This window comes from Aphis gossypii, unplaced genomic scaffold (assembly GCF_020184175.1).
Source record: "Aphis gossypii isolate Hap1 unplaced genomic scaffold, ASM2018417v2 Contig00652, whole genome shotgun sequence".
NCBI classification, from domain to species: domain Eukaryota; kingdom Metazoa; phylum Arthropoda; class Insecta; order Hemiptera; family Aphididae; genus Aphis; species Aphis gossypii.
Genome location: NW_026083211.1, coordinates 1 through 60,047, shown reverse-complemented (window position 1 = coordinate 60,047; position 60,047 = coordinate 1). Strand labels below are relative to the sequence as shown.

Below are 60,047 nucleotides of genomic sequence, written 5' to 3'. Positions count from 1 at the left end.
CATTTTCAAACCTAATAAGTCGTATTTTGTATTATATTCCTTAAGTGAGAAATACGTAACCAGTTTATACTCTGCTCCTATCACCTTAGTGGGGCCTAAATTTTCATAATAAAAAACCTTGGATTGTTCATAGGGTACATATGTATAATATTCCGATGAATTTATTTCATTAGCATTTCATTTAATTTCTTGTATCGAATACATACGACTTAACGCATCTACGTTAGAATTTTGCACCCCAGGTTTATATCGTATCTCATAATCATATTCTTCAAGTTGTATTCGCCAACGTGCTAACTTCGATAATGGATTTTTTAAGTTGAAAAGCCACGTCAAAGGGCGATGATCACTAAGTATTATAAATTTCCTTCCATATAAATATGGTCTAAACTGTTTTACCCCAAAAATTATAGCTAGACATTCTAACTCGGTTGTGGAATAATTATTTTCACTTTTATTCAACGTCCGTGATGCATAAGAGATTGGTAAGTCTTGACCTATTTCTCCCTGAGATAATATTGCCCCTAGTGCTTTATTACTCGCGTCCGTAGTTAATATGAAAGTCTTAGTGAAGTCTGGATATTTAAGTATTGGTTCAGAACATAAAGCTGATTTCAATTTATCGAATGATTTTTGACATTCATCACTCCATAAAAATTTAATGTCTTTCTTTAAAAGATTTGTTAAAGGTTTCGCAATTGCACTATATGAATTTATAATTTCCTATAATACCCACTTAAACCTAAAAATGATTTTATATCTTTTACATTAGTTGGTTTTGGAAATTCTAATACAGATTTCACTTTCTTTTCATCAGGTTTAATTCCATTTTCTGATATTACGTGTCCAAATATACACATTCACGTTTTAAAAATTCACATTTATCTGGTTTTAACTTCAAATTGTTAATTTGTAATCGCTCAAATACTTCTACTAACTTCTCATTATGATCATACAAATTTTTCCCGTAAACAATTATGTCGTCTAAATAAACTAAACTTTTATTCCTATTAAACCAGCTAAAGCTGAGTTCATAACTCTTTGAAAAGTTCCAGGACTAGTTTTCATGCCTTGAATCATGCGTTTAAAATGCCAATGACCTTGATTGTTGAAAAGGCTGTTAATTCTCGTGATTCTTTTTCTAATTTGATTTGATAAAACCCACTAGAAAGATCGAGAACAGAAAATAATTGACATTGTCCTAACTGGTCCAATATTTCTGTAATATTAGGCAGAGGATGGAATTCATTTATGGTGACTTCATTTAATGCTCTAAAGTCTACCACTATTCTAAACTTTTGTTTACCTGAATTGTCAATTTTCTTTCGCACTAGTAAAAGAGGAGAGTTCCAAGGACTCCTTGAACTTTCAATAATATCGTTATCCTCAAGTTTCTTAATTTGCGTATTTATCTCATCTTGTTGTGCATGAGGAAGTCTATAAGGTCTTCGGTATATAGGCGGTTGGTCGTTTTTTAATCTTATTATATGAGTTCCCGCGTTGGTGAAGGTTAGCATGTCCCCTTCCATATGAAATATGTTATTATACTTCTCGCATATTTTATAAATAGATTTTTTTTCATTCTCATCCATATGATCAGTTCTTATTATTTGTCTCAAACGCGTTATACGTTCATTATAACTATTTTTGTTTCTACCGTATATATCTCATATTCACTATCATAATTTATCTTATTTATATCGGTTACGTCTATGTCTTTTATCTCCTCAGATATATTCAACATACTAACTATTGCTTTCCCTTTATTCACAGTAGACACCGTACTACTGCAATACGTCATTTGTAATTTGTTGTTTGTGTATGTATATACTTTTACTTTCCACGACTGGATCAGCTATTGCTATTTCTACGACGGTTTCCGTACGTGGTTGCAATTTAAAAACAACAGAACCGCAATGTTCTTCGTGCAAGGTTGCTTCATCATCTTGAATAATTAACCTATTTTTGGCTACGTCCACCATTACTTTGTTTTTTAGTAAAAATTCATGTCCTAATATACCGTCCTTGGGTATAGGAAATAACATTCCCACTACATAAAATTCTATGTCTATATTCTTGTTATTTATTATAACTGGTATTTTTATCTTGCCTATTGTTTGTATTAACTCCTTATGAATGCCTCTTAAATTAATTTTTTGTGTTTCATCTATATTTAATTGTCCTTGTAAACAATTTATTTTAAGTATATTCACCTGACTACCTGTATCTATTAATAAATTTAACTCGTTTGTTTTGCTCGCAGGTGATATACATGTTATGTGATTGTTTTCTAAAGCAGCGACGATGTGGTAACATTGTGCATTTCCTCCGCGATTATTTGGTTTATCGAACGAGTACCACGGTCCTCGCCCGACACGTTCACGTTTCCCGAATTGTGGTTCCTACTTTCATTATTACGTTTTTTATAACATGCACTTATATCATGGCCACTTCGTTTACAATATGCACATGTGGTTGCGCGTGCGTTATAATTTGTTGGTGGTTGAGTAAAACTATTCCGATTAGATGGACGATTATTATTACTTGCAGGTTTATTTCTACATTGAGCTGCATAGTGATTACCATTACAGTTATAGCATTTAATAGGTGGTCTATTAAAATTATTTTGCTGAGTGTAATTATTTGTCCGTCCTTGATAACTCGGTTTACTAAAGTTATTTGGTTGGAAATTCCTATTACGACTATTCGTATTATTATTTCTTGTATTATTCTCACGCTGGAAATTATTATTATTTTGTCGTGAAGCATTATAGTTGCCTTTATTAAAATCGTTCCTGTATCCGTTATTTTCTCTTTCTGAATTATATTCTACTTCTTCTGCTTTTGCCAATTGCTTAGCTACCTCTAATGTTTTAGGATTTCGTGCCTTTACAATTGTTCTTATAGGACTTATTAATCCTTTTATAAAAATATTCAGTGTTTGTTCTTTTAAAGTTTCGTGAATTACTTTTGCTTCTGATTCTTCTTTATTAAGTGTACACGCATTACATAATTTATAATACAATTTTTCTACTCTATGACAATAATCATTGACGTCTTCACCATGACGCATCTTAATGGAATTAATTGTATCTGCAAACTTGAAGCAGTTGTCGTATCTTCAAAAGCATCCGATAAATAACTCTTAATGTATACCCATTTAGCAACATTTTTATATTTTATTCATTCTAATGCTCTACCGGATAACCTAGTTGTTTATATTTAACTAAAGTCGGTGCGCATTTTTCTTCAACTAAATTTACTGCCATATCACATGCATTCATGAACGGATAGATATCGTCTTCTCCCGTACACATAGGTATAAGCTTAAATGCTTCCTCTAATTTTATGGTAACCATTTTCTTTACACGCGGTTTTCTCCCGAACGTTAACTCAATATGTTCAAAATCGTCCGTAACCTTGCTACGTGTAACCTTTTTATTGTCTAAACTTAAACTTCTCTCTAAGCTGTGTTTTATTTTCGCGCTCTGGCGTTCACTTTGGTTTCTAAATAAACTAGGGCGTTCTTTCGGGCTTTCACTAGGGCTAGGGCTTCTACTAGGGCTTCCCAAATCAATCAACTGTTGGGTTTTATTTAATACTTCTAAACTCAAATCTGGAGTTTTCTAAGACGTCTTATTCGATGGATTAGCTACTTCCAAAGGAGATGTACCTGTGTTCTCCATAAATTGCTTTCACACTCATTTGATACGTTTTACAAACAACTATAATAATATAACTCAATAATAATCTCAATAATATATGCCCTTAATAATTCTCAATAATTCAACAATATCCCTCAATAATAATTCTCAATAATAATCTCAATAATTCAACAATATGCCCTCAAAATAATATAATAATTCAATATAACTCAAATAACTCAATATGCCCTCAATAATATAATAACTCAATATTTCTCAATAATAATTCAAATAAATCAATTGCCCTTTAATAATCAAAAAAAAAAAAATTCCTAAATAGTTTTTTTACGACCTACTTAAATATATTCAGTTACTTAAATGATATTTCTTAGGTTTTATATTTTTGAACATATATCCGTGTAATAATTTAATTAACTATTCACTCACAATAATGCGACGTTCGTTGATGTTGTCATCCTGTCTGATACTTTCTGCAACGTTGAATTGAATGGTCTTCTCTTCTGAAGTTATCAACGAGGTAGACTGCGCAATCTTCCTTGTTGATGGTAGCCTTTGACGGTTTGCCTCCTTGAAAAGTGAATCCTACCGACTGCGCCAAATTGTTGCGTGCCAGTATCAGATTTGAATCCAAATAGTTAATTTGAATGAAAGTTAAACTTAATAACGTAATATGTTTTATTGCATACAAACAAAATACATGTAACAAATTAAATAAGTGGCTGAGTGACGTGAAAGTGCTCTGTTGTTGATAGCTTTGGTACATCTGCCGTTGCTGGTCTTCGGCTCCCTTATAATTGTGGTGCGTCTCTTGTTTGTTACGTCGTGTTTTTCGCCTTCTGGGTAAAACCAGGGTCCTTGTTGTTGTTGTTGCAAATTCGGACACGAATTTGAGAATGTGTAATAACATCTCAAATGCATCATTAGTGCACTGTAATTATTGGTGCGCTTACTATCCCGACACGTGTCATGGTCATAGTAGCATCCGCATTACCCTTGACATGAGGCATGGTCATACTAACTTAGCCTTGTAGTCTCGTAGATATCTTATAGATATCTCGTAGCCCATAACAACATATAAAGGATAATACAATTTTGAATAAAATCATTACAAGTATATAATTAAAAAAAAATAAAAATGTGAAGTGTACATACATTCTTATTACTGCTAGAATCTAAAAAAGAAAACAAAAAAATATAATATATTAGTATATAATATTATTATATAGGTATTGTGTGTACAATCAAAATACACAAAATAAATAAAAAATATTTTAAAAACTTGCCCATGCTAAAAAAGCGTCAAAACAAAACGTTTTAATATAATAATTATAATAATTATAATATATTAATATGTCAAAAAACTAAAAAGTGTTCATAAATTATTATCAATCTACTTGTGGTGATAGTGGCGTTTGTTGGCACACTATCAGCCAGCAATTTACGCACTTCGAGGAGACTCGAAGCGAGACGGTAAATATAAAAGAAAAAAGGAAACTTAACAGAAAAACACTTTTTAATGTGTAGAACAAAACATTATAAATGTATTTTAAATAATAAATGAACAATTACAGCCGTAGAGAGTTATAAGAAAATCGCGGAGGCGAAAAATACGCGTGGCGTGATTGAACGGCGTCGCGGAAACAGAAAAATGTCGCGTGACGGTGCAAAAGTTTGGCGGACGAGCGGACAGAGAACAAGTCACTTGACAGTTCGGATGTCGAAAAAGGAGTGCGAAAAAAGGAAACGCGAATCGAGCGTAACGGTCGTAACGAACCGAGAATCGCGGACGGTCGCTCGTACGGGCTGGCGGGGGGTAACGCGAGATCGCGCGTCGCTAAAATGGACATACATAGATATAATACACAATAATACAATAATAAAATAATACAATAATAATTGTGCGCTAACGCGGCGACGGTAAACACCGCGACAGTGCGTCCGCGGTGTAGTGGTGATAACACCGTATCACCACATACTGAACACAGATTGTTAACAGTTGATAAGGTTTTAAATGATAATAATATTGATGTATATATTGCGATGGTGGAGGGGGGCCAGTTAAATAAGCCGACCATGACACGTTTTCAAATTACGCGCCCCGTCATAGGTATGATAGGCGGGTCAAAGAGGGCTTGCAGTCGCTGTCACGGGGGGTTAGCTCCATCCTACATGGTTAAGGAGAGAGCTTTCAAGCAGTGTGACCAAATAAGCAATATTGTTGAATAAGACGCAGGACATACAATTTTTTTCTTTAAACACGTCTATAATATTATCACTGTTTGGAAATACAATTTGTATTTTTCTTTACTTAACTATTGTAGAATTAAAATTCAGTATCATTAAAAAGATGGGAACTTATTGACATTTTATAAACCAACATTTTTTTGTACTGAAAAAATACGTTATTAATAAAGAACAAAATTAAAATGCCAATATTATTGTGAAGCCTATGTTGTTATTGAAAAATAAATAGTGATTTATTCTCTAATATTATTGTTATACATAAATTGTCATACAATACTTAATGATTAATAGTTTCTACACAACCTACTGCAGAGCCTGATTTACTAATTCATGGGTGCAGTACAATTTACAATTTTGAGCCTTAAATTGTTTATTTCTATTTTCTTCGATGCCAAAATATAATTTATGCAAAACATATTTTTAATTTAAAATTATATGTAATTAGTTGCTTATAAATAAGTAGATGGATCAAATAATAACATTTTATTGTCAAAAATACACATTGCATAATATTGATAATGTTATCCTCGATTAGAGCAAAATAATTGGCAATGTGGACAATAATGACAATACGTCTCACTGAAAAATATAAAAACAATGAAAATCTATTTCTTTAAATTACATATTAGTTTTAACTGCTTTAGTAAATTTCAGAAACTAAAGAAATAAGTTATGATATTAAAAATTTGTCACCCCTTTGAAAATTTCTTATGAGCTCTCTTACCTATAAGTTATAACCATTTTAAAAATTAAATTATTTGTATACCATATTACCATTTGTAATAGCATTATATATTTTTAAATAAAGTACCTATAAAATCAGTGGTAAACGGTCAAAAAGTCCGGGGACAAAAAGTCCAGTATGAAAAAAGTTGGACAAAAAGTCCGGATTCATTTTTTGATTTTTTTGATTGTCCAAAAATACAAAATAATAAAAATATTAAAATTGTTTTTTATATTTTATTACTTCTTATTATTTCTACGATTACCGACACAGAAAAAATCTAGAAACCCAGAAAAAAATATTTAAATATTATATTTAATTTATATTTAAATAATATTTTTAAAAAAGGTTATACGTTTTAAAAAATCTAGTCTACATTTATAATAACAATAATAATTTATTCTACATTTCGTTTTCTTAAGCAATGTCCAATCCTATTTAAGAATTCTGGTATTGTTAACTCGTTATTAACAAACATCGTACATAAATATTGTAATTTTACATTTTTTTCTGATTTCCGTTATATTTTAGGTATAAGAAATAATAAAAAGTAATAAAATATAAAAACAAATACAATAATATAATAAAAGTAGGTACAACAATTACTTTTTAAAATAAATATTAATTATATATGAACTAACTATAGAATATAATATTACATTTATATAATACATAGACAATAGACATTATAGACAATTTTATATTTTCGGACTTTTTGTCCGGCAATCAAAAAATGAACCTGGACTTTTAGTCCAACTTTTTTCATTCCGGACTTTTTGTCCCCGGACTTTCGTCCGGGATTCGAAATCAGTATGTGCATGATGCCATGATGTATACATTCATATACCAATAAATTTCTACCTATACCAGCCATAAAAAAAAAAATAGTTTAAATTGAGTATTTTATAATTCTATCTGAGTATATCTTAACTTATTCTAAACAACTAACGTCTAGCACACCTGCAGCATGGGTATATTATCATCGTGTGTATATGCTGCGTATTTGTGATATATTATTCTGTTATGTTTATAACAATGTACCCTCGTTTTTGGAACATAGCTATGGTTAAGGACACTTGTAGGCTAAGGACATTGGACTTTGAACACACAAACAAACCTAAATGAGATGATGTAATATAGCTATACAAAATAAAAATTAGGTAGGTATACTGGTTTAATACATTTTATCGGTTATCCTGGCCAAATTTTAATCCCTGTTCAACTGTCATTGCGTATACGTGTACAGAACTACGAGTGTATAAAATTATTGCATTGGCGTTTTAATGTGTAATAATCTTATAAATATTTACACAATTTTCTAACATACAGTGTACCTAATACAATGTAATTATTAATAAGTGGTTTAGAGTAAATGATTAGTATATATTGAATAGTGTAGGTACCTACGATTAAATTATTTTACTTTGACACTTTTAAAGTATATTATTTTTATATACAAAATGCCTGGCAATAAATGTCAATATTTTAACTGTTTTAAAACAACAACAAAAATTTCCTAATTTATCAATGTTTCGGATTCCAAAAGATGAAAGACATCAAACATGGATAATTAATTTAGATAAGAAATAAATTGCAAATAATAAATATCTATACATATTTATTGTTAAAGTATTAATATTTTAATTATATCTAATAATATTTTATAGGAAATGTAAATTTATTGTCTTTAGACAAGACACAACTATATAATAGATATATATGTCAAGAGCATTTTTCTCCAGATTCATTTATGAATAATTCAAATAAAAATTTGAAACCAACAGCAATCCCTTATAAACATAATTCTGAACAAACGCAGCCATCTACATCATCTGGTAAGAGATTTTTATTATTCTAAATAAATTTGTTTTTAAGGCACCCGGTGCCAATGCGATTTTGTACACAAAAATACGCTCTACGGGAATAGGGATCCTATTCTGTAGAATCAACCAAATTTGATATATATTTTTTTTTATTTAATAGAGGGTAATATTCTACAGGCAGCATCGATCTCCATTTTTTAATATTTTAATCTCAAACTTTATAATATGTTTTCAAAAATAATACAATTATAAGCAATTTTTTATGGATTATATTTTACTATTATTTTTAATAAAATAAAAATCCTAGTTCGATGTGACCTGTAGGAAGTCTTCTTCTTTCAAATAAAATTAATGAAATAAATTTAGTCTTTCATTATTTAATTAATAATGTAGGTATTTAGTATTTATGAATGATAGATTTTTAGGACATTCAAAAACCATATTTTTAGAAGTTTGATTTATACATTTTTAATAATTTATAATACAATTAAAATGTCCAGTAATAATAACAATTTTTTTCATACCTGATAAATCCTTTTAGATTTTGAACGAAGTGATGAATGTATTGATTTTACAATGATGTGTGTGATTTTTTTTTATGTGAACAACATAATTTGTCGAAACAATGCTTCAATTTCAAACTACAGGGGTGGTTTCCTTCCGATGGCGAAGTGAATATTCTTGGTGCATTATAGATCTCCAAGTTAAAAATTTTCTAGTAGTTTTTAAAAAAATAAAAAATAAAAAAAAGTGATGGAAAAACGGAAATTTTTACGCTAAACCAGTTTTTGATCAAATCGATCTTTTTATATGGTTGTAACTCAAAAACGAATCACTATAAATATTTAAATTTTTTACCAAATGTTTATACCATCGTTATCTGTACTCGGTTAAATTTTCAAAATATTTTGACTTTTTTGAGCTATTTATAGAAAACTGAATTTTTCGAATTTTTTTTTGAAAATTTTTTTTGAAGTGTCAATAAAAGAATTTCTGCTACCTAAAAAACTTAATTTCAAGGCTCCTTAAGAGATGTTCTTATTGTAGTTAAGAAAAATCAATAGTCACAATTTTTTTATAAGCGTTTATATCTCAAATTTTTACGAAATATGTTAAATTGCGAAAATTTGCATGTAATTTTGTAATTGAAAAATCATAAAAATGTTTGTATATACAGGGTGATTCTTTTATCAAACAACACTCATTATTTCTAAAAGTATTCATGTTTTTGAAAATATTCTTTTACATAGTTTCAAATTGTTAAAAAAAAACATTTTTATAAAAAAATTATATTTTTAAATATTTTTTTTCCTTATAATTATTTAAGTTTTTTACTGTTTTGAATGACAACATAGATTTTTAATTTCATATTCCAAAGCAGAATAATTTTTTGAGTATTTTTATGTATAAAAATCGAATTTAGGGTGAATGGTTTATGAGTTATACTTATTCAAAGTTTAGACAAGCGGAGTAGTGGACAAACATTTAACAAAAGTAAAAAACTTAAAAAATTATAAGGATAAAAAATATTTTAAAATATAATTTTTTTATAAAAACGTTGTTTTTTAACAACTAGAAACTATGTAAAAAAATATTTTCAAAAAAATGAATACTTTTGGAAATAATGAGTGTTGTTTGATAAAAAAATCACCCAGTATATCTAAGGTTAAAAAATTCAACACTAAGTTTTTCATGAGTTTTTCTTCAAATAGCTATAGAGAAAACTCGAAACATTATAGGAAAAAATGAAAAATGTTATGAGTGTTTGAATTTTAATTTTTTATGAAATTGCGTAACGATAACGATTTATCCTCAAACGATTTCATATATTTGTTATTATTCAAAAAGTAAATAATAATATAATATAATAATAATAGTACCTAATTAGTCGTAAATACTTGAAAATTTCACCAGTTATTTAGATTGGCATTTTCTTTACATGATTTAATTTTCAAAATATTTTTCTTATCTAAATGCTATTTATAGGCATTTGAAATATTCGATTTTGTTTAGTTTTTTTTTTATAAATATCGATAAAAATTTTTTGGCTGAGTCAAAATACTTGAAAATTTAATACAAGATTTATCAAATTTTGGTGTATTCAGGTCATTAAAACAGAAACCACATTTTCACTGCCCTATTTAAAATATAATATAATTATTATTTTACATATTATATCCCAGGCCTGACAATTCATCTTCGTTCAAAATCGTTTTTCGTATACAATGATACATATCATTGGATTCAAATTTAATAATGAAAATTGTAACTTAATTGTATGTTGAAAAAATCAGATTTAAGAATATGTAATAATTTAAAAAATATTGATAAATAAAATGCACTGTGTGATAAAATGCAAATAAAATATAAATACTAACAAAACTTTTTTTTATTTATTTATTTATTTTTTTTTATATGTAATATAGATATAGATATAGATATAGATATAGATGAAATAGATTTTTTTTTTTTGCAGTTTAGAACCGACGACCGGGAGGGGACTGCTTTCGCATTACTTCCTTCCGGTAAGATGAAATAGATTTACAATTAAAAACACTAACTCCAACTAAAATATACAACAGAACTAGGAGTGATGTTACTGAACTTATTTTTCCTAGTCCGTCTTCTATATATGACACTCCAAAACGAACTAGAATTAATGACATAATAGATATGCCTAGCTCATGTTCAAAAAAAAAATATTTTCACAAATGATGATACCCCAAGGAAAATTAAATTAAATAAAACAATCAATGAACAGAAGAATAAATTACCCTCAAAACGGTTCAAATAAGTAAATTAAAAGGGTGTGTAACTTGTTTTAAAATACGCAACACATTACGAAGTTTTATGTATTCACACAAATTCACTTCCAAAAATTCTCGATCAATAGTTACAATGCAACTTAAAAAAAGCGAACTCCTTGGACATCAGAAGAAAAAAATTTAGCTCTAACTTTATATTATAAATCACCTGCAGCCATCAAATTTTTAAGACTTCAAAATATTAATTTACCCGGTCCATCTACAATTCGTCGTTGAATAGGCGAGTCAAAATTTTTACCTGGGTTTAGTACGTCATTTTTTAGTCACATACAAAAAAAATTTGAAAATAAATCAACTATTGATAAAATATGCAGTATAAGTTTTGATGAAATATATATAAAAGAATTTTTGGAGTATTCAAAAGACTACGATTTTATCGGAGGATTCGAAGATTTTGGATATTACGGTCGATCAAAAAAAACTGCTAATTCGGCAATGGTATTCATGGCTCGAGGAATAAATACCTCATGGAAATTTTCAGTAGCATATTTTTAGCGTACTCAGGGGTAAATCATAAATTGCTAAAGAATTTAATAGTTGATGTTATAAGTGAATTATTAAAAATAGGTTTATGTCCAAAAATGTTGGTCTGTGATCAAGGCAAAAATAACCAAAGTGCATTGAAATCATTAGGAATTAATGAAAATAAACCATTTTTTTTCGTTGACGAACATAAAATTTTTTCAAATTTTCAATTTTTGACGTTCCACACCTATTCAAGAGTATTTGAAACAACTTAATTGTTTTTTGTTATAAAAAGAGAGATGATATAATTTCCAGGCGCGGCTCCAAGGGGGGGGGGGCACTAGGGCCATGCCCCCCAGGCTTTCAAAAATACATATTTGATATTTGAGTATTTTTCTTTGTGAACATTAAACTACACAGACACAAAAAAAAAAAAAAAACATACATCATTGTAAAATCAATACATTCATCACTCCGTTCAGAATCTAAAAGACCATTACTGTCATTTGCCTATTGGTCAATAATTATTAGTCATAACTCATAACATTGTAATACGTTACTATAAATATTATTTTGTCGACGGACGGTTCACGTATATTATAATATATTATAACAACACTGCGATGAAAAACCCAAGTATTCTAAAATTAATATTTTATTGGCCATCAGTATATAATGTATGTTTTAATCGCGTCGAACATAATTACGAAAATATTATCGATTGTAACTAATCGTATTTGAAACAAAATTAACCGAATTGTCTTATGTCATTTGTAATCAGTACATTTATATTGAGACATAGGATCGTGAAATAGTAACTATAGTAGTAACATTGCAGTGTATCGTGTGTCTATCGGACGATTTTAATTGTTTTATATTAACAAATTTATTCATATTAGACATTACTTGTTAGTTGTTAGTACCAAGTTGTTACCTACGGGCTACCTTAACGGTATAATGAATACAAAAGAAAATTTAAGTAAATTTTTATTTGTCTCTAATCGTAGTCAAGTAAGAATCTATTATATATACCTGTAACCTGTTCAGACTTTAAAGTAACTATAGAGTACAAAGTATATTTATTATTGGCATGTTTTAGCATATTAATGACAATAATCCATTGTTAAACACAAATTGGATGAAGGTGATTCGGAACAAAATGATGATCAAGTTCAATTAAAAAAATCAAAAAATAATGAAAACCTTAGCATTAACACCCAAGTAAGTAACAAAAAAGATAAATACTATTTGTAGTTTAAAACTCGTAAAAATCCCCATAATATCCAACCAATAATGTAAATTAATACTTATTACCAGATTACCCAGTAATTCTTATTAATTTAGCTTATTTTTTTTTTTTTTTTTTTTGAGGTATTTATTGAAAGTTTCACCACGTTATTAATAGGTAATAGTAGTTAATAGGTAGGTTATTAAAACAATTAGATCAAATAATTTTTATTGTAATAATAATTAATGTATGTCTTATTTTATGATGTACCAATAATCAATATTTTAAAATACCTATATCATACATTTTTATTAATTATTTTAAGTTGATAATTTTTTCTTATTTTAAATTTTGTATACAAATAATTTTCAACAATAGGATATAGGATATGATATTAATTTTAAATATGATACTTAAATGTTTTAATTTAGGTATCACTTATAAAAACAACTTAGTGTCAAAAACTAGGTCCTTTAATAATTTTCTTTATTTTAATAAAAAGTAGGTATAAGAAAAAAAATATATTAAATAATAATAATTAAGATTCATTCTTTCAAAATCTATAAAAATGATTATGTTTAATTAATAAATTTTTTATGAAATAAAATAAAACTGAATGATTTTTATCATTCTTCAATCAAATAAAAAGTTTACAATATTTGTTATATTTTGTAGTTGGATGATTTCATTCTACTGAAACCAGATATTGGATTTTACATTGGAAAAACAAACATTGATGATCTCACAAAAACGGCAATTTTGGAAAATCACTGGTATCCATCCGCAGATTATGTTTTTCCACATTCTGAACATAATCGTAATAATAAACTCAGGAAGCGATATCCATCATTTAAACATTTAAAACCATATAACTGGTTAGTTTTGTCAGATCTATGTCAAGGTTTATTTTGCAAATATTGTTTCATGTTTGCACCTTCTACTTCATCTAATAATCAATTAAATACACTTGTGAAAAAACCATTGATAACATTTGCAAAATTAGATTGTCAAAATGGTACACTTAATATGCATGCCAGAAATAAATATCATCATAATGCTGTTGATTCTGGAAAAATCTTTCTACGAACTTACTTATGTCCAGGAAAAGACATTATTTATCAAGTTTGTTCACAAAGAGTTCAACAAATCAAAGACAATCGTGAAAGGTTACGCCCAATTATAGAGTCATTAATATTTTGTGGTAGGCAGACTATAGCTCTGAGAGGTCATAGAGATGATGGTTCAATAATAGATATCGACAGAGATGATAATAATGCATCTATTACATCAAATGAAGGAAATTTCAGAGAATTACTTCGATTACGAATACGTTCAGGCGATTAAAAATTAAAAAAGCATATTGAAACTACTTCATCTCGTTCAACCTACTGTTATGGGCTATGAGATATCTGTAAGATATCTACGAGATTACAAAGCTAAGTTAGTTTGACCATACCTCGTGTCAAGGGCAATGCGGTTGCTACTATGACCACGACACGTGTCGGGATAGTAAGCGCACCAATAATTACAGTGCACTAATGATGCATTTACTCGTTTCCGAATTTGCAACAACAACTACAAGGACACCCGTGTGACCACACAACGTAAACAAGAGACGCACCACAATATATAAGGGAGCCCGAAGACCAGCATCGGCAGATGTACCAAAGCTATCAACAACTGAGCACTTTCACGTCACTCAGCCACTTATTTTATTTGTTACATGTATTTCATTTATATGCAATAAAGACATATTTCGTTATTAAGTTTAACTTTCATTCAAATTAACCATTTGGATTCAAATCTGATACTGGCACGCAACACTACATTGGGAAAAATACTCAAAATGATATCTTAAACTGTATTGGTAAAGTTATTAAAACACATATTGTGAGCAATGTTAAAAAAGCTCGTGTATATTTAATAATGTTTGATGAAACTACTGATATTTCTGGCAACGAACAACTTACTTTAGTACTGAGGTATGTAATGAATAATGAAATTCATGAAGATTTTGTGACATTTGTATATGCTTACCAATCCAGAAGACAAGAAGGTAAATCAAATTCTGGAGAGTCAAAGCTGACCGGACATGCTCTTGGTAATATTGTTATTGACATTTTAACGAATGATTTTGGACTTGACTTAAAGTTATGTGTTGGAATTTGTACTGATGGCTGTAGTGTGATGATATCACAAGATTGTGGAGCAGTAACTGAAATTTTAAAACAGTGCACAAATGCTATTCGTTGCCCTTGTTACAACCATGCATTAAATAATTCATTAGCCCAGTCATCTAAAATAGTTTCAGTGAGAAATGCAATTGGAATATTAAAAGAAATAATTTCATTTTTCAATGCTTCTATTGAAAAATATCCTTGGTAAAACCCTAACTGGTTTGTGCCAGACTAGATGGATTGAAATGCATGATGGTATCTTGCAATTTAAATCAGCTCTCCCCAAGGTAATAATATATTCATACATTAATAGGTATTTTGGTTATTAATTATTTTAAATATACATTTGTTTAGGTAATTGAAGCACTAACTGTAGTGTCAATGTGATCGGAAAGAACTTCATCAAGCAATGCATCAATATTGTTGTCAGCAATAAATAATAGTGAGTTTATTATATCACTGTTCGCTATGGTTGATGTACTTAAACCTACAATGCCAATATCAAGATTTTTTCAATCAACGTCATTAGATTTAGCAAATGCTTCTTCATTATTAGATGGATTAAAAGACATTTTAGAGGAAAAACGTAAACATTGTGTTTCTGAATTTAACACAATTTTTTCAAATGCAAGTGATTTAGCTACAGTTATTGGATTTGAATTGAGATTGCTTAGAATAGCTGGAAAACAAATAAATCGAAGCAATTATCAAGCAAAAGATACTGAACAATATTATTTGCGAAGTATTTATTTACCACTATTAGACAATGTTAAAACTGATATGACTTCAAGATTATCAACCAGCACTCTAGAAGCTTTTGACTTACGTTTATTGATTCCTAAAACAATTTTAATGTTGACTGACAAGAATTGCTGGGAGAAAAAAAATATTATAAAAAGAATTGTAAATGTAGCAACTAAATTTTCTACATTAAATGTCCAAGCTATAACTCCCGATTTATTAGAAGGTACCTACTATACTAAATAACAAATAATCGAAATACCTACTCAATATTTGATATTTTTATTTTTATTGTTGTGTCTAGGTGAAATTATGTTGTGGATCCATAAATGGAAGGAGTGTACACCAGACCAACGACCGATTACATCATTAGACGCCTTAACAGAATGTGATAATCATATTGATGATAAAATATTTCCTACTATAAGATTTTATTTACAAATATTAGCTATAGTCCACGCCACGAGAGAACGCATACGGCGGCCGACCAAAACGCGTTTATTTTCGCGCATTCCCGCCACTTTACCAGCACGATCGCCACCCGTCGGAGCACATCGATTTTGTCGGCAGGTGTATACACTGCGATTACAATAACAAAAACATTTTTTCATCAAGTCGTTAGTCGTTTACCGATTTTTGTTTGACAACGTGTCCTATTTTGCGCCCGTATTTTGTTTTTTTCACTTGTCACAATGGATGAAGACAGTGGATCCAACGATACCTCACCGATGAAAAGAAATCCTCGTGGAAAAGTAAGATTTTTAAAACATTTATTTAATAGTATGTATATATATATTATACATACATAATATATATCTTGAAAACGTAATAATCAGGGCTAGGATTTGAATGCAACAGCATGTTTTTTTGTGACTTTTAATTGTTGATTTTGTCAGTAATGTCCACGAATCACCTCATGATGAGATAAGTCGTAGTGTTTTTATTTTGCATGTTTTTGCATATTTTGGATAAAATGCATATTAATGCATATATTGAATAAAATGAATATTATTGCATATTTCGATTATAAGAATGCGAAAAATGCATGTTTCATAGTATATTTTGTAATTAATATTTCGTATTTAATTCTAGCTCTGCTGATTAAAGTATAAAATTTGGTTTTTTGTCAAACACATATCATTCATTTTCGAAAATTTAAAAAATATGTGATGTAGCATGTAACACATGTAGTGAATGTGAATTATAAATTTTATTTCTAAATTATTTTATTTTATTCCTTTCTCAATTATATTATATTAAGACAAACAGCCAACCACTGATGTATTTCAATAGATAAATATTTTTTTTGTAACTATAATTTTGTATTTATCTTATAAAAATTAAAATGCATATTTTTGCATATTTTGGTAAATAAAATGCATATTTTAACATTTTTTATTGCATACATATCCTTGTCCTGGTAATAATTATAATAAAAATCTTAATCATTAGAATTAGTTATTCGAATATATTGTATGAAAATATTTACTTTGCATTTATTTTCAATGCGTTTTTTTTAATGTTCAATAAATTATTATTTTTAGTTTATTGGTTCTCGTCAGAAATTGATGATTGTAAACCTCTACAAGGCTAAAATGGCGCAGCAAAAAAATGCAGACGGCCCAAAATTAAAAGCGAAGGAGATAATCAAGATTATTTCAGAAGAGAGTGGCATAGGGCAAAGAACAGTGAGTATTACTTTATCGGAATACCGAAATAAAGGCAGTGTATCATCACCTAACAAAACCAAAGTCCAACCCACTGTTACGGAAAAAGTTGAAGATTTTGATTTGATTCGGAAAAAAGTCCACGAGTTTTGGCACAGGCGAGAAATTCCAACTCTAAAGAAAATTTTAACTGCAGTCAACAAAGATACCAAATTTTTCAGAAACATCATTACGTAGACTTTTAAAACATCTCAATTTTAAGTATGTTCGAAAATCTCGTAATAGCGCTCTTATCGAGAGAATTATAGAATATTGTATGTTGGCGTCGAAGGTACTTGTAGGCTATAAAAGAATACCGTCAGTTAGGTAGACCCATCTATTATCTGGATGATACATGGGTGAATGCTGGTGAAACCACTTCGAAAACATGGGTCGATAAAACTGTCAATTCACCACGGGACGCATTTCTTAGAGGACTAACGACGGGACAAAAGGAACCGTCCGGTAAAGGAAAACGTCTCATCGTGGTACACATAGGTTCATCTAACGGCTTTGTTGTTGGTGGACTATTATGTTTTGAATCCAAAAAAAATACAGGCGATTACCACGATGAGATGAACGGTGATGTCTTTTATGACTGGTTCGCTAACATTTTACCGCTACTTCGTGAGAATGCAGTTATAGTGATGGACAACGCGTCGTATCATTCCGTGAAGAAGCACACGTTTCTGGTAAGATCTTGGAAAAAACAAGACATCATTGATTGGTTGGCAGATAAAGGCAAGGTAACAGATCAAACAATGGTCAAGGAACAACTGTTGGAACGGGTGCAAATTTTAAAACCACAGTTTAACGAATATGTAATCGACGAATTGGCGAAATCTGCAGATAAAACAGTGTTACGGCTACCCCCGTATCACTGTGAATTAAATCCAATAGAACTGGCATGGGCATCAGTGAAAAATTACGTCAAAATGAACAACAGCACTTTTAAAATGAATGACGTTAAGAAATTATTAGAAGGAGTCGAACGGGTTACGCCAGATATGTGGAAGAACTATGTTGACCATATCATTAAGGTAGAAGAAAAATTCTGGCAGGTAGATTATATATCCAACGAATTGTTAGATGCTGAAGTTACATCACACGTCCTTACAATTACGGGTGACAAGAGTGATTCATTTTCCGACTCCGATTCAATGAATGATTAATTTGTAATTTTTGTATTTTTATATTATGCACTGACAATGAATGATTAATTTGTAATTAAATAGAATATTCCATAAAATAGGTCTTGATTTACTACAGGTAAAAAACTAAAAAATAATAATAATTTATGCGTAAATTATTACGCACAATTATTACGACACGTTGCGTGTTGCTATTGTATTACTTGAGCCGCCGTATGCAGAGACCAGTTGTCGCATGGTGGGGAGATTTGGCCTCGAGACGTTCGAACGCAATCATTTGAATGCGCGAGCCGTATGCGTTCTCTCGTGGCCCGGAGTTTACACTCCCAGTCAGTGTTGCTTCAGCCGAGAGAAGTTTTTCGACTTTACGCAGAGTCAAAACTTGGCTTCGATCAAGGATGGACGAGGATCGTTTAACAAGTTTATGTTTATTAAATGTACATCAAAATATTAATGTTTATGAAAAAATTGATGATATAATAGAAATATTTGCAAAACAAAAAAAAGAAGGTTGGAGTTTGTAATCTAAAAATTAAGATATAATAATAAAACCAAGCATAATATATATTGTTTAATTTTAATACCTAGGTTATTTATTAACTAACTTGCATTCCACGTTAGCGTATTATCTGAGCCAGCAGTTCTCAAACTTTTTTTTTGAGTAACACTTAGATATATAATTAATCAGTCTCGTACCACTAATGACTAAAAATAGAACGATCCAAATTTTACAATTAAATACTTTACTTTTTAGTTAAATACATTTATTACGCGTACCACAGTTTGAGAACCACTAAGCAAATAAGCTCCCTCAGTAATTAAATGGTAGCTAAAAAAAAATGGCTCCCCCCTACCAAGTCTCTGGAGCCGCGCCTGATCATTTCATTCAGTGATATAACGGAAACATATCAAATAGATAAAAAAAAATACAAAAAGTAGAGCTCTTTTAAAAATAACGGATGCTCATATCAATCCAAGTTCATTCCAAAAAATGCGAGTAAAATTAGCTGTTCAATTACAAAGTCACAAAATGGCATCCACTATACGAACGTGTATTAGAACAAACCAATTACTAAGTAAAACAGCAAACAACACAGCAGATTTTATAGAATTTGTTAATAAATTATTTGATTGTTTAAATAGTAGAACATTATTTAGTAAAAATCCACACAACTATGCATTATCTGACTCAAGTATTGTAAAACCATTTTTAATTAAAGCATCAACATATTTTCAAAATATACAAAAAATAAAAAACGGAAAGCAAACGACACCTCCATGTTTTAAAGGTCTTACACAGACAATTAATGGAATTTTATATTTGTTTGAAGAAGAAAAATCGGATAATGGAGTAACTTTTGTTTTAACTAATAGGCTAAATCAAGACGCATTGGAAAATTTATTTAGTGTAATTCGACAAAAAGGTGGTTACAATAAAAATCCGACTGCAAGAACAATAAAAACATCTATTAGAAGCACTTGCATTTTTTCATTGTGTACTTCTAAAGGAGCAAACTTTTTTTTTTTTTTTTTTATTTTTTTATCTAGAACTTATACAATCTATACTACAAAAAAAGTACAATAAGCATAATGTATGTTTTTAAAATTAATTGCAATAGCTTGAATGTCTTGAGAGAAGAAACCGTCCAGTGAAGATACTTCGACTTGAATTTACATTATTTAGGTGTATTCATATTATGTTTGGTTTATAAGGTCACGGAGCCATTGTCGTTTAAGTCTTCTGGTGGGATTTCCTGGGATGGAAATGGATAATAGCTTTTTTATATGAGGATTAGGGTGATTTTGAAGGCGATTCCTAAATTTTGCGTAGTATAGCTTGGCTGTATCAGTGACTTTAGGAATGTGAAGATCTGTATGAAGTGTGTGGTTTGAAATATAAGGAGGAGCATTGGTTATGAGTTTGAGGATTTTTGATTGAAACACTTGTATTTTTTTTGTATTTGATATTTTTGCCGTGCTCCAGAGTTGTAAACCGTAGAGCCAGATAGGCTTAAGAAGAAGATTATATATTATATGAATTTTGGTTTTTAGGGATAATTTTGAGTATTTACCGAGAATAGGTCTGAGAGAGTAGAGTCGTTGATTTAATTTTAATTTTGTTGTGTGTATGTGTTTAGCCCATGTTAGACGTTTGTCGAAGGTTAAACCTAGATATTTGGCTGTGTCGGAGTTTGGTATTGGTTTGCCGTTTATATGTATCGGAGGAGGTTGTCTGTGGCGAAGAGCAAAGGTGGTGTGTACAGATTTGTTTTCATTAATTTTGATGCGCCAGAGGGAGTACCAGTGTGATAGGTCATTTAGGTGTCTTTGGAGAGTAGTTGAAACCATGTCAGAATCGGTGTGGGTGGCATATATTGCTTTGTCGTCGGCATATTCAGCTATTTGAGTATTCGGATTGGTGGGTTGGTCTGCAGAGTATAAATTAAAAAGAGTTGGAGAAACTACAGCGCCTTGAGGAACACCAGCTTTTATTGGGGATATACTGGAGTATTCAGTTCCTGACCTGACAAAGAAGTGACGTTCGTTGAGGTATGATTTAAAAAAAAGGTAGTATAATGGGGGTAGAAACGATTTTAGTTTATAAAGAAGACCGGAATGCCAGACCTTGTCGAAGGCCTGTGCAACATCTAGAAATACTGCAGAAGTGTACAGTTTCTTTTCTAGGGAATAGGCAATAGTATCGGCTAGTCGGTGTATTTGATGGATGGTTGAGTGATGTTCTCTAAATCTAAATTGCGTGTCAGGAATTAGTTTCTTTTCTTTGATGATTGGGTAGATTCTGTTTAGTATGAGTTTTTCTAAAAGTTTTGCAAAGAAAGGTAACAAACTAATTAGCCTCTATGAGGAGGGGTTATCTATTGGTTTATTTGGTTTAAGGAAGAGAATAATTGTGGCAAGTTTCCATTGAATCGGGAAATATGAGAGTCGGAGTATTGCGTTAAAAATATGAGTGATGTGTACTATAACTTTGTTTGGAAGTCTGCGAGCTATTTCGGCTGTTATCAAATCATAACCAGGTGATTTACCTAGTGGAAATTTTTGTATGCATGATTTTATCCCATTTGGAGTGAATGGTTTGGGTGGAAGTGTCATTGGGAGTGGGCTATCTAGAAAATTGCGTACCTTGTTTTCTATGGAAGGAATGGTGGAATCGTTTGGGTTAAAGACTTGGGAGAGCTGGTGATGTCTGTGTACTTCTGCCAGTGGTGGCTCGCCGGGTGAGGCAAGTGAGGCACAGCCTCACTTGGACTTTACCATTCAATAATTTATTATTAACCTATTATAAGTATCTAACAATCAAATTATCTTTCAAAGTATTAAAATTAAATTTATACAAGATTTAAATTATAATTTTATCTTAAATCGTAAAAGATAAAAGATAATGGGAAAATAACTGATAAAGTGATAACATACAATTAGTGCTGCGAAGTACCGCGGCAATATGAGTGTACGACACTACACGTCCCACTCCACGTGGTCAACAGCTAAAGTGGAGCCACAGGCCGGGCACGGAGTAGTATACTCGCCGAATAGCGTTTACGATGAGTCCCGAGAGGCAAACATTTTTATGCTTCAGTTACTGTATTGAAATATTGATCTTATGTGGTGGGAGGTGGGCTGGAAATATATGGTAGAATGAGGCTGATATAAATTAGCCTCAATGACGTAAGTGGTATTAATCATTCTATACAATCTAAACGACAAAACTGCACATAGATAATAATATTATAATAGAAATAGGAATCGATAATATGTCCTTATGTTCCATATGTCATTACATACCCTACTATTTTCATAGATAAAGTAAAACGTATAAACGTTTATCACTTATCACTCAACATTAATTAATAATATTAGGATTTCCGATTTACTCCATTATATCGTTATAGTTTAAATCGTTTTAAGTATTTCGCTAAATTCGTTTTTATATAGTAGTTTTTAATAAGTAAACTTATTAAAGGCCATATCGAAACATTAAATATGTTCCCTTTCAACGATGTGGTTATATCATTAATTGAAACTCATTTTCCGTAGAAGTGAAATTCAAAAAAAAAACAAATTTTATTTGCTGGTCGTCCTACAGATACATTAGATACAATTTGTATACCCACTCAGAAAACTAAAACTAAAGTAAGTTCTCGGTCCTTTAATACATGTTGGTACGATACCCACAAGTGGCTGTGTGGTAGTTTTTATAAACAACGACTGTTATGTTGGCCTTGCATTTTACTTGGTAAAGGTAAAAATGTTTGGATAACTGATGGTTATTATGATTTAAAAAATCTGGCCAGAAGTGTTAAAATGCATGAAGCATCTAAAGATCATATACATAATTTTATGGGATTAGTTCGTTTAGAAAAAAATAAAAGTACTATTGCTGATGCGTTAAGTGAAGAGGCTCGTTTGAACAAAACTATTTATAATGGAAATGTTAGAAAGAATAGATTAATATTGTTGCAATTAATTGAGGTAACATTATTGTTGGGGAAACAAGAGTTGGCATTTAGGGGCCATGATGAGAGATATACTTCCTCAAATCAGGGTAACTTCCATGAAGTGTTTAATTTACTTATTAAAAGGAATGATGAATTACTATCACATTACAGTAAAATTAGTAATGTATTCACTGGACAATCAAAAACAATCCAAAATTAAATTATTTATTGTGTGTATGAGTATGTACTAGATGTAATTAAATCAGAAATTAATGATGCTTTCTTTTTTTCTATTATATCAGATGATACTACTGACATTATTGAAAAGCCACAGTGTGCAATAACTATTAGGTATGTTAAAAAAAACTGGTGAATTAAAAGAAAGATTTTTAGGCTTCCATGATGTAAGCAGTAGTAAGAATGCTAAAGCTCTTTGTAGTTTAATAATAACAGTACTAGAACCTTTTAATTTTAAAACAAAGTTAATATCGCAGTGTTATGATGGAGCAAGTGTCATGGCTGGGCATGTTAATGGACTTCAACAACAAATTAGAAATGAAGCACCTCATGCTCTTTTTACTCACTGTTGTGCTCATAGGCTGAATCTTGTTCTACAGCAAGGTAGTTATTGCATACTACAATCTAGAATATTTTTTTCCACCCTTTTAGGAATATCTGTTTTTTTTAAAAAGTCTCCTAAACGTACATTTGTTTTGAATACTATTATTGGTAAACGTATTCTTGTTGTTAATGAAACTCGTTGGTGTACTCGTTCAAAAATATTAAACTTTGTTGCTTTGAATTTAAATAAGTTAATTGAAGTAATGCAAAATATTATGGATAATCCTGAGTCAGGTATAGAATCTATAAATGGTGCAAAAGGTTTTATAAATAGTTTAAAAAAATTTGATTTTGTTTTTTTTATGGTTGTGTTTAAAGAAATATTTAATATCACTGATACTTTGAATACAATTTTACAAGTCAAGCACTTGGATGTAGTATATTGTATAGATCAAGTTAATACATCTATAAATAGAATTAAACTTCAAAGAACTTTTGAAAGTGCAACATTTTTGTTTAATGAATCTAAAAAAATTAGTACTCCAAAACAGCCTCGGGGAGTAGTTGAAGAGGATCTTTTAAATAAATATAGTGTGTTGCAATATGAAATACTGGATAATATAATCACTCAACTCACTGAACGTTTTCAAGATTTAGGCAAACTCAAATCTGTAATGTTAGTCGATTCTTCAAAATTTAAATTTTATCAAACTGCTTTTCCTAATGAAGGACTTGAGTGTTTATCTTCCACTTATAAAGATGTATTTGATTTAACATTATTAAAAAATGAATTGTCAGTTGTTTATTTTGATTCCCAATTTCACAACCAAAATATTCAACAATGTGTAAAATTACTTAAACAATTTCAAGATTCTGGATTATTAATGGAAGTATATAAACTATTTTGCTTAATTTTGACCATACCTTCTACAAGTGTATCAGTAGAAAGAAATTGTTCTTGCCTTAAACGCATAAAAACATACCTAAGAAATTCTATGACAGAAGAAAGATTGTCTTCTTTGGCAACAATAAGTATAGAAAAGGAATTAATTAACTCTTTGGCAGATAATGATGGACAGTTTTATGAAAAAATTATTGATAGATTTTCAGTGTTGAAAGATAGAAGAATAGATTTAATTTATAAAAAGTAAATTAGTAAACAGTTATATATTTTTGTGTTATTAATAAAAAAAACTAGGCTCTCTCTTATGGTATTTAATTTTTGTTAGTTTATTTGTAAAAAATTATAATTTGTGATAAATAAAATGTTATACTATTTTCATAGTTAATAGTTCAACACAATGTTAAAAAATGAAATTATAAACTATAAAGATTTGATTTTTTTTTATATTTTTTATTATAGTATTTTAATTATAATTAAATAAATAAAGTTTTATACTATTTATATAGTAAATAGTATACTACAAAAATTAAGAAATGAAATAATTTTTTTTTTCTATTACTTTATACTCTTTCACTGCATGAATTAACTTTGATAGTGAATCATTCTAAGCTAAACTTTTACAGCTGTTAGAACGGTAATAACTAATAATAATTCGATTATTCGAAATACCTTTACAGATTCTTATACCTTGAAAAAATGTATACTGTATGTAATGTATGTTACATTTATTTTACTAAATGACTATCTTTGCCTCACCACTTACGAGACCCACGAGCCGCCACTGACTTCTGCTTTCTCTTTATCGTTTATAGCGAGACTGCCGTCTATTTTTTTGATTGGAAATGACATTGTTTTGATTTTTAAGATTTTTCTAGTGGTTTTCCACAGAGAGCCATCTTTTTCGGTTAAGAGGCTAGTTTGTTTGGCGAAGTCTTCTGAACGTTGTTTCGCCATTTGTCGTTTGAGTAATGTGCATAGGTGATTATAATTAGTTTTATCGGTGAGATATTTTGTTCTCTGCCAGGTTGCTCTGGCACGGCGTTTTTGGACAATAAGAGATCTTAAATAGGTAGGCAAAGAGAGATTACTTTGATTGTAATTATCAATTATTTTTGGTTTACAAGAGGACCATGCTGCATTTTGTATTGTTGATGTTAGACATTGTACTGATTCCTCAAGTTGGTTTGGAGATTTTAAACTAACGTTCAGGTTAATGTCATTTGTAAGAATCGATTGGAATTTTTCCCAGTTAATTATTCCATTGATTAATGATGGATTCATTGATCTTTTTTGAGTAGAGGTGTCGAGAGTGAGAAGTACTGGCGAGTGGTCTGAGTGAGGATTCATTAGATTATCTATGATGGTGTTAAATCGGCTCGGTATTTTAGAGAAGAATATATCAAGGATATCTGGTCGCTTTCGGGGTGATGTAGGCCAATATGTGGGGTTTTGGGGTGAAATGATTAAGTAGTTTTTGGTAATAATAACTTGTCTAAGAGAGTTACCTCTTGGTGAGTTTGAGTGACATCCCCATTGGGTGTGTTTGGCATTGAGGTCGCCACCAACAATAAAGTAATTTCCAAGAGAGTTGAAAAATTGCTCAAATAGTAATGTGGAAATGATTTGGTTAGGGGGACAGTATGCTGCCGAGATGGAGATAGGAGAATGGTCTAGAGTAATTTGTATGGTGATTGATTGTATGTGGGGTTCGCTAATTTGAGAGACATTATGAAAGAGAATTGTAGAACTAATGATTATCGCGGCTCCTCCGTGTGCGGTACCTTCTGGGTGGTTTGATCTCAGTATTGTGTAGTCGGGTATGTGTATTTTTGTTCTGTTAGTGAGGTGTGTTTTAAATAATAGAGCGATATCTATACGTTTTTCATGAAGTACAAGTGAGAGTTCGGCTATATGATTATGAATACCGTTGGCATTCCAAAGGAGTATGAGCAATGATTTGGAGGTTTGGGTATTATTTGTCATTTTGGGCTGCAAGTTTGGCAAGGACTGTTGTAAGAAGAGAGAGCAGTGGATTTATGATAGCTTGGAAGTCACTGATAAATTTAGATAATAAGGTACCTGTGTCTGATTGATTACTGTTGTTAGATTTTGGAGGTTCCTGATTCGAGGTTACATTTGCATAAGTTATTTTTTGAGAGGACGAGGGATTGGATTCAGTCGAAGAAGTCTTCACTGTGGTTTTTGGATTGGACTGGTTGTTGATTGAAGTTGATTGGATGGTTCTTGAGTTTGGGTTGCGACGTCTTTAAAGCTCCTTGTGAATTCGGCATCCTTTATAGTTTGCAGGGTGTTCGCCCTGACATAGTGCTCATTTGGCGGGTATATTTCGAGGTTTTAAACATTCTGAGGTGATGTGATGTTCAGCACACCGAACGCATCTTGGTGTATGTGCACAGAACGTTTTTGTATGACCGTATTCCTGGCAGTTCTGACATTGTACTAGGTCACGTTTTTTATATGGTTCTTCTTTTTTTACCTTAGTATGAAGTATGTGGTTTATATGGAAGATGTCTTTATTTAACTCTGAAGGTTCGAGATCAACAAAGAATATTGGAAGATTTAATTTTGTTGTTTTAAGTAGGACATTTGTGATTTGGCGTACTTGAAAACCAATTTCTTCTAAAGCTGTTCTAATTTCTGCTGTGTTCGTTGTTGGGTGAAGGTTTCTTATGACTATCCGGTAGGCTTTGTCTTCTTGCATTTGATAGGTGTGGAATTCGGCTTCTGCACCTTGTAAGAAATGGATGATTGCTCGGTAGGTTTCTGGGTTTTTTGTTTGGATTTTGAGGTTGCTAATGCTTGACTTAAATGTGAAGTTTTCAGGACCCACAAGGTCTATGAGTTCCGAGCGTAGGCTTACAAAGTCTTTAATTCCTTTTACTATTATAGGAGGGGGTAGATTTGTACTTTTTACCTGTGAAGGGTGCGCTTTAGGGTTGCTTACATCAGGATCTGGATTTGGTGTTGTTGTGTCAACTTCGATTGTATCAGTTTGCGATAGAACATCAAATCGATTTCTAGAAATAAATAGCTTTTTGTGTCTGTTGGTATTTTGGGTTGGAGAGCTTGGTTCTGAGGAACTTGAGCGGTTTCTTTTCTCGGCTTGATGTGTCCAGCCATCATTATTTGGACTATTTAAATTAATTTGTGTGGGTGAATGGCTCACGTTGGGATTATTTGTCGATATGTTTAGGCGAGCGTCCTGTATAGTGGTTTTATTATTTGTATTATTATTATTAGTATTTTTATTTTTAATATTAGTTTAAGTTTTTGCATTCAGCGATTGTGGCATGTTTATCACGGAGACAAAGGTCACGCACCACTACACGATGTACGCGATAACGCGACGGCTGTACGGTAATTAAGACACTGGAAATTTACGAACGAACTTGATTCACTTATATAACAGAATTACTAAGGCAATATATTAATTTAATACATTTGTATTATGTATATGTATATAATTACTATATATGTATATATATGTATAGCTACATAACATATAAGCATATATAAATTTGGAAAAATTTGAACGTCTATGATCGAGATCACAGCGGTATTTAAGGAAGCGACGGAGAGGCGTGCGTTAGGTACGGCTACTCGCGCGATACTAAAGGAGCAAACTGCGAAGATAGCGAAGAAGAACCAAACAACCATGAGTTGATTTTATTAAATACAGACCAGTCAAAAATAAATGAAAATCCTTCAGATACTGAAGAATCACTTTCTATTTCTATAAATTCAACAACCAGTTCAAATTCTTCAAGTGAAAAATATTCAAAATCGACAGTGAGTTTAGAAGATTGTTCCATTACATATTTTGCTGGCTATTTAGCATTTAAATGTATTAAAAAATTTAATTGTAAATATTGTGAATCTGAATTAATAACTGAAAAATTATTAGATGAAAAAAATCAACTATTAATATTAAACAAAAACTATTCTTCTTTGGATACTGGACTTAAAACTCCGACAAAATACTTCAATAATATAATTAATAGAATATTAAATATTTTTGAAAAAAAATTGATAATCTACAGCATAGAAAAAAAATTATACAATATTTAACACAAAAAATTCAAAATTATGATATTGTAAATACATGGATTAATAGGTATTAATAATAATTGTGTTGATCATAAATTATATATCATACATTTACTTTTAATTTGTAAAATATTTAAAAACTCAACTATATGCAACAACATCTAAATTAGCAAAGATTGAAAAATTAAAAATTTTAAGTCATGTTTAAAAAAGTTAAATTTTATATTTATTAATTGTCAAAGTTATACCTACTCAATTGTTATTTTATTATTTTATAATAAACATTGTAGTAATACAATACATATTTTTAGATTTTTAATATTGTAATTTTAAATTGTGTACATAATTTGTAAACTTATAAAAATTAATGTTGGTAAAAAATTTGATGTTATTTTCATAGATTATATTTTAAAGTAATGTTGATGGAATTTTTGTTTTTTTGTATTGACAAGATATGACAAACATTATAATTTTAATAAATGACAATATTATTTACTGCAGTCCATCAATATTTTGTTTATATCTACGAATTACAATTGTTATTTGTTTAATTATAAATTTAAATTAATTTTTAGTAATTATTAATATTATTATTATAAGTATGTGCAGTAAATGTAATTTGATTATTATATTCAATATTGTAATTCGATAAAAATATCAAATTACAACAAATTATACTGTAAACTGATTATGTGTATTGTTTTAGAAGAATAACCTACTTGTTTTGTTTTATATACCCTTTATTGGCGTTATTATTCCTGTTTATACAATATTACATGTTGTAATAAACTGATAATACGCGAAACCAGCCAATTCATAAAAAGTGACATGCCGGTATAACCTGAACAAGTTTCAAGGTGTCTATTGTCTATATAAATAGATTTCTTAATAAATAATATAATATAATTGTTTACAAATATAATAACGATACCTCTCGGATTTTATATAATATAATTATATTTATATAATATTATATTGCACGGCCTATAGTTTAATAACCACTAATTGAAAATTGCCACTAGAGTCGCGCCAGTCACCGGCCAGTTTTCGTTGCGCGGACTATAGTGTCTAGTAGTGATATATTCAATATTGTTATATTCTGTGAATCTATAATAATACTATGTGGATGAGGCTATGAAGAATTACATAATATTTCAAAATGAATTATTAATAGATATCATGACTGGGAAATCAGATGTTAAGGTGCGTACACGATAAGATTCGATAAGTTGCAGTTTTATCTTGACTCTCCATGTTCGATATTTAAAGGCAAATTAATTTAACTTAACACTAGGGAGGTAAACGGCAAATTAAGTTGACGAATAATATTATGTAATAACGACCACTTTGCAAGTTGGGAATTGCAACTAAGTCTAGACAGTAATGAATGGCGACTTCCTGCTTGTATTTACAATAATAAGTCTATATTTGTTAATTTAAAAATAAATTTCAATATTGGACAGTCTTAATAATAATTTTAATGAAATATTAATAATTCTACGAAAACTTATAGATAATACTATATAGAATATATAGATACAATAATTTTCAGTATCATTTAAAAAATTTAATTATCTATATACTTGTGATAGTTATAATAATTATACTTCCCAGTTCATCAAGTCAGTCGAGTACTTACGACTCGAAAAAACTATTTTTCAAACAATATACATTTTATAAAACCAAACGTAATAGTTAGTTAGTTTACTTTAGTTAGTTTATAGTTAAAAAAAAACTTTGATATATGTGCAAAACACGTACCTATAAATTTTCAAACAAATTATGCTTAATCAAAAATAATTCTAATAACTATATTAAAAAAATCAGTTTTTAATAATTAGGGAAAAAAAATTATTTAACAAAAAAAAACCTGACTTTGGTAAAATACAAATAAAAAAAAAAGTAAATGAAAAAAATTGGAATAGATAAAACTAACTACATATAATAAACTAAACAGAAAAAAGCGGGCAAGTGGGTACCATTCTGCTGTAAATTAGGAGGTGGGATTGACTTCGGACTAGGGTAGATTAAATTTGAATGCAATGATAGGTATCATTGTATACGAAAAACGATTCTGAACGAAGATGATTTGTCAGCCTAGGATATAATTTCCAGTGGTTGGTGAAAAAGGTAGTTTATGTTTATGGCCTGAATACACCAAAATTTAAGTTCTTTTTATAATTATTGTAAGCTAAACTTATGAAAAATCTTGTATTAAATTTTCTACTCTTAGCTACCTATACAAACATTTTTATGAATTATACCTACAAAATAATTTGCAAATATTCATAATTTTGACGAATTTTCGTCAAAATTTGAACTTCAAATGCTAATAAAAAAAAATTGTGACTATGTATTCTTATAATTTTTCAATCACTATAAGAATAACATATGAGGAACTTTGTATAATATTTTCAAGTATTTTGATAGGGCCAAAAAAATTTTATCGAACCTTCAAAAAAAATTTTTCAGAAAAATTTAAAATTTCAGTTGTCTATAAATAGCTCAAAAAAAGTCAAAATATTTTGAAATTTAAATCACGTAAAGAAAACGCAAATCTTAATAACTAGTAAAATTTTCAAGTATCTACGATTTATACTTTTTGAATAATAACAAATATCAAAAAACGTTTGAGGCTAAACTGTTATTTAACGCGGTTTTTGTAAAAATTTAAATTTCAAACACTCATAAAAATTTTTTGTCTGAATCCGGTAGAGCTTTTTTTACAGATATTTGAAGAAAAATGTATGGAGAACCTTGTACCGAATTTTCAAAACTTAGTTATAAAAGAAAAAAATTTTATGATTTTTCAACTTCAAAATTACTTACAAATTTTCGCGTTTTCGACAGATTTCGTAAAAATTTGAACTAAAAACGCTTATAAAAAAAAATTGTGACTAACGATTTTTAATTTTTTTTAGCTACATTAAAAACAACTCATAAGGAACCTTGTATTAAATTTTCAAAACTTTTTGGTCATCCAAAAATTTTTTATCGACACTTTAAAAAAAATTTCTCAAAAAAATCAAAAATTTCAGTGGTCTATAAATAACTCAAAAAAAGTCAAAATTTTTTGAAAATTTAACTATATACGGATACCACTGACATTAACATTTGGTGAAAATTTCAAGTATTTTCAGTGATTAGTTTTTGAGTTACAACCATAAAAAAAACCAATTTGGTCGAAAACTGGTTTTGCGTAAAAATTGCCGTTTTTCCGTAATTTTTTTTTTGTTTTTCTCGATTTTTTTGAAAACTGTTAGAAAGTGTTAACTTTTTACCTCTATAATGCACCAAGGATATTCACTTTTACATCGGAAACCACCCCCATTGTTTGAAATTGGAGCATTATTTCGACTAGTTATGCTGTACACAGACACAAAAAAAAAAAAAAAAAAAAAAAAAAAAACACACCATTGTAAAATCAATACATTCATCACTTCGTTCAGAATCTAAAAGTATTCGGAACCCGATATTAACACGTTCGTGGTCAGTTACTGCTATAGCAGTAATTTTAATTTTTTTCAATTTTGTTGTAATGGGTCACTACTGCTATAGCAGTAATTTACAAAACTAACGAAATCGGGCATTACTGCTCATGCAGTACTATTTTCAATAGTATTAAATGAAACTAGATATGTTACTGACCAGTTATGATCAGTCATGTGTTTGGGCACAAATAAATAAACAATTCTATTTTTATATTTCTCGTTGGTATTTTGTTCGAATTTTATCATGTTATATTTAATTATTTTTATCGGTTTATATGTTATTTGAACACAATTATACAATATATTTTCACATGTCTTTAGTTGGCCGTGGTCTATTGCGTGTGTAGCGTACTCGTGTTCGTGTTTTCGTATTATATTTTTCTAAATTCACGTACATAGTGTTTATTCACATACAATATTCTGGTGTTATAAAAATGAATCGTTCCAAACAAGATATAGAAGAATTTTTGAATGAAAGTTTAGAATTTGATTCCGACACTACTGAACTGTACGATTCAGATGCGGACCCCGAATATTTACCGAAAGTAATCGACAAAACAATTTATACAGGTAATAATGATAATATTATTTCTGCTGGCCCATCGCGTACACTGTCATTGTCAAGTTCTTCATCAGATGATGAATCGGCTTCAGAAAGTTCGAGTGATAGTGGTAATGATGATGAGCCAGACACTGATTTTTGGGTAGAAACGTATGTAGATATTCCAGACTTCAATTTTTGTAGAGATAATGTTGGAATACAATTTGAAATTAATGATAGTGCACGTAATAACCCGATTGAAATTTTCAAACAATTTTGGACCAACGAAATTATTGATATAATTGTACGTTCTATTAATAATTATGGTGAAAAAATTAAAGTAAAAGATCGTCCTCACAAAAAAGGTAGCAGGTCAACACACTTTCAGCAAACTTGTTCGCAAGAAGTTCAAAATTTTTTGGGTTTGTGTCTTCTTGGTGGTTCTATAAAATTTTCGGTCGTAAGAGATATGTTTTCAGACAACCCATTGTATTATCATCCAATTGTGCGTCATATTATGTCAGGAAGAAGGTTTGAACAATTACTAAGATGTTTTAGTGTTGAGTATGCAAATGATAATCCATTAGTTGGTCCCATGAAGAAAGTTTATCCTGTTTTTGATATGCTTATACAAAAGTTCCAAAGCCTATATTTTCCTGATGAAAATTTATCTCTCGATGAGTCTTTACTTCTACATCGTGGTCGGTTAAAATGGCGACAATATATTAAAAACAAAAAAGCCAAATATGGAATTAAATTCTACGAACTTTGCTCACATGATGGATATGTTTTAAATATTGATATGTATAAAGGCAAAAATACGCCATCAACAGTTATTGAACCTAACCTTGAAGGTTTTACAACAAAAGTTGACAGTATTGTTTTTCATCTGATGAAACCGTATTTAAATAAAGGGCATAGCCTTTATATGGATAATTTTTACAATAGTGTCACATTATCAAATTTATTGCTTGAAAAAAAAACTCATTCGACGGGAACATTAAGAAGCAACCGCAAAGGAAATCCCAAGGAAGTGACTGCCAAAAAATTAAAACGTGGTGAATATGTATGGAGACGGAATAAAAATGTATATGTGTCAAAGTGGAAAGATAAAAGAGACGTGCTCTGTATTACAACTAAAAATCACCCAAAAATTGTATCTACAACAAATAGATATGGTCTCGAAAAAAATAAACCAATAGAGATAAAGGACTACAATGATTTTATGAGTGGTATAGATCGTTCAGATCAGATGGTAAGTTATTACTCGTGTCCCCGAAAAACCGCTAAATGGTATAAAAAGGTGCTATTTCATTTACTCGATATATCCACCTGGAATTCATATTTTATTTTTAACAAAAAGTTTGGTGTAACAAACGTTACCTTTAAGCAATTCCGTGATTTACTCATCAAAAATTTAATTGGTCTTCCAATAGAAACTACTGCAGCAGAACTTTTCAAAAACAAAAAAAGCAAAAAAGCAGCACCTGAAAATAATCATTACTCAGAAAAAATACCTCTTCCACCAAATTTTAAAAGAGAAACATACTTTAAAAACTGTAAGCAGTGCTATAAGATGAAAATAAGGAAACAAACATCATTCCAATGCAAAAGTTGTGGTAAACCTTTATGCCCTAGTAAATGTTTTGAAGAATGGCACAAGGATAATATTATATAATATATATTATAATGTATTTTTTTCTCATAAAATGTATAAAATCTTTTCAAAAAGTAGTTGCATATATTGTAAACAACTAATTATTAATAATAAAAATATATTCTGATAAGTTATAAAATAGGTTTTGTTATCATTTCAATATTAGTATTTTTGTAATGCTAAATAAATTATTACTGCTCTAGCAGTAATGACCTATGGTGTAAAAAATTTATACGTGATAGGTCATTACTGCTATAGCAGTACTAAAATATTACTGCTATAGCAGTAATAAAAAAGTGATTCTCTAAGGTAGGTACTTGAATGATATTAAAATGTGAAGTGACCACGAACGTGTTAAGCCCATCTACATTTCTAACGCAAGCTCCAATTATTGTTATCGATACGTCAAAACAGAATGATTCAGCTACAGCTTCATCAGTAGATGTTCAATTAGAAATTGAAGCATCAGAATCTCTTTCAGGTGTAACTGCTTATTGTTTATTAATTCATGATCGCATTGTAGAATATGTACCTTTTACTAGGGAAGTAAGAAAACTAGTTTAATCAATTTAAAATTAATTTAGAATAATGAGACAATACATATAAATATATTTTTTTTTTATTTTGAACCAAAACGTATTATTTTTTATTTTTTAAAAAAAACATGACTAAAAAATATAATTATGAAGTGTGTATATACACTGCTTAAACTTTATGTGTAACATAGAAAAAAAATTATTGTTTGTAGCGGAATACTCCGCCTGTGTTACACGGGAAATAAATAGTGTATACACTGTTTAAACTTTATGTGTAACAGGGGAAAAAATGATTGGTTTAAATTTTAAAAATCAATGTTTTTACTGGTACAGCGGAGAAAAAAAAAGTTTGATGGGAAAAATCCCCCTTAAAATTTTGCAATCTCCGCAGTCAAAAGTGCGCAGAACATACATTATGGTTTTTGAAAATCAGTGTTTTTTTACTGGTACAGCGGAGAAAAAAAAGTTTGAGGGGGAAAATCCCCCTAAAAATTTGCAATCTCCGCAGTCAAAAGTGCGCAGAACATACAAATGTATACTACTACCGTACTCCTTGAATCCAATCTGTAAGACTGTAACCGGTTAATTTATGGTTGTTGAGGATTGAAAGTTTAAATAGCTATAAGCTAAGGCAACAACCAATTTATCTATTCTGCATGACAACTAACAATATCGATTTTCTGATAGCCAAACTGTATCCGATTAATTTATGATTTTTTGGTTACTCAAGTACCGATAAATGTATCCGCTGAGAGGTGCATATACGAAAGGTGTACCCAAGTTTAATTATATAAACAATATTAAAACCTTAAATATCTTAACATTTGCTCTGAATTAGCACAAAAAAGTAGGTACCTATATTCATTTAGGTATAGTTTACAATCTGTACAATAAGTAAAAATTATAACCTTACAATGATATAACACTTGACATTTCGTAGAAAGCAGTTCACCAACATGAAAATCCTCCAACTTTGAGGTGAGAGTTAATTTTTTATTTAATGATGCAATGTAAGGATCCAATAAATACCGACAACAATTGAACAGTCTCTTTTTAGTCAACATTCTAGAATGTTTACATCATTTTAGGATAGATTTATTATTTAAAATAACTGTATCTCGATTGCAGTGGCGCACCCAAGGGGGATTTTAGAGCTTAAGCCCCCCTCCCCCTAAAAAATTACACATTATAATAGTAAATATAGTATAACAATGATAAATTTTAATGTTTTATTTACAAATTTTATTATTATGTTAGAATTGTTAGATACACATATATTATATACATAATGGTTCAATATTACGCGATAAGGTTTACTTGTGTGTAAGGAAAAAAGAAAAACTATTAAGCCCCCCCCCCCAAAAAAAAATTTTGGGTGCGCGCCTGCTCGATTGTACCGTACCTCAATTCACCAGCAAATCGAATTCTCGGAGTACGTGTCCATGGCGACTTTGCTTATAAAGGTAACTAGACCGAGAAGGTAACCTCCCCATTTGGCCCATTCTACTTAACAATACCATTTCTTTAGCATTAAGTTTGTTATCCGACTGTTATCTGTTATTTACAATAATTTTTAGAAATTAAAATATCAAATTTTCAAATCTAGCGCCAAAAACTTAATTCATTTTGATAATTGAGGATAATGTTTTGTCGCGAAATTCGGTTCAAGCGAACACGATTAATAACTCGACGTTATAGACTGGGTGCTACCCATGTAATTATTATAATAACAAATAACAAATATTTAATAAATGGACTGTATAAAAATATGTATTGAATAAACGAAATAGTATACAAGAGAGGACTTAAATTATGTTAGTCCTAACAAATACAAATATTAATAAATATAATACTAAATACTTATGGCATAATATGCCGGATAACAGTTGTTATCAATAACAAATAATAATATTATATTAAAAAGAAACGAGATACGTCTGACCTGGTCATCTCTTCCTTGTTCACTCCGGGTCAACGCAATTTGCACCATACGATTGAATATAACAATATTTACAAGCGCACAAAACGTGGCGTAACAAAAAATATAACAAGACGCACGGCAATACGCGACGACTATAAAATGCGTAATGCAAGCCAGGTTACGGCAGCAGCAACGACAGCCTCCTTTTACCGAACGTTGTTATTACGCACGTTTAATTATAATATATTAATATGCGGAAATCAACTAGCAAAATAGCGATTAAGTCCAACATATAATAAAACAAAACAAAAACGGCGCATAAACAAAAACGCAACTACGAACTTAACTACGCTGCGACAACGGGCGACAGCGGCGAAAAAAGAACGAATGAATAAAAAACGGCGGCTCATACAGTACATTTTTTAATAAGAATACTCGTAATATAAAATATGTCGGCTAGGGCCGATGCGGGGTGGCGACGAAGATAAAAATAATAATAGTAATAGTCGCCATGGAGTTTACTGTCTGGCCCGAACAATAATGGCCCGTATTACAATTGCAGGTTAACCTCTATCGAAGTTTAAACCTAGGTCAAATGAAAAAGACCGTATTACAATCGATTATCAATGGTTTAAACCGAGTTTAAACCACTGATAGCTAAACCACCTATTTCGGCGGTTTAAAGTTTAAACTTGGTTCAGAGATCGATCTGCGATTTCATTGATTATTCATTAACGTCAATAATGAACTTTGTTATACTATGATAGTATGATTATTGAAATGATTACTGTTCATTTGCAATTTGCATTTTGTGAGTTGTGACATTAAACATTAAAGACTGCAACAGTTTTCTGCCTTTGTTTTTATAGTCAATTGTGAATTATGGAAACTTCTGTAGAGAGTAAACGTACGCCCAACTTTACCAAACAAGAGGAACATGCGTTGCTGCATCTTGTACAAAAGTACAAACATATTTTAGAATGTAAAACTACCGACAGTATTCAAAACAGGTACCTAACAACAAATTATTATATATTATAATATATAACACTATGATATTTCTTGGTTGTGTTATTTTAAAAGAAAAAAAACGAACACATGGGCTACTGTTGAAAACAAATACAATAAGAATTTTGAAAGAATAGTATTCCGAACTGCAACAGTCCTGAAAAATAAATATTTGAATATTAAAAAAAAATTGAAAAAGAAAATTGGAGATGAAAGGTCAGGAATCAGAGGTACTGGAGGTGGGCCCTACAATAAAGTTGAATATAATGATAGCGAAAACTTAGTTTCTGAAATATTAGGCGAAAAAAGACTTGGGCGTCAATACTCAAAATATGATGATAATAATGGTAAATAATATACTTTAAAAACTTAAATTGGTATCTTACATTGTACATGATACATTTTATAACATGCTGATTTATAATTGAATTTTAGATCAATGCGTTAGTAGAGCTCAGACACCTTTGGATCAAATGAAGATAACTTTACCAGGTGGTGAAATTGTATCAATGGAGGAGGCTGTCACTGAAGAAATTTTATATGATGCAGAGACTTCAAATATTTATTCTCCTGAAATTGATATATTTCAAGGTAAATATAGAAGTCTGAAATAATTAAATGTATGATTGATTATTTTTTTTTTTTGCAATAAGACACTGTATTGGTAAACAACATGATTTCTCAGAGCATTCAAAAGAATAATGGTAAGTTAAAAATTGTATTTATTATTTAATTATTGATAATCAACTTATGATATACATACATACATACATAATATAACATAATTAAATACATTAAAGTGTTCTACATGTAATTCTACACCATAACTAGTTTTTCTTTTTTCAAAAAACTCGTTATTTCAAATTTTGGGTTTTCAAAATCGTTCGACCTATAAGTACGACGTTTAAAAATCCTTAATAACGGTTTTTTGAAAAATCGAATGCATACAACTTATGTAGTTAGTTATGGGGATCAATTTTATGTCTTACGACTTTCGTCCTATCTCTCCCGGTTTTCCCGGAAAACAGTTCGTAAACGAGAATTTTCATTTTTCGAAATTTTCAATTTTTAAAAAAATATCAAACGCAGGAAGGATCTTGAAACTTTTACTTAAATTTTTGAATTTATTTCATAGTAGAATATATGACAATATCTAAATATAATATATCCTAGACTGACAAATCATCTCCGTTCAGAATCGTTTTTCGTATAAAATGATACCTATCATTGCATTCAAATTTAACCTACCCTAGTCCGAAGTTCACCCCACCCCTAATGTACATCAGAGCGATACATACCCACTTGCCCGCTTTTTTAATTTTAAATCTTTGAATTTGTTGGATTAAAATTGTTTATAAAATGTTATATATGTACAAAACCAATTGGATAATTATTAAAGCCTTAGTATATTTATCATATTACATTACACGGCGTAATACACAATTGAGTGATAAGCAGTAAAATAATATTACTTTTAAAATTAATATGTCGTATTATTTTCTTTCTTCGCTGTAGATCAATTTAAACCAACTGTAGAAAAATGGAGTGGAAATACCACACCACTGTTGCAGACAAAACGTAAACTATGTTAAAACATAAGTCAAAATGATGAAGGCAAGTTAAAAAGAAAACCAAAAGATAAACATAATATTATAATGAATTGAGTAATACTATATATACCTTCAACTACTTTTATTGTGTGTTTACAGAACCAATAATACCTAGAAAAAAAAAACTGAATGACCAAATGTCAACATGGGCATCAGGAAACCTTGCACTTGCTCAACTCCAAGAAACGCAATATACGCAACAACACCAGTTAAAACTAAAAATTATGAAGGATGAGAATGAGGCAAGGATAGTTAGGGAAGACCGACTGTCGAAACTACAAGAAAAAGAAGTCCTGGTAAGAATAGAAATATTGAATCTACAAAAATCAAAATTGCTAGCTGATTTATATAAAAAAAAAATGTTTATAATTATATGGTTTTATAATTTGTATTATTTATTTTATAAAAATTATTAGTATTTATTTGTATGTACATATAATAAAAGATTAAACAGTTGTCAAAATTTACAAGCATTATTTAAACCTTCAGACTTACAGTGTATTCTAAACTATTATAAACTTTCAAAATATCGAACAAGCTTATTTCTCTGCAAAGTTCCATCCTCATTGACATTATTGACAGTGCCTCTAGTACTGAATGTGCTCAGATCAATTACTTGTTCTAACTGATGAGTTACTCTTGGAGTTTGTTCTCCAAAATAGCAAGCAATATTGTGAAGTACAGCAGTTGCCACAATAATGCTTTCAACAGACTCCAATTTCATATTAATTCCAACAGCTAATACTGGAAATCTCTTTTTCCAAACGCCATAACTTCTTTCAATAGCATTTTTTGTTCTTATCTGTGCCTCATTGAAAGTATTTTGTCCATCGCCAAAAGGATTCAAAAATGGTGTCATCAAAAATGTCTTCAAAGCATAACCACTATCACCAACAAGAATACTATCCTTCATTTCTCCTCTTTCAAATTTACCCCGAATACTCGAATAATTGAAAATAGTTGAGCCATGATTGCTTCCTGGAAATGTAGCAACTATATTTTGAATTCTGAGATCTGCATCACAAATAGTCTGGACATTGATAGAAAAATACCCCTTCCTGTTTCTATAGATTTCTGCATCCAATCCTCCTGGAGATATAATTCTTACTTGAGTACAGTCAATTGCACCAACACATTTTGGAAACTTAGCAACATTATAAAATGTCTGTCTTATTGCATCAATTTCTGTAGAACTTGATGGAAAATTTATAAATGTTGGTCTTAATAATGCCAATTCATGAGAAACAGGTCGAATGATTTGGCTAGCTGTTGATTTGGTAACTCCTACAAAATCACCGCATACCGTTAGGAACGATCCTGTAGCATAGTAACGTAATGTAATCAAAAGTTTCTGTTCGGGGGTTACAGCATTGTTCCTTTAACAAATAAAAACATTTAATTATATCCTCCATACCAGTTCTATGTTATAATCAACAAATAAAAATACATGTACACTGTATACACATAATGTTAGTATACTAGTTATATTTCTATACAAATATTACAACAATACTCTACCTATTTGTTGGTGATGCTATACGTTCTTTAATGTGGTCAAGTATGAAGTAAACAGTATTTTTGGAGAGGCGAACACGATTAAAAAACTGTTCATCTCTCCACTTCGTGAAATGGTTGGGCCGTTTAAGAAACATCTTTCTCTTTCTAGGAAAATCTACAAGTAATGCCAGTTCCATAAAATCTTCATCGTCTGTCATATTATTTTCACTAACAGACATTGCAATTCAAATAATGTATGAATATTAAATAATTCGAAAAATAACATACAACAAGTTGTTACTATTTTTTTATAACAACAAAAACAAATAATTTATTAATCAGTCAGTGATAAAAAATTATATGTTAACACAATCAGCTAGTTTTTCCCACAGATATATAAAAATACTAGATAGACGACTCACTATTCCTATAATGTAAAAATTATGAAGCCTACAAAATGGCGGAAATTCTCTTATCTAAGAGGTGAATGTTTACAAAATATATATTATGATACAGTGATAAACCGTAATAATGTTATGGCGGGAAACAAAACTATTAAAAATGTATAATTAATATATAATTATAATAAATATAATTATTATCTTAAATTCTATTATTATTTTAGTTAATTAATAATAACAATAATAATATTATTTATTATAATAAACGAGAAATACAATGCAGATAAACATGTTAAATAAAAAAGTTTAAAGCTTATCCAATATACACATGCTTGAATTTGGTTGATCTGAGTTCATTTAATAAATTAACTAAATATAAAAATAAACGTTTATGTTCCTAAGTATGTTTCCTAACCTAAGTAATACTACAACATAATAATGTAAACAAAGAGAAAGAACAAATAATTTAATTTAATATAAAAGAAAATAAACTAGGTGAAGGCTGGAATTTACTTGTATTAACTCTAAACATAGGGTGTAATTAAATCTGCAGCTCATACGTTTGACTAAAAGTTAAAACCTTAAACTCATGATTCATTAAATTAGTAAAATTCAATTTGCTTTTATTAAGAATGATTTTGATTAATTATTTTTTAGTTGTTACCCATGCCAAAATACAAATATTATAACCTATATGAATAAATCAATTATGCAAGACCAAAATAAATAATTATGATTATAATACCTAATATATTAAGGATATATATTTATAGATTGCTATATTATATACATTTTTATTATCATATCAATCTTTTAAAAGATGATGCATGATTAGCTCTTTTAAACAAGTAGGCATCTAATTAATAAATTTTAGATTTTTATAGTATAAGTAGTATTCTTTTTTGACAAAATGGTCTATTTTTGCTGTGTTTGGCAATGCAACAGTAAAAGAGTTGCAAATAATGGTATCCATTTTTTTTCGTAAGTATCATTTTGAAAATTATTTAAATAAAATGTATAGGTACATTATCTTTTGATTTTTAGTTTTCCTTTATTAAATAAAGAAATAACAAAAAAGTGGATAGATGCTATACAAATAAAAGGATTTGTTCCTACAAAATAGCAGGGTATGCAGTAAACATTCCACTTACTCGGATTTTAAAAATATTAATGGGCAACGTTTACACTTAAAAACTGATGTAGTTCCATCAGTTTTTTTTTCTAAAAATGAAATCCTAACAAAAGGTCCAGAAGAAAAAGATAATGGCATTATGAATGTTTATGAAAATCCCATCGATTTAAGTATAAATAATTCTTATAATGATTGTCCAATAACACCTAAAAGAGTTAGAAGACAAATAATATTTGAACATTCATATTGTAATAGCCCATCCAAAGAATTATTGACCACACCAAAACGAGGTAGACCTCAAACAGTAGTAACTCCAAAAAAAGTACAATTTAAATATAAAATTAAAAGATTAAGTCAACAAGTACGAAGATTAAAAAGTAAAATAACTAATCTTAAAGAACTACTTCGGAGTATTAGAAAGAAAGGCTTGATTGGAAATAATGAACATGACACATTGTTGGATGAATTTGAAGGCATGTCTAAGGAGTTATTTAAAAACCAGATAAATAACCAAAATAAAAAGGCAACTGGTCAAAGATATAGTAATGAGCTAAAAAAGTTTGCACTAACTCTAAATTACTATTCCTCTAAAGCATATAAATATTGTAGGTTAGTAAAAAATAATTTTATTAAATATTATGTTTAAAGTTATATATTTAAAATATTCTATAGTAAAATATATTTCAGAACAATTTTAAAACTTCCACATCCAACTGCTATCCGATCATGGACTTCATCAGTGAACGGTGAACCAGGATTTTTCTCTGAGGTATTCCAATCATTAAAGACTTTGAGCCCTGAAGACAAAGAATGTAATTTAATATTAGATGCAATGAGCATAAAAAAAACAAATAATTTGGGACAAGAAAACTCACAAATTTGTCGGCTACTGTGATTTTGGTGGTGAGGTAAGTTTAGAGAGTTCAGAAACAGCAGCAACAGAAGTATTAGTATTTATGTTAGTTAGTTTAAATGGTAAATGGAAGTTGCCTATTGGATATTTTTTACAAAATAAAGTGAATGCCGTTGTTCAAGCCGAGCTAATTAAAACAGCACTTAGTTTAGCATACCAATCAGAATTGCGTATATGGGGTGTTACATGTGATGGAGCATTCACAAACTTCTCAACACTAAAATTATTAGGATGTGAGTATGGTGATGATTTTGATTCAATTAAATCTTGGTTAAAACATCCAATTAATGGTGAAAAAATATTTTTTATACCAGATGCTTGTCATATGGTTAAATTAGCTCGCAACACCATAGGAAATTGTTTGGTTGTTGAATCTATGACAGGAGAAATTAAATGGTGTTATTTTGAATATTTACATGAATAACAGACTACTCTATCTCTAAAATTTGCAAATAAAATATCTAATTTACACATAAATTGGAAACAAAATAAAATGAAAGTAAAAATAGCTGTACAACTGTTGAGTTCTTCAACAGCCAATGCACTTCAATATCTAAAAAATAATAAAAATTATAATAATTAACGGCATTTCTTTCCCCAGAAACATTGAAATCTTACAGGCCTGAAGTAATGAAGCGGATCGAACATACATATTTTTCATCTGAATAACTTCTTCCATGGCATCGCTCAATTGTAAAATCTTTTTAACATTCTCCTTAGTCAACTGCACATTCTGGTCTTGCTGCAAGCATTTGATTGACAGAATATTGACACCATTGAATTCCTCTATTGACATCAATTTAAACTCCTTTAACAGTAAGTGCGATGGAAGTCTAAAGTTTACGTTGTTAAGAAGTGTATTTATGGATTGAAACAATTCAACACTCATTTTCACGCACTGAGAGTTACTTGTAATACAAACAACACAATTAAACAAAAGTTCCGGATCTAAGCCAATATGTAAATAAACATTGCTATCAATAAAGAATGTGTTACAATCGATCAGATTATTAGCCATTATGTAACACTGAAGGTTAAACGCAGAAATTGTTACTTGTTAACTTGAAGAGCGGGTTACGACTGACTTGTCATATGGTCGTGTCATCCTTTTTATGCAGTGCTATCGAGCGCTTGTTTAGAGCGGGGACAAATCCCTACTCTTAAGTCAGGGTGGGAGTAAAAACTCATATGATATAAAACATGATTATGGAAGGAAACATAGTCTGGGTATTGATAACGTATTGAATAACAAATATTATGATATAAGAAATATTTATTATTATTATTATCATTAACAAGATTTTATTAATAATTATAAAAAGACTTTTGTATTGGAGTGAGTAGATTGTTCTGCTGACTTGCCATCTATGAAGTCGGAAAGAGATGGTGGGGGATTATGGTCTGTTAAAATACGTAGGACCATCATTTTCATCGACAGCCTATAAAATTAATAATAATAATTTTTTTTTTCTCATAAAAATTATATATATATATATATATATATATATACGACATACGTGTATCGTCCTTGGTATAGTTTTCCGAATCGGAGCCCATGCTGCCTCTAATGGATTCATCGAATTTGTTACTAAATATTCTCTGAATCCCCTTTCCTCGTCAGCACCCTAAGAATAAAATAAAATTTAGTACTTGAATATTTTATTGGTTTCATTTATAGTTACTCGTGACTGTGAAGGATCGTCTTCATTATATTTCATCAACGGAGACATACTTGAGTATCTTGGTGGTGAAGGTTGTAGCATTTCCACATCAAAGGTTTCAGAATAAAACTAAAATTAACAAAAATCAGTAATCGTAATAAAAATATGTACAATATGTTTCACCTTTAATTCCTCAGCATCGTGCATCTCATTTCTCTTGGTTGGTGAAATAAATTCTGCCGGTGCATCAACTGTCTAATTTAATGCATATGTTAAATATTTTTATTAATAATTTCAAAATATATTCTTACTTTTAACGAATTTCTCGATTTTGTCATCCAATGGATTGCAAGCTGTTCAGTTGCGAATAATATTATTTGGGTTAAAAAACTCTGTTTGTTCTTTTGTATATGTTTCGCGATTAATTCAATATGAATTCCTCTGATTATTGATATAACTTCATCGAGTGTAGCGGATTTATCAATATTAAAATCTGTTTTAAAGTATTCGGATATTTGTTCGAGTTGATTTAAAATATTAGGTCTTACGATATTGATTTTTCTTGATACGGTTTCAAAAATCATCCACTCTAAATCTTGAATTGTCATAAGATCTCTTCTATTCAATAAAATTCTACATCCGCTTGTTTCTTTAGACTCTACGACTAATACATGCTCTCCCCTATATACCATACTTGTGATCAAAACCGATTCACATTCCAAAAAAGTGAATTTTTTATATTTCACAGCAGGATCGAGAATGTGGGATAAAATATTACCCATGAATGAATAAATACGCTTCAAGAAGTCTGGAGAAATATTTACATACCGTGACGGTGTAATTATTCGCAGTACAATATTAAATTTATCTTTTGGATCGAATCCGATGTTTAAAAACTTGCGATTTTCAAAGTCAATTGTGAAATTACTACAATCGATGAGTTCGGATGGTGATGAAGGTGCAACATATTTATACAAACGGTTCATTTCACTTATTGGCCCTGCCATATTAATACTGATAAAGTTAAACAGAGATTTACAACTTGACACTGTTAAAACAAAACTATGACTGAATATTAGTGCTTAATTATTAATCGTCATTAATATTATTAATATTATTATTATTATTATTATGAATGGTGGGGGAGTTCTGGAAGTTAGGTGTGAACTGGTAGTGGGGATTAGTGGTGGGGCATATATTTTGTACGTATATAGATGTATAGATATAGGTACATAGATATATGTTTAAGTATATAATATAGGTATAAAGATAATGTGTACTACGAGATAACGGCTGAGCAGTGTACCGGTTACAGAATCTATGACGGGGTGGGAGGTGGTGTGACGGCGGCGCTAACCATGGCTGGGCAGCGAGTGGTGGTACGGGTGGCGGTACCTTGGGCGAGTGGTGGTACGGGTGGCGGTGGCGGTGGTGGTGGCGGTGGCGGTGGCGGTGGCAGACGATCTATGGCTGAGAGGTGTGTAGAGGGGGTGGCGGTGGCGGTGGCGGGCTATCTATTGCTGGGTAACGGGGGGGGGGACGGTGGCGGTGGCCTGATCTATGGCTGAGCGGTGTGTAGAGGGGGTGGCGGTGGCGGTCCTAGGATCGGCAAATGTATACTACTCACGGGCATCAGTGGATTATTATCATAGATATTATGGATACGGCATTCCTTTATACATTCTACATACACTGTTAAGGCCAACATAACGAAGAGAGAAACGATGGTTCTCACTCGCACACATCTTCTGTGTGACAAGAAAAGTAAAACTCTTGTAAGAGAGAGAAAATATAATGTGTACAGATAATTGATAAATTATGACATCTAACGGTTAATAATAGTAAAAATTATGTTAGTTGCATGAACAGAGGATCTTCGCTAACTCCCGACAATCGAGGTCGTATAGCGCTAGAATTTGAGCACCATATACGTAGGGGTAAACCCGCAGAATTAGTTATAAAAGAAATTTGTTGTTGCAATAGTAAACATTCTTCTTCCGACTCACAACCGGTCATTAAGTCATCCATATAAAAATCGTTTTTGATAGCCTTGGAAGCGTCTGGAAATGCTGACTTATTTTGATCGGCTAACACAGCTAAACACTGTGTAGCTATGAACGAAGCTAGTGTTGTTCCATAGGTGATCGTTAGAAGGCGATACAGCTCGAGTTGTTCACTAGGTGTGGATCTCCATAGTATCCTTTGCATATCGCAGTCTTCCTTTGCAATAGCCATCTGCCGGTACATCTTTTCTACGTTGGCAGAAATCACATAGCTATGTTTACGGAACCTACATAAAATTGTAAAAATATCTCCTTGCACCACTGGCCCACGCATCAATACAACATTAAGTGACTTGCCGTTGGACCCCTTTGCCGAAGCATCGAATACCACTCGTACCTTGGTAGTTGCGCTGGATGTCTTAATCACGGGATGATGGGGCAGATAACAAACTTGGGAAGGACTTTCCAGCTCGTCTATCTTTTCCATGTGTCCCATTTCCAAATATTCATTCATGAATTGTACATACGCCTCTCTTAAGTTATCGCCCCGCTGTAATTTTCGTTCCACGCTTAAAAACCTACATCTGGCCATTGTCATCGTGTCTCCTAAGTCTGCAGCGCCTGGTTTGAATGGTAATCGTAATACAAATCGTCCTTCAATACTGCGCGTAGCGGTAGCTTGAAAATACGCCAACGCTTGTTGCTCTTCAAGACACTTCTGATTGTTTTTGGACATTCTGCCATAGTCCTCTACTTCTAACCATCCCTGCTTTCTCAAATTATCTTCTAATACCTCACCGACACTAAGTAAGCATGTGGAATAAATTCCACCAGTAAAAATCCAACCCAACTTACTTTCTTGTAACCACAGCGTTCTTAACGGCAATTGCATACGATTCGCTTCCATTAATTCAAAGAAAATGCCGCATCCAATCAATAGATTGATCGGTCCTGCTTCGCAGAACGAAAGATCGGCCAGTAATGATGTAAATTGCTTTGGAATTTGCCATCCTTCTTTGGATGTTTTTACTGAAAGTAGCTCCTCAACAATCACTGGCAATATATAACAATTGATGTGAGCACCAAAGCTTTTAACGCAAGATTTCATGTGGATATCTATGCTGCTAGTAGATTGAGTTGTACTGGAGCCAATGCCGCTTATCGGTAGCATCATCCTCTTCGATGGTAGTTGAAGCCGCTTTGCCAATCTTTTGGAAACGAAATTCACTTGGGAGCCACTATCCATAACAGCTCGACACTTACAATATACACCATGGTTATCCCTAACTAATATTATTGCAGTGGCCAAAAACACATGCATGACTTTCTTGGTTTTCGGAACCGACACCATACTCTTAGCACTAGATTGTTGTACCATGGACGGAGTAGTTAAGGTTACCGAACTTGAAGCCTCGCCTTGTAACTCTGATGCTCTTCTTGACTTTTTTCAAAGTGCAATATTGTATTGTGTTTCCAATTACATTTCTTGCACGAATAACTCGACTTACAATTATCAGCGGTGTGGAACGGAGCCAAACAGTTAAAGCATAGCCTATTGTCCCTAACTATATCCAACCGTTCGGATATCGTACATTCTTTGAATTTTTTACAGCCGTATATCTTGTGAATCTCCTTACAACAGGGGAATGGGCGACATGGTTTGCTTCCTGCTGCTATTAATGCTTTCTTTGGAGCCGCGGATCCCATATGACCTCTTGGATTTGACACCTTTTGAATTACGTTAGTAGATCGTGCGCATGACTCTGATGTTTCTAAAGCTACGCAACGACTTGCCAGAAAAGCTTCAAGATCAGAATATTTTGGTAGCTCAGAATTCCTTTGATGTAGTTGCCACCATGAGCGGTACTCTTGTCCAATCGACTAACAACAATGGTAACAAGCCACGCGTCCCAGTGTTCGACCGGTTGACCCATAGCCTTTAGCGCAGAAACATGGGTGCAGATGGTCGAATGTAGCTTTTGTAACGCTTTGAATGCAGCCTCTTCCACTTGCGGACATTCCAAAATCGAACGAATATGAGATTGAATCACCAAACTACGATTATCGTAGCGATGGATCAGCTGTTCGATAATAACTTCGTAATTCCCATCGCTCACGGGTATCGATCTAACTAAATCCAAGGCTGACCCTTCTAAACATGACCTTAAATAAAAGAATTTTGAGCTGGTGAATAGCTTTCCTCCTTATGCACCATGGCCTTAAATATGTCAAAAAATGATGACCAATCCTGAGTGTTTCCGTTGAATTTAGGAAGTGGTATTGGTGCTAATTTTGTTCATTGTATATTATGTGCAGATGTAAAGGACGAATGAGCTAAACCAGAAGTGGTGTGGGATTTTTCTAGATTAATCACCTCCTGGATTTGAGATTTTATAGACAAATAGTCATTCTCGAACTTGTCTCTCTCTGCTTCAGCTTCATCAGTGTCATCCGACATAAGCAATTCTATTTGGGATTGTATGTCATCAAACTTTCTATTAATTGCAGGTAATTCTTCCTGACGAAATTCGAGCAGAGACAATGCTTGTTCTTTAAGGTCAAATTTAACTACAAAGGTGCGGAGGCGAGTTAATGTAGCTTTAATAACAGCTCGTTTCTTTTTCAAGCTATTGAGCATTTTTAAATCCATTTCCTAATAATAATATGAAAATGCTAGATATGATATAATCAAAGAAAAATATTTTATAATGACTAGGCTAAAAATGATGTATAATTACCAATTAAATTCGACACTAACAATAATTGTATGGGAATATACAATCTGTTATAAAGGCAATAATAAAAATAAAAATAATGATAGAGACCAATGCGATTGTCGATAGAACCGTTATTTCTGACTGATTAAATAAATAATATAATAATAAATAATAATAATAAATACCGATTACCTGATCGAATATAATATATTATGGATTCGTGGTATAATTCACCAAAATAGACAATAAAGTATCGGTAGTTATAAAAAATAAATAACAACTGTGATTTTGAGCCAACAGTTATCACACTCCGACCACAAACAAACCAAAAAATAAATTATTGACACTAAATAAAGCAAAAAAGCAATCACGTCGAGGTCACCAAAGTGTTCGGGCCGCGTACGAACAATAATAGGCCGTGGCGCCTGGTCACCAAATGCTTCGGGCGCACACACACACCGACCTACTGTGACGATGCTGTCCGACGACTAACTGTGTAAATGTGTGTATATGTGTGTAGAGACTAGAGAGAAGTGGACGGGTTCGCCTTTCAAAACTCTGAGTGCTAGTATGCGGTGGGTGTGTAGGTGTGTATATATGCGTGTGTGTATAAACTTATAAGATAGACGGATTGGTAACTCTATAATAAATAAATGGTAACTCAGTAAAGATTTGGTAAAAATAAAGTATAATAAATAATAATAAAGATAATGACTTACGGCCCTTTTGGCCCAATAGATAAAAAATGCTATGTATAAAATCTAGCTCCTTTGGCTCAATAAATATAAATAGTAATAATAAAATAAATAAAAAAAAACTCACAATTTTGTCGGTGCTCGGCTGGCCAGCTGAATACGGCACAGATGCGGTCGGCACAGTTGCGGTCAATACCTTTTTGGTGGCACTTGCGGTCACTATTTTTTTTTACACATATTTACTGGTTTTACAATACTGACATAGGTAATCATAATAAAGTTAAACCTATGCTATATATATATACTATCAAACTTTCCTTCTTTTATGTTATTTTTATCATGTCTAATTAGCCATGATTTTTATATACAAATTGGAACAACGTTATCGATGCCAATGCGATGATAATAATAATTTTATTATATTATATTGCGATTACAACGGGTAAATTATATTTTTCGATATACGTATGCGTTAGTTCTATCAGTTGTAGACAAAACACATTAGGAAACACAATCAAGTTAGACATGGATTTAAGCACTGATGCAGTTGGCCAAGAAATAGAAATAATCGAAACAACAAAAGGTAAGCCTTTTGCCATTTTTAATAGTTATCAATTCAGAAAATATAGACAAAATGAAAATGGGACAGTTTGGGTTTGTCTGAATGAAAAAGAAGGATAAGTGTAAGGGCCGTATGAGAACTAAAAATATAGAAATAATTCATTTTTCCGATCATTCGTGTAAACCTGATGTGGCAACAAGTGAAGTAAAAAAACAATTTAATAATGCAAGAAGAAGAGTGCGAGAAGAGTCGTCATATTCAGCATCTAAAATTTTCCGTCAGGAGATGTCCCCTTTATTTCAAAATGATCACGTTACTGCTATTCCTACATACGCTTCCGCCAAAACAACTTTAAATAGGATTAAAAAAAAAACACTTGGTAATACACTAGATCCAAATTTGAAAGACGAAATAATTGTACCTGATGATATTTCACAATTTGGTAACAATCACCAATTTTTATTATTTGACAATAATGTTGAAGAAAGGATTATTGCTTTTTTGAGTAGTACTCAAAGAGAAGCTGCATCTACATATAGCCATTTCTTTTTTGACGGAACTTTTAAAAGTTGTAGGAAACAATTTCTACAAATATACACAATACATGTAGATATTGGAAGCACATCCAGTGAAACTAATGTAATTCCAGTAATTTTTGTATTACTTCCAAACAAAACAAAAAAAAAATTATACTCGATTATTTAAACTTATAAAAGAACATATTCCAAATTTCAACCCCGATATAATTACAATTGATTTTGAAGTAGCGACTATTCAAGCAATTAAATATGTTTTTCCTAATACTCAAATAAGTGGCTGTAATTATCATTTCAATCAATCTCTATGGCGTAAAGTTCAAAATATAGGACTGGTAGATGAGTATAGAGATAATGATGAAATCCGCCTTAATATTAGAATGTGTTCGGCTTTAGCTCTTATTCCACTTAAATATATCGACGAAGGTTGGCTAATAATTATGGAAAGCAGTCCTGATAACGAAAAACTTAAGTTATTTCATGACTATTTTGTAGAACAGTGGCTAGAAAATGCAATAATATCCAAAGATATATGGAATTGCTTCCAAAAAAGACATAGGACAAATAATATTGTTGAAGGCTGGAACAACAGAATAAATAAACAATTTAATAGACCTCGGCCAACTTTTTTAGATCTATATAAATGTCTTAAATTAAAAGCTCAGCGTGGAGACTTATTGTTTGATCGACATTTTTTAAACTTGGAAGGAAAAAGACGAAAATAATGTTACATTGCACTTGACAAAAGAATTGAAAAAACATTAAAATCATATGAAGAGGACAGAGACTTAAAAAAATGTCTAACAATCCTTTCTTTCGTACAAAAACTTGATTAATCATATTTGATTATTATTATCATTATTATCATATTATCATTTTTATAGGCAATAACAATTAACTGACATGTCTCAATAAAATAGTCTACAAATTAATAATTATATTTTTATGTCATAATAGTTGGCAATAAATATTTTTAAAAAAAACAACAACTTTTAAGCACGCCTTTAAATATTAAATAATATTTATTGCCAGTCCTAAGCCTGTAAACGTGCGAAGGTAAGTTAATATAGTATAAGTTAATTAATATAGTATAAGTTTAACTTTATTATGTCAGTATTTTAAAACCAGTAAATATGTGTAAAAAAAAATAGTGGCCGCAAGTGGCACCAAAAAGGTATTGACCGCAACTGTGCCGACCGCATCTGTGCCGACACTGGCCAGCTGCTACCTAAACTATCCTATGAAATTTAAAACACCCAACACGAAAATAATAATTGAATTAATACACCAACAAGAAAATAAATAACAAAATTAATAAATAAATGGTAACACTTGCAGCGATTAGCGCCAATAAAATATAATAAAAATTGCAGCGATTATATCCTGGAATTTATCATTATTTTGGCTTAGAAAATGGTTTAAATCAATATTTACAAAAAAAGTAAGAATTTTTACTAAATAATAATGAAATTGAAATAATTATTAGTGTTGATGGGCTACCACTGTCTAAATCATCATCAAATTTATGGCCAATTTTAGGGTCAATTTATAAAACTAATTTTATATTTTTAATTGGTGCTTTTCATAATGCTGAAAGTACTAAGCCAAAATGTACAATAAGTTTTATGGCTGATGGCTGGTTTTGCTACTGAAGCAAAATGTTTGATTCAAAATGGTTTTCAGTTTGAAAATAAAAAAATAATGCTTACAATTAGAATGTTAACCACTGACACTCCAGCAAAATCATTTATTTTAAATGTCAAAGGGCATAGTGGGTATTATAGCTGTACTAAATGTTGTATTGAAGGAGAATATCATAATAAAGGAGTATGTTTTCCCCCAATAGTTGCTAAACTTCGAAATGATAATGACTTTCGAAATTATTCTGATGAAGAATATCATTTAGGTGAATGCTCTATAATTGATATTCCAAATTTTGATCTAGTAGCACAAGTTCCATTCGATTATATGCATCTCGTATGCTTATGTGTTGTAAAAAAACTATTTTAACTATGAACAACTGATCGTTTAAGTGTTAGACTTCAGGTTAGAAAATTATGTCTTATCCTGATAAGCTTTTGAAAAATGTAAGTATATTTTTGCCTCTAGAATTTCAAAGAAAGCCTCGATCATTAGTGGTTTATAAACAATGGAAAGCCACAGAATTTAGACAATTTCTCCTTTTCAGTGGCCCAATTGTTCTTAAAGATATTGTTTCTAAAGATGTTTATAATCATTTTTTATCATTACACGTAGCTATATTTATTTTATCATCCAATGAATTACATATAAAACTTGACCAATTTAGTGCTTTCAAATTCAAAAATTTTATGCAGCAATTGAAAAAAATAATTCGTAAAAGTGATAAACCATTACAACAAATTAGTCGGCGATATGTAGAACGACAAAATATTGGATTGTTTAGGAATATAAAAAAGATGAAAAGTGATATATCTTGTAATAACAAAAATAATTATTTCAATTTCAATGGATTTACATTAATATCAAATAACTCATAAAATAACTGTTGTATATTAAAAACTGGTAAAATTATTTTAATTGAGGAATTTTTGTTTGATACAAATTCTAAATTATTTGGCTTAAAAGGAAAACAATTTTTGAAGTAAGATGATCATTATAAAACTCCTTGTCCATCATCATTACTTGGTATTTATGTAGTAGGTACATTGTCATCAATAAGTACTTGGTCCATTTGTCATGTGCAAAAAAAAATGTTTTCGTTATAGACTTCCTTGGAATATAAATAAATATGTAGTTTTTCCTCTTTTACATTCTGATAGTGATGATATACCAGATATGTAAATTTTTCAAATTATTAATTATAGGTACCTAATTAATTATGGTTACCTTAATAATAATCAAGGTACCTAAATTTTAATACTTAATAATAATATAATGGTACAAATTAAAATAAAACTTATGTATGATATACAAATTATTAATATGTACATTTGTAGATTTTGGTTGTTGAATTTGACGATGGATTACAAATTATTCCAAGTAATTGGTTAATTAATGAAAAATCAAGTTTCTTTCCAAATTACAAAAGCTTCAAATAGTATGACCGTGCTGTTATATCAATAGAAATTCCAAATACACCTACAACTACTTGGGACGTTTATAATATTAAAAAGATATTTAAAAAAACAGGTCTGACATGCATTTGATATATTAATTGGTAATGTGTACTTAAATTTAATATTTTTGTTTCTAGACGATTTTGTTAAAGCTAAAGAAATATTAAGTAAAGCAGAGTATAGGTCGGATTTTGAAAGTGACTCTAGTACTGCATTGAAAATGCGCAAAGTTTATGCTGCAAAATCATTTAGTGACAGTGATGAATTTGATGAAAATTCTGATCCAATAAGTAATAATCTTGGTAATAATATTCCACCATTTCCAAATCCACCTGGTAATTATATACATGAATCATAAAATAAAAATAATAATTTGATTTTTAATAAACTAAAATATTTTACTTAGCAAAAGAAAAAATAAATACATCTACTCAGAAACATAATAGTGAGAAAAAGCGTTTGTTTAATTCAGGTAGTTAAAAAAAAAAAAAAAATTTATATAAATATGATACTACAGAAATGTCAAAACTATTCATAGGTAAAAAAAATTATAAATCCATCCAGAAACCTATTTATGAAAAGCAATTATGTTCTCCAGTTGTTTCATCTCAAAAATGTTTATTTAATTCGGGTAACATACAATTTTGAGTAGTTATTAATGATGTTACAGTTATTTAATTTCAATATTTAACTATTATAGAGCCAGTGACAGTCAGTACACCATCCCAAAAAATTAAAAAATGTCTTGGTACTTTTAATTATGATTCAATTTCACCTTTACCCAGTACCTCAAGTGATACAAGTAGTATATTTTTAATTTATCCAAGTTGTATTTAAGGGTTATAAGTTAAATCATTCTTGTGATTTTTTTAGAATGTCAAAACTTGGATCTCAATGTTCCACAGTTGTCTTCGTTGTCCCCAAATTTATTTTAAGATATTGATCTCGATATTAAGGGGTATCAATAGTATGAAAAAATCCTATGACAATTCATTTTCGTATTTCCAATAATATGGCTTATTGGGTGGTTTCAGAGTAAAAACACCTATGATCGATATTGTAAAAGAGAAGTTAATCTATGCTTGAATAGAAGCCAATTTTTTATATTTTAATTACTAAGCTGAATAATTAAAATGTAAAAAGTAAAATATGGCCATATTAAAAACTAAATATTGGACATTACAAAGAAAATACCGAAAATCGACTCCTAAACAAGCCTAAAAAAACTTCTTTACTATAATTTATGTAATAAGTGTTTAATGTTTATACATTAATGTTACTCATTAAGCTATATTATTGGAAATACGAAACTAAGTTTCACCGCTTTTCGCTAAAAACACATTTGTAATTAGTGCGTAAAGTGCTGCTCTCCATCATGCAGCGGCAGAGTTTAATATTACCATAATATACATCCTACAGCGCTCCGTAACACCGCGGCTCATAGGTCTTATCCCGATCAGCCGTAAATTGTCTAGACTCAGCCCGGCTACGGGTCTTGGTGACAATTGCGATTTATTTATATGATTACATTATAAAAATATTACAATTATTATTATTCAATTATTGGAAACAATCCACGAATGTAATTTGGAATTTTATGTCTGAGCTTTGACGTCTGTCGATTATAAATCGTCTACTCGTCTGGTATACTGTTTACTACCGTACTGTCCGTACTCGTCTGATATTTTATTGCACATATTTTTTTCTACTTTTTACATATTATTGATTTTAATGAGTGGCTATTGAAAAATAGATAATAAAATGAAGCCAACAAAAACTAGAGGAAGGTCATCAAAAAAAAAAAATCTATAAAATATATCATGAAAAGTCGTTTACATCCAAATAAAAAAGACAACATTTCACTTAGGTAGGTGTTGTAACGTGTCCGCTTCAGCACTCGAAATAGAATTAGATGTATAATAAAGATACACAATTGTTTGTATTATTCAAAGTATTTATTTATTAAAACATAACAAACGTCTGTACTGGATTTAGAAGTACATACTCTCGTCGTCTCTCGTATTCGACTCCCCGAGTTTGTCTATCACCTTACTATTTATGCTATGCGGAGTCACCTTATTATGATGACGTCCGTACGATCTCAAGGTGTATTCTATTTCTAGTCATCACCTTTGACCTGCGCACACGCTTTCCTATAATATGGACTTTTAGCAAAGTCAACGAATGTCCGTACATACATACTTATACATATTATTTATATACTAATAATAAGGATTATTACATAGGTAAAATGCATAATTTATATGATAATTAGTAATTACTAATGATTACTAGGTACCTATATTGTATATTATAATATTATAATACCTATATTATTATACATAATTGTTTTAATAGTTCCCCCAAAAATGTCGAGACTTTTTTTAGTCCGCCAACTTTGGATGCTGATTTTACTATTACTGAAGAATTTTCAACAAATAATTTTACAACAGCTAGGTAAAATACATAATTTATAATTATATAAATATATATATTATATAATAATATAAAATAAATAATCATTATTTATATTTATTTATTTTAATTTATAGTACTCCCGAACCCTTTGAACCTGTTTTGAGCCCTCCAACATTGGAATGTACTTTTACAGGAATCGAATCAATTAATATTATAACAGATAGGTAAAATATATATTTCATAACTATTACATATTATTATATAATAATATAATAAATAATTGTTTATATACTCATTTATTTATTTTGATATATAGTACTCCCAATTCATTTGTAATAGTTTTAAGCCCCTCAACTTTGGGTGCTGACGATTTCCTTCCCGAAGCTTCGTCGTCAATTCTTAGAACAGATAGGTAATTTAAAAAATTAATATAATTTATAATAACTACACTTATATGAACACGAACAAATTCTCTTTTTTAATTTCAAATTTGTATAGTTTGAATGATATAGTTGAAAACAATGCAACTTCAGAGGCATATATTTCAGAACAAAATAAATCATTTATGTCATCTACAAGTGTAGTTGAACCTGAAAGGTAGGAGTAATTTTATACTTTATAATACCTATGTCATAATTATTTAAAATATAGAAAAACACAAAATAATACTTTTTAAATATTTCGACTTTTGTGGACAAATCGGGAATCGAAACATTTGAACTTTTAATACTTATCAACAAAATTTGTGACTAACGGTTTTTGATTTTTTTTTACTACGATAAGTAACACTTTTATTCTTATATTAAATTTTAAAGATTTTTTGGTGTGCCAATTTTTATAGGCATTTCAAAAAAAAAACTTAGAATAATCAAAAATGTCTTATTACTTATAACCATCGTTCTTTATTTTGTTAATTCATAATATATTGATGAATATATAATTTAGAAATTCTCCTGAGCTCCAAGGAAGAAGATTCGTAGATATCGGCCATATTTTTAAATCTATACAATGTATTAGACATGAAGGTTTTGACTGTACATTTTCTAATTTATATTTCGTAAAAGAAAATCGTAAAAGATATTTTAGTCAATTTATTTTTAAATGCAAAATGTGCTGTAAAATTGAAGTGATAAGTTCAGAACCAGAAAATACATCAACAATAAAAATAAACACAGCAATTGTTTCAAGTGTTGTCAATACTGGTCAAGGCTATGCACAACTCAAACAATTTTCAGCCATTTTAAACATGCCTTGTATGACAAATACTACATATCAAAAGGAACATGAAATTATTAGTGGTTATATAGAAACAACTATGTGGCAATCTATTGAAATGGCAGGCAAAGAAGAAGCTAAAATGGCAATCGAAAGAGGTGATGTGAATAAAGATGGAGTACCATTAATTACAGTGGTTGCAGATGGAGCATGGTCAAAACGTTCCTACAAATCAAATTATAATGCTTTATCTGACGTTGTAAGTCATTTATCATTTAAATAATAACATAATTTTAATATTCTAATTTTTAAGTTAGGAATAAATGAAATAACAATAAAATCTGTATTTTTACCTATACTTTTATTTTTTTTTTTGTCTATTATTTATTACTTTGTAATAATAATTTATATATTTTTAGGCATGTATTATAGGTTACCAGACAGGAAAAGTTTTATTTTTAGGAGTTCGTAATAAAATATGTTCCGTTTGTAACAAAGCAGAATTTTTATCAAAAGAACCCAATCCGCATAAGTGTTACAAAAATTGGTCAGGAACGTCATCTTCAATGGAAGCTGATATCATTGTCAATGGATTTTCACAGAGCATGTATATGATTGGGTTAATTTATGATAAACTAATTGGCGATGGTGACAGCAGTGTCATGAAAAGATTAACAATTGCAAAACCATATGGGATTGAACACAATATTAAAAAAATCGAATGTTCTAACCATATACTTCGTAATTATTGTAATCGCCTTCGAGATATATCTATTCGACGAAAAAATAATTCAGGCTCTATAATTCCTGGATATCACCGAATAAAATTAAAAGAAAATATACTGCGATTAAGGTACATTTTATATACGTATAATTAACACATATGACATACATAATACATTATGTCAAGGATAATTAAACATAATTTATAAACTATAAAATTAGATATGCCATAACAAAAGCGTCGAAATGTTGGAAGTCAAATTCCTTACTGTCTCATAATGAAAAAGTTCAGTTTTTAAAATCTGATATTTTAAATGGACCACGACATGTTTTTGGTGATCATGAAAAGTGCGCAAGGTAAACTTAATTACCTACAAAACACTAAAAAAATTAGCTACAAATACATTAATAATGGATTAATTTTTTTTTTTTAATTAGCTATTTTTGTAAAGGCGCCAAAGATAACGAAATAAATTTGGTGCCTGATTTGAGGTTGAATGGTCTTTGGGATGAGTTGTCGGCTGCAATTAATTTAGTTGCCCACCATAGTGACAGTTTACTGTATAGTGTCAATAATAATTGCGCCGAGGCTTACAATAGTGTTATAGCAAAATATGTTGGAGGCAAAAGGATCAAATATTTCCTACGAGGTTACTATAAACATAAATATTTTTATAAATAACTATAATTTTGTAAATTTTAGCATAGTTAATGTATATTTCAATAAATTTTGAGTGCAGCGAGCGTCATAAAATATTTCTTTATAATATTTTATAAAATATTTTTTTATCAATTTATACACGAATAAATTGATAATTTTTAGGATCTTATAAAACACGATGTAACACCGCGGTGATATCGTACAACTATGGTCCTGATTACTTACACAGGCTACACAAAACTGTTACTAAAATCAGTCCTGGTCAGTTCACTAAAAAGTATATAGCAATCAAAAGTAAAAAAGAATCTGTGA

General features: G+C 30.3%; 9 protein-coding genes and 1 pseudogene across 9 annotated transcripts; 7 read left to right on the top strand and 3 right to left on the bottom strand.

The window, feature by feature from the left end:
• Window positions 1–8,093: 8,093 nt before the first annotated feature.
• Window positions 8,094–11,776, top strand: LOC126554943 (uncharacterized; annotated as a pseudogene).
• Window positions 11,777–12,703: 927 nt separating this feature from the next.
• On the top strand, window positions 12,704–14,318 carry LOC126554942 (uncharacterized). The gene is made up of 2 exons (XM_050209932.1): window positions 12,704–12,757; window positions 13,650–14,318. Exons 1-2 carry the CDS (start codon window positions 12,704–12,706, stop codon window positions 14,316–14,318), a joined length of 723 nt encoding a protein of 240 aa, XP_050065889.1.
• Window positions 14,319–14,900: 582 nt separating this feature from the next.
• Window positions 14,901–15,538, top strand: LOC126554941 (SCAN domain-containing protein 3-like). Its single transcript, XM_050209931.1, has 2 exons — window positions 14,901–15,284; window positions 15,506–15,538. The coding sequence occupies exons 1-2, from the start codon at window positions 14,901–14,903 to the stop codon at window positions 15,536–15,538; spliced, it is 417 nt and encodes a 138-aa protein (XP_050065888.1).
• A 922-nt stretch (window positions 15,539–16,460) lies between these two features.
• Window positions 16,461–17,796, top strand: LOC126554940 (uncharacterized). Its single transcript, XM_050209930.1, has 2 exons — window positions 16,461–16,644; window positions 17,437–17,796. Exons 1-2 carry the CDS (start codon window positions 16,585–16,587, stop codon window positions 17,794–17,796), a joined length of 420 nt encoding a protein of 139 aa, XP_050065887.1. The 5' UTR covers window positions 16,461–16,584.
• Window positions 17,797–17,822: 26 nt separating this feature from the next.
• On the top strand, window positions 17,823–18,770 carry LOC126554939 (uncharacterized). Its single transcript, XM_050209929.1, has 2 exons — window positions 17,823–17,837; window positions 17,901–18,770. Exons 1-2 carry the CDS (start codon window positions 17,823–17,825, stop codon window positions 18,768–18,770), a joined length of 885 nt encoding a protein of 294 aa, XP_050065886.1.
• Window positions 18,771–32,664: 13,894 nt separating this feature from the next.
• On the top strand, window positions 32,665–34,449 carry LOC126554938 (piggyBac transposable element-derived protein 4-like). Its single transcript, XM_050209927.1, has 4 exons — window positions 32,665–33,016; window positions 33,113–33,671; window positions 33,777–34,026; window positions 34,135–34,449. Exons 1-4 carry the CDS (start codon window positions 32,665–32,667, stop codon window positions 34,447–34,449), a joined length of 1,476 nt encoding a protein of 491 aa, XP_050065884.1.
• Window positions 34,450–37,672: 3,223 nt separating this feature from the next.
• Window positions 37,673–38,282, top strand: LOC126554936 (myb/SANT-like DNA-binding domain-containing protein 3). Its single transcript, XM_050209925.1, has 2 exons — window positions 37,673–37,895; window positions 37,969–38,282. Exons 1-2 carry the CDS (start codon window positions 37,768–37,770, stop codon window positions 38,246–38,248), a joined length of 408 nt encoding a protein of 135 aa, XP_050065882.1. The 5' UTR covers window positions 37,673–37,767; the 3' UTR covers window positions 38,249–38,282.
• Window positions 38,283–39,872: 1,590 nt separating this feature from the next.
• LOC126554935 (putative nuclease HARBI1) lies at window positions 39,873–41,303 on the bottom strand. The gene is made up of 2 exons (XM_050209924.1): window positions 41,022–41,303; window positions 39,873–40,879 (listed from the first exon to the last, which is right to left on the bottom strand). The coding sequence occupies exons 1-2, from the start codon at window positions 41,237–41,239 to the stop codon at window positions 40,015–40,017; spliced, it is 1,083 nt and encodes a 360-aa protein (XP_050065881.1). The 5' UTR covers window positions 41,240–41,303; the 3' UTR covers window positions 39,873–40,014.
• Window positions 41,304–44,670: 3,367 nt separating this feature from the next.
• Window positions 44,671–46,198, bottom strand: LOC126554934 (uncharacterized). Its single transcript, XM_050209922.1, has 5 exons — window positions 45,419–46,198; window positions 45,291–45,362; window positions 45,129–45,236; window positions 44,964–45,071; window positions 44,671–44,885 (listed from the first exon to the last, which is right to left on the bottom strand). Exons 1-5 carry the CDS (start codon window positions 46,112–46,114, stop codon window positions 44,841–44,843), a joined length of 1,029 nt encoding a protein of 342 aa, XP_050065879.1. The 5' UTR covers window positions 46,115–46,198; the 3' UTR covers window positions 44,671–44,840.
• A 757-nt stretch (window positions 46,199–46,955) lies between these two features.
• LOC126554937 (uncharacterized) lies at window positions 46,956–48,488 on the bottom strand. Its single transcript, XM_050209926.1, has one exon. The coding sequence runs from the start codon at window positions 48,486–48,488 to the stop codon at window positions 46,956–46,958; it is 1,533 nt and encodes a 510-aa protein (XP_050065883.1).
• Window positions 48,489–60,047: the final 11,559 nt, after the last annotated feature.

Bases quoted from the DNA above. Each gene is read 5' to 3' on its own strand.
- LOC126554942 (XM_050209932.1), top strand. From the start codon at position 12,704: ATGAATACAAAAGAAAATTTAAGTAAATTTTTATTTGTCTCTAATCGT. The intron at 12,758-13,649 runs GTAAGAATCTAT...TATATTTTGTAG, and splicing joins TTGTCTCTAATCGTAGTCAA to TTGGATGATTTCATTCTACT.
- LOC126554941 (XM_050209931.1), top strand. From the start codon at position 14,901: ATGTTTGATGAAACTACTGATATTTCTGGCAACGAACAACTTACTTTA. The intron at 15,285-15,505 runs GTGAGAAATGCA...ACATTTGTTTAG, and splicing joins AGTCATCTAAAATAGTTTCA to GTAATTGAAGCACTAACTGT.
- LOC126554940 (XM_050209930.1), top strand. From the start codon at position 16,585: ATGGATGAAGACAGTGGATCCAACGATACCTCACCGATGAAAAGAAAT. The intron at 16,645-17,436 runs GTAAGATTTTTA...TATTATTTTTAG, and splicing joins AAAGAAATCCTCGTGGAAAA to TTTATTGGTTCTCGTCAGAA.
- LOC126554938 (XM_050209927.1), top strand. From the start codon at position 32,665: ATGAATCGTTCCAAACAAGATATAGAAGAATTTTTGAATGAAAGTTTA. The intron at 33,672-33,776 runs GTATTTAAATAA...GGGAACATTAAG, and splicing joins GTTTTTCATCTGATGAAACC to AAGCAACCGCAAAGGAAATC. The intron at 34,027-34,134 runs GTAAGTTATTAC...TTTAACAAAAAG, and splicing joins TAGATCGTTCAGATCAGATG to TTTGGTGTAACAAACGTTAC.
- LOC126554936 (XM_050209925.1), top strand. From the start codon at position 37,768: ATGGAAACTTCTGTAGAGAGTAAACGTACGCCCAACTTTACCAAACAA. The intron at 37,896-37,968 runs GTACCTAACAAC...TTATTTTAAAAG, and splicing joins ACCGACAGTATTCAAAACAG to AAAAAAAACGAACACATGGG.
- LOC126554935 (XM_050209924.1), bottom strand. From the start codon at position 41,239: ATGTCTGTTAGTGAAAATAATATGACAGACGATGAAGATTTTATGGAA. The intron at 40,880-41,021 runs GTAGAGTATTGT...TATTTGTTAAAG, and splicing joins ATAGCATCACCAACAAATAG to GAACAATGCTGTAACCCCCG.
- LOC126554934 (XM_050209922.1), bottom strand. From the start codon at position 46,114: ATGGCAGGGCCAATAAGTGAAATGAACCGTTTGTATAAATATGTTGCA. The intron at 45,072-45,128 runs GTAACTATAAAT...TTTTATTCTTAG, and splicing joins ACGATCCTTCACAGTCACGA to GGTGCTGACGAGGAAAGGGG. The intron at 44,886-44,963 runs GTATGTCGTATA...TTAATTTTATAG, and splicing joins CTATACCAAGGACGATACAC to GCTGTCGATGAAAATGATGG.
- LOC126554937 (XM_050209926.1), bottom strand. From the start codon at position 48,488: ATGGTACAACAATCTAGTGCTAAGAGTATGGTGTCGGTTCCGAAAACC.